At 38.2% G+C, this 72,089-nt stretch overlaps 2 protein-coding genes across 2 annotated transcripts; both read right to left on the bottom strand.

Annotated features, from left to right (window-relative positions):
• Positions 1–24,106: 24,106 nt before the first annotated feature.
• On the bottom strand, positions 24,107–25,938 carry LOC141386675 (uncharacterized). The gene is made up of 2 exons (XM_073955593.1): positions 24,338–25,938; positions 24,107–24,287 (listed from the first exon to the last, which is right to left on the bottom strand). The coding sequence occupies exons 1-2, from the start codon at positions 25,936–25,938 to the stop codon at positions 24,107–24,109; spliced, it is 1,782 nt and encodes a 593-aa protein (XP_073811694.1).
• Positions 25,939–31,794: 5,856 nt separating this feature from the next.
• On the bottom strand, positions 31,795–35,438 carry LOC141386674 (uncharacterized). Its single transcript, XM_073955592.1, has 2 exons — positions 32,026–35,438; positions 31,795–31,975 (listed from the first exon to the last, which is right to left on the bottom strand). Exons 1-2 carry the CDS (start codon positions 35,436–35,438, stop codon positions 31,795–31,797), a joined length of 3,594 nt encoding a protein of 1,197 aa, XP_073811693.1.
• Between the last annotated feature and the right edge of the window lie 36,651 nt (positions 35,439–72,089).

Raw genomic sequence — 72,089 nt, 5'->3', positions numbered from 1 at the left:
TCTCACTTTGCAGGCATCTCCTTTATCATATATTCTTACTTTATTCAAAATTTCGCGTTGATCGGACTATTATTGCGACCTACAGAGCCGCTACAAAATTGGATAAAAATTTTGTTTTTGGTCAATTTCACCCGCTAAATATTTCACGATCATCACCAATTAAAATAGCGATCTATTCTGATGTGAAACCGACCTCCATACCAAATTTCGCGACGATCGGTCCATAATTGATTACAATTTATAATGGACAGACGGACACACGGACGGACGGACGGACGGACACACATCTCAAAATCGTTTTATCTCGTCGAGATATGAAGATTGGTATACCACATTGGGGGTCTCCGACGAATATTTCGCGGTGTTACATGAACTTTTCCCAAAACAAACTTATAATACCCTTTCCACATAGTGGTGTAGGGTATAAAAATTAAAGTAGTAAAACAATTTTCTAATTAGTTTTAGAGATATACTCCACGGAAAACACTTGATATATCGTACATTTTGTCCAGCAAACATGTCTTTTTATGCACTTCCAATCCGCACAATACTAAACTCGTCATTTTTTGAATACAGAATGAGTTTAAAGCCTCAAGACCTTTATATTCATTACAGAATTCCTCGAGCCTTTATTATTTGATTATGAAATTACATGAGATATAGAAGTAATTCAGATTTTACTGGAAGTTTTTCTCAAAAAGAGTATTCAGCAAAAAAATTGAAATATTTCTTAGACAACTTGTTCATAGAGTACATTTTTAGTAAATAACCTTCAGAACAATCTAAGTTTTCTTTTCAAAATTCCAAAAATAAAAAATATTTTAGAGAAAAAACGTAATAATTTGTAAAAGTAGCCCAAAAATTGTAGTCGACCAAACCAATTCAGGGGGGCCCGGGTCCCCAGGCCCCCTCCTGCGTACGTCCCTGTATTGTAGTACTGTGAGTCAACAATCGTTTTTGTTAATTACAACAATTGTTTTTGTCATATCCAACAATAGCTGTTGTCATATCCAACAATTGTTTTTGTCTGTTGGACAAAATTATTCTCTTTCTTGATGCCGTAGTGGAAAAAACAATTTTGGTGAGTTCTGTTTGTATGAGTTCCCGTTTTGTTTGGTTTTGATTTTATTTTATGTACACCATGAGATTTTTGTTTTTATTTGTTTCTTCTTTCCCATTCTTCTTTGTGATTGATAATTGAGTTACACCACAATCTGAAAAGTGGTTTTGGTTTTTTGTCTTCTGGGAACACAAAATTCCAATTAACAAATGTGACTAAAACCTTAAAAAAAATCTTAAATTGGGTGGTGCCCCTACATGTGGCCTTTGGCAAAACGTAGACGTTTGCTGCTGGTTTTTTGCAAGGAATATTCTGTACCTGTTATCGAAAATCCGTGAGTGCCGTTCTATGGGGGCTATACAAAAGACCTACACCAACAAATTTCTTGTGGAAAGTTTCATACACCTAATGAGACTAAATACCAAATTTCAGCCATTTCGGTGGGATGTGAAGGAAAAACATCCCGAAAATCGGAAGGTACCCTTCTATGTGGACTTTATAAATACGTGGGCCTATACCGACAATTTTCAGAATGAATGTTTTATACACCCAAAAAAGACTTAATACCAAATTTCAGTTATTTCGGGGGAATATTAATGCAACAAGTTTCGAAATACCGTAAATCGGCAGGTACCGTTCTATGGGGACTATATGAAGACGTGGACCCAAAAAATTTCAGATGGAATGTTTTATACCGCCAACGAAGACTAAATACCAAATTTCAGCCATTTCGGTGGGACACTGAGGCCACAGCCTTCAAAATACCGAAAATTGGGAGGTACCGCTCTATGGGATCTACATTAAGACTTTGACCTATACCGACAAAATGCAGGTTTAATGTTTTATACCGCAAACAAAGACTAAATACGAAATTTCAGCCATTTCAGCGCTATACTTACTTAGCTGGCCCAATACAGAACATTTGTTCCATAAGCCGAACAAAGAAAAGATCTCCAACTCCCTCTGTTTAGTGCTTCGCTTTCTGGAATACCACGCCTTGTCACCTCTTCATCCACTGTTTTGCGCCATCTATTCTTTGGCCTGCCAATTCTGCGTGCACCGATATGCGGCCCGAATTTATACGCCTTTTTAGTGGGTTCATCATCGCTCATTCTGATGATATGGCCTAGCCAACGCAATCGCGGCATCTCGATACGTTTATCTATACTGATGTCGTTGTAGAGCAGATACAGCTCGTGGTTCATACGACGTCGATATTCACCGTCAACGCAGATGGTTCCATAGATCTTTCGAAGAATTTTTCTCTCAAACACACCAAGTACTGCCTTGTCTGCTTGCACAAGTACCCATGCTTCTGAACCATACATCAGCACGGGTAGTATCAGTGTTTTGTAAAGCGTTGTTTTTGTTGGACGAGATGTGGCTTTATTCCTAAACTGCTTACCCAGCCCGAAGTAGCACCTGTTGGCCAACACTATTCTTTTTCGTATTTCACAACTTATGTTGTTGGTTGTGTTTATGGCGGTGCCGATGTAGACGAAGTCCCTTACTACCTCATAATTATAGGAACCAACGTCAACAGTTGAACCGATCTCTATGGACGCATTGCGCGACGACATCATTAACTTTGTCTTTTCGCTGTTTACCGCCAGACCCACTTTAGCAGATTCCCTTTCGACTTTTTCAAAGGTATCAGTTACTTCTCTTACCGATCGACCTATGATGTCAATGTCATAGGCATAAACAAGTAACATATGACTGTTTGTATATATTGTGCCACTTCTTTTCACCTTCGCATCTCGTATAACCTTTTCCAACAGAATGTTGAAAAGATCACACGAGAGGCCATCACCTTGTCTGAAACCTCTTTTGGTACCAAACTCTTCGGAGAGGTTCTTTCCTATTTTAAGTGACGATCGAGTATCAGTTAATGCCATTCTACAAAGCCGGATGAGCTTTGCAGGGATACCAATACCTTTGAACGTAGGGGGCTGTCGAAGGCTGCTTTGTAATCAACAAAAAGGTCGTAAGTATCGATCTGCATGTTCTTCTCCATAATTTGCCGCAGGGTAAATATCTGGTCAATGGTGGATTTGCCAGGTCTAAAGCCGCATTGGTATGGTCCAATTATTTCATTGACCATAGGCTTTAGTCGTTAGCACATTATCCCTGACACTATCTTGTAGACAATAGGGAGAAGACTTATGCGCCTATAGTTAGAGCATACAGTCTTATCTCCTTTCTTATGGACACAGGATTCTCAGGTCGTCGGGTACTCGTTCTTCCTGCCAGATGGTGCTAACTGATGAATACAACTGATGAATACACCTTATCAGCGTATCGCTGTCGGTTTTGAACAGCTCGGCTGGTAAGCCATCGGCTCCTGCTGCCTTATTGTTCTTCAGCCGGCTTATTGCTGTCTTTACCTGATCTTGGCTGGGCTGTATACATTCAATACCATCTTCTGGGATTGGATCAGTGGTATCTTCGCCGTCTTTGCTACTATCGGATACCAACAGTTTGGAGAAATGTTATTTCCATATCCTGAGCACACTATCTGTATCAGTTACCAAATTACCTTGCTGGTATCTACAGGAAGATGTGCCTGTACCAAAGCCATCAGTTTGATGTTTCACTCTTTGGTGGAACTTTCGGACTTCATTCTGACTCCTGTACATCTTGATTTTTCCACCCTCGCATCTTTCCGTTTCTCTTTTTTCCTGCGGAAAAGACGTTTCTCCTCTCTCCTTTTCTCCCGATACCTCTCTCGTGCGCTACGCGTTGCTACTGATTGAAAAGTAGCCCTATATGCCGCATTTTTCTCTTCGGTAGCAGCACGACACTCCTGGTCATACCATGGATTCCTTGGTGGAGGTCTCTGCTATCCAAGTATGGATTTTGCGGCTGTTTGCATGGAGTGGACAATATTTTGCAATTGCGCTGATATGTTATCGGGACGAGGAGTGCTTTCATTAAGCAATTTGGCTAATTGAGTGGAATATGCTGTGGCTATCTGTTGTGTTTGCAGCTTACCGATGTCGAACTTCCGCGTTGTATCTGTTCGTGCTTTATTTGCATTGTTTTGAGGGGTACGTACCTTTGCTGCAACACGCTCGATGTATGGCTTCCATCTATCATAATGTGATCCATTTGGTAACTTGTTCTTTGATCTGGGGACAGCCAGGTGCCCTTATGAATATGGAGATGCTTAAATCTGGTACTGCTAACTACCATGTTTTTTGCAGCTACAAAGTCTATCAGCCTCATACCATTGTCAGATGTTTCACTGTGGAGACTGAATTTCCCGACTGTTGGGCCAAAGATATTCTCCTTTGCAATTTTGGCATTAAAATCGCCTAGAATAATTTTAATGTCATGGGCAGGGCAACGGTCATAAGTTTCTTTTAAGCGCTCGTAAAATATATCTTTGGTCTGTTCGTCCTTGTCTTCAGTGCGAGCATGAGCGCAAATAAAGCTAATGTTGAAGAATTTTGCTTCTTTCATTCATTGGGGTGAAGCTGGAGACCAGGTGTTTTAACCTCCCACCAACCACTAGAATGTGATGCCAATGCTCACCACTTCCACTAGTCTCCGAGTGGTGTGGCTGTCTGTATGACAGGTGCGCGTCCCTAAATCTAACCTAACCCAAATGGCATAAGAGAAACTACGGGACGAAAAGATCGTAAATTCATCCTCATATGTGAGGATCTCCATGTTATCTAGAGGTGGTGGAATACAGGAAAGGTAAAGGGTAAACAGATCCGGAGTATCACCCCACCTTGGGAACTCCCTGATTCACTCTACGGTAGTTTGGCTTATTGTTCCGGAGTTCCACTTACGACTGTGGTCTAAATATATACTTGATTATCCAACGTTTCAAACACAGCCGGAGAGTATTCTGCTCCATAGCACGGAGTGCTTGACTGGGTTCTGATATATCGAGTGCCACAAACACTGTCCTATATTACGGTTTTTTCTCTGGTTGAGTCCTCCACCAATATGTGTAGAGATACTGTGCTGCTCACGGAACCCATGCTGATGATCGGCAACTGGATAGATATTTCTGGTGCTGAGGAAGAGTAAAGACCCAATAGTCTTTGCTACGGGCACCAAAATGGCCCCGTCCGACTATAGCCCTCTTTTATTTGTTTAGGAATTAGAAATAACAGGAAAATGTTGCATCTCTGTCTGTAAATGTAAATAATAAATGTTATCAGTTTTGCCCTCGATTTCCATTCCCACAACTCTTCACTTAATTGATCGATTTTGTTGGAATATTGAATATTAATTGCAAAACGTCTTGACCACAATTTTCTTGTACCTCAGAACCTAAGTTTCATGGTTTTGGGCTATGCTATTCCTGCAATTAAAACATTTGAGAAATTTCAATTTTGTGAAGAATTGCTTCTAAAGAATTACCGTAACAAGAAGTTATGCATTTATGCATCCTGTGGCAATCCTTTCTTCGGCTTTCTTCTTTGTAAATTATACTCATAAAAGCAAAGAACACACACACACACGAGCATACTTACATACTTGGGGAGTCATCAGTTCTAGGAGCATACCAGCATATTCATCATTCCTCTGGAGTATTTGTTTAGATATACTTTCCTTATGTTCTAATACCATGTTCTACTAGTTGTGTGTGTGTTTGTAATTTTGTGTGCTTGTGTAGGTTTGCTAGAGTGCCACCATAGGGAAGCCAACCATAACGTTGATGAGGAAAATGGCTTACAAATTAAAGAAATGATAGCGGCATCTCACAGTGCATAGTATCACCAGCAGCAACAACAGCATCACTAGCCGCAGCTGATGCATTCAAACAAAACATGAATGAAAAGAATTTTTATTCATAACTTGCTAGGAACTCGTCGAAACGTTTTACTCGCTCACAATTCAACCACAAATGCAAAATAACAAGAAGAACGACAACACAAACCACATTTACAAGAAACACACAACGATGACAACAACAACATGCCAGAAGAATCATTTCAACTTGCAGCATATGGGACACATACATACAAATATATATACATACTCTATATGTTATGTTTCATATGTTGTATTCACTGGAAACTTTCTCCACTCCACAGTTCAGTGACTATCATTGACTTTTACATGATTTATTACACCGAGTGTGTGACATCAACTTGTTCACGGCAACAACAGCGACACAGGCAACTACAACATACATATATGTACATTTGTCTGCTATGCAACAAACAAAGCATTGACACAGTCTCAGGAGGACACAGCGTTGACGCGGGTTGGTATCATTCAAACAAAAAAGAACTCAAAGAAATAAACAAAACTGTTCTGCTGCGACTACTGCTCTTTGCATTCATCATCAGCAACATCCAGCTAAAGGATGTAAGTGCCATGATCTTCTGTTCTGCTGATATGTGATGTCTGCCTCCAGTTGGCAAAATCATGTAAGAGGTTTGTTTCTTTTTTCGCGGTTCTTTCTTTTCACTTGAAGTACCCCAAGTGTCCTTATCTACACTTGTCTCTCTGACTCAATCATTAACTAAAGAGTACTTTCTATGTTTCTTTATTCGCTTGTTGGTTACAACATGTTAATGCACTGCTCTTGTAGCTGCTGCTGCTCCTATACATGTGCTTTTTTCGGTGCAGCCTAAAATAGTCTTCTTTTAATGCTGGAATAATACTCTTGTGATGTTTCTTTTTTTCAATTTTGTGTTATAAAGTGAAAAAAAGGAACATGACAATACCAAAATTTCATATTGCATTGAACAGTAGACATAAAATCGGGATTATCCATTTGTGGAGAATATTTTTGGAAATTCTGAAGCTTTTGAAGTGACTTACATTTTTCTTTTTATACCATCCGCCCTAATATTAAATTTGTCATTTCGTTTGTAACACATCGAAATATTCGTTGGACATTCAAATTCTAAGATGATAACAACATGTCCGTTCGTTGGTTCGTCTCTCTGTTGAAATTAAGATACAGTTCGCAATATTTAAGGTAGAGCTTTATAATTTGGTAAAACATTGTCTATTACCCCTAGAATGTCTTGATATAGCCCCCTTTTACTTTTACAACAAAATGGCTGGTATTCTGTTGTTGTAAAAGTGTTTATTATTATGTTTGTATGTTCGTTCTTCTGTTCAATCTGGCTCTGGGTCTATCTCCAGCTCAAGGAAAGAGGCTGCTTCGATGGGATGTAACCACAGATCCATTGGAGTTGGATGAGCTGGTTTGGAGGGGCAGTGCACGGCGCTGTCGATTTCCGCCCAATAAGAATTCAGGCGACTGAAATATCCCGAGCGTAGTTGAGACAAAACTACTTTGGTTTGTCGTTACAGTTGACGCACCTCAGCTACGAGAGATGGGGATGTATTCCGAGGACTTTATTCACACTATATTTTCTTTTGGCCTTAGCCACTGCATCCGTGTGAATACTATTTAAACCTGCTTGATATACCTGTTGATCTAGGGGTTCTCTCCTATATTGCTGGACCTCCCTCTCAAGAGCATGAATATCCTTTCTTATATGCCTGAATGTGTCGGGCCTAGACAGCAGATGATGATTTGGGATGGCTCTCACGGTAACACCAAGCAAGTACTGCAACAAAAGCATCTCATTGTGTTGCTTTAGAATCTTTAGGAAGAATCTTTGCCTCCTCATGTAGATGGTCCACTGAAGACTTGAGGAGGCACCATGTTGCTGTTCTCAGGGCGACATTCTGACAAGTTTGAATCTTTTTCCAATTCATATAACATAATTCCAAGGAACAAACTGGGGCGCATAGCTTTCCACACCGACCTATCGCTTTATATGTGATCAGCAAGGTTTCTTTATCTGCACCCCAAGTGCTGCCGGCTAGGGACTTGAGGACCTGATCCTGCTTCTCAGTTTGTTGCAGATATCCGTGGCGTGTGACGACTTGAAAGTAGTGTCTAATGTGACCCCTACAATTTTGGGGTAGTTTGTGGTCGGAATTTTGCTACCGTCGACCACGATATTCAATTCTCTTCCAAACTGCGCCGGCCATGTGGTGAACAGAGGTCCACAGAATTAGTGGCAAAAATCTGCATATTCCAGTCTTTCACAGGAAGGTACCTGACGCCAGCATCTTGCAATCATCCGCATACGTTACGATCTCGATGCCGCCTGGAAGATGCGGTATACAGGAGAGGTTGTGGTTAAACAGTTCCTGAGATATCACCCCACCTTGGGGAAATCCCTGTTTCACTCTACGGGGTTTGGACTTCTTGTTTCTGAATTCCACGTACGACTTTCGTCCACACATCTAGTTTACTATCTAACGTTTCAAGCTTGGCCGGAAGGTTGTCTGCTCAATGTCCTCAAACAGCGTGGTGTGCCTGACCGTAGTAAAGGCCTTTGAAAAGTCAAGCGCCACCATCACTGTTCTATCACTCGGCTGTCTCTGGTTGAGTCCTTGGCAAATATATGTGGAGTTGGCGTGCAGAGCTATTTTCTTGCTGTGCTACTTACGGAATCCATGCTGATGATCGGCAACTTGATGGCTATTCCTGATACTGGGGAGGACTAAGGCCTCAAGGGTATTTGCTACGGGCTTCCGTAGCGGGACCACCCAGCTCATTTTCCAGAGTTCAGTAACAATGAGGGTGGCAGGCGACATGTTGAGAACTTTAGTGAGATACTCCACCCCCGGTTCATCCAGCTGCTTTAGCATTACCATGGAGATTCCTTCATGGCCCAACGGTTTGGATGATTTAGCGTTGTCGGTGGTATTCGCAACATCATCCATTGTAAACTGTGGTGGTTTATCCTCGGCAGGAAGAGATCTGATGCGACGCAATACTCTCCTCTTCGCCCTGAAGATAATCACGCTAAATTGCTTCGGGTATTCGACCAGCAGGGATATATCGAGCGGCGGCAGCAGTGATGATGTCTCGGAACGCCTTTACGCTACCCGAACATCAGAAGGATTGGGCAGTTCTCTGAAGCGGTGATTGGTGAACTCTCTGAAACTCGGCCAATCAGCTTTCGTGTGATTGACGAACGTGCGGCGCTCAGAGGTGATGAAATCAGGTGGTCTGCAAATGGAGACATTTATGGGGAGATGGTCCGATTCAAGGGAAATGACGGGTTGCCAAGTAACGTCATTTGTCAGACCAGGTGACACGATGGTTATGTCTGGCAAACTATGTCACCCTCCTCTAATTCTGGTGGGGGAGTCCTCATTGACCGTGTAAAACGTAGAGCTATCAATCTGCTCAGCCAGCGCTGTACCCCTCTGGTCGTTTCCGAGGGTCGAATGCCACATCTCATGATGCGCATTAAAGTCCCGCAGGACCAGACGATTATGACCTTCCAAAAGCGGGCTAATGTCAGGCTCGTAATCTGAGATACAAGTATTTCTCGGCGGGATGTATACGTTCAGCAACGCTATCTCGGCAGTTCCATACCTGACTGCTACCCCATACAGTCCATGTACGGGTCATTAGAGACAGACTCAAGCGAGATAGGTCTGTAATGGACAGACTGGTGCAATAGGAAAGCAAATCCCCCACCTCCACTTCTGGTGCGATCCTTCCTTAACACGTTGTAATGAGGTGGCAGCCGCTGGCCGGAACCCTGATGTTGTGTGGTTCTGAGTCAATCGGTACGAAAGGACCCGCTGCCGCTGGTCTTCTTAAGGTCCGAAATTTGGTGTTTAGCATTCTTTGGGGATGCAAAACTTTTATCCAGAAATTTGTCAGTCTATGTCCACCTGTTAATATAGACCTCACAGATCGGTACCTCCCGGTTTTCGGCATTTTGAATGTTTTAGCTACATATCTTACCAACATAGGTTAAATTTGATATGTAGTCTCCTTTGGGGCTACAAAACATTCCCCTAAAAATTTGTAAGTCTAGGTCAGCATCTTAAAATAGCGCCCATACATCGACGCCTCCCGATTTTTGGTATTAGGACGCCTTTAGCTACATTATCCTACCGAAATGGCTGAATTTTTCTATTTGGCCTTCTATGAAGCTTCTAACTAGAAACTTTAGCAGTATAGGATCACGGCTTCATATAGCCCCCATTGAAGGATACCTCCAGACTTTCGGTATTTTGAAGGTTTTAGGCACTTTATCTTACCGAAATTGCTGAAATTTGGCATTTGGTCTTCTTCCGTTCAAACATTGGTCGTGTTGGTATAGCTCCCATTATATTGTATTTTATGATTTTTGGTATTTTGAAGGTTTTAGCAGCATTATCTTACAGGAATGGGTAAAATGTGGATATAGCCTTTTTGGGGGATTAAAGCACTCCTGAAAAGAATTATAGGTATAGGTCCAACTTTTAATATAGCTCCTATATAAAGGTATACAGTCTTCGTTGGGAATTTACAACATTCCTGCAGAGAATTTTCTGTATAGATCCACCCGATTATCGGTGTTTTGAAGTTTTTTGCCACATTATCCAAACAAAATGACTGAAATTTAGTATTTAGTAATAGATATGGGTATAAAATATGCCTACAGCAAATTGTGTATATGGATTGATGCACGTTTAAATATAGCCCCTTTAAAAGGGCTATTGCGGGTTTTCAGATTGGAAAGGACTACAATACAACTTGATATGAAGACTTTTAAAGGATAAGAATACTGTAGTGACTGTAACATGATATTTCGGATTCTCAACGAAGAAAATGATCAATATAAGGTTATATATTGGTATATTCCCAACATAAAGGTACCTCCAGATTTTATATATTTGGAAGATTGTACACGCATCGTCCAAATGAATTGACTGTAACATGTTATTTCGGATTCTTAAAGGTTAGGAAGCATCAATGTCCCATTGGTATTAAACGTTGTTAAAAAGAAATCTATATTCTTCAGTTAGCGTGGCGGAAGAGCTTAGTACTTTCATAAATGAAAGGAATCTAAGTATTCCATATTACTTCAAAACTCGTGGTAGAGGGTATAAAAGGAGCTATTTGTGGTAAATATTTCAGAAGCACCCCATATGTCTACATAGGCAATAAAAAATTTTTAAGTAAGCAATAACGAATAAACTGAATACAAAACATAGTTTTTTTCTGAACCAAGACCGAGTAAATGTCAAAAAGTACAATGAAAACGGAAAAATAATGATTATATGCCAATTAGAACCGTACCTAAAGTCTTCTAAGCAACATTTTTGCTGAAAAATCTCATCTTGTGGTACTTTGACTACGGTTAATGAAATAAAAGGGACAAAGGGACATGAAAAGAATTGAGGATGAAATATTCTACAAAAAGATTCGTTATTTAATTTGACTGATCTCAAAACAACGCTACAATAACGCCAAACAGAGATATAAAGCTATTTTCTCAGGCATTATAGGGGGAAAATCAAAAAGTTCACCACGCGATATCTAAGAAACTTGACCTATGGCGAAAGTTTCCTTTTGTTTTCTTAATATACTCACCAAGGGCTTTCATCTCAAAAAGGAATTTTGCACCCCCAGACTTTGAATTCCATTTTGTGTCACAGCGATATTTATGTTTGATTGAAATCAATTAAAAAATTGAATTAATTACTTTATTTTGCTTTATATCTGTCTCTCTCAAATTGTCCACAAAACTACAACCAATTTAAAATAAGGTTTTGATTTTAAATTATTCTTTCCTTATTTGTTTGTAATGCATGATTGTAATTCCCTTACAGCTGCCGCAAATGTAGTCAGTCGACCGCTCATTACGTATGTATTCAAAAGTCATTTCGTAAATTCACTGCACTAAAATCGATTTCAGGCAATTAAATTCTTGTGGATGTTGGCTCGTCACTCGCCTTTATTTATTCTATCCGATTTTTCAAATAAATTTCACTTAACAAGAAAGAAATATTTCATATGCAGGAAATAATGTGTATGTATGTCGAATTTCCATTGCATTGCATGTGTGGGAGGTACCTGAAGGAGTGGACAAATATAGTCCATTTTCAAACCTGATCTATATCTGGTAGATATACTAGGATGTGCGCTCCAGCCAGCCAGAGAGACAGACGGACGGACGGACATGGTTAAATCAACTTCAAATTTTCTGAAACAGATTTCGTCCAAACATACTTGGGGTCTAAAACCATTATTTCGATGAGGCACATTTTGCCCGTATGAAAGTGTATATACCCTCGTTAGCATAAATGCTGAGGGTATAAAAAGACGAAAGTAGTTGTTGTTGTTTTCCATTTACCTGTTTGGGCCCTATTTTCATTTTCAATTTGGGGTGTTATTTCATGGGGCCTTATTTCTGTACGCCACAGTTATAGTCAAAATATCTAAAAAGAAAAACATTTAATTATATATAGTTATTATCTACCATTACTGATGTCTAGACAGTAGACATTCGTTTCCTTTACATGTTCACACATATGTACATAGAACTCAACCCAACTAACTAAAGGAGTGCCGTTAATTTTTATTGTCCGAAAGAAGGAAGCAAACCAAAATGTAAAGAACGAATAAAAACTTTTACCCCAAAAAGTCTGCAAAACTTATAGCCTGAAATCACGCAATAAGAGCAGTGCAAAAAAAAAAGAAATTTATTTGTCTAAAATTGTTAATAAATTAAATGCCAATTTCCATTTCATTTGGCCTTTTACAATGTACACACGAGAGTGTGCGAGTATGTGGATGAAAATTGCCAAGAATACAAACGCTACTTCCTTTCAATGTCGTTTTCTTCCTTGGCCTCTTTAAACGAGCTGTCACTTACACTTGTGTGTTGCTTTAATATTTAATGGCCTAAACAGGCAGGTGTGTGTATTTGTGTAAGTGTATTTCCATTAAAAAGGGTTTATGTAGTTTTAATAATTTATAAGTTTTGGCAATCACTTTTTATATGACTGTAACTGGCAGCAGAACGAAACATTGGCGTACATTGTTGTTGATCCTAAGATCAGGCAAATGGCACTGTTAGTTCTTCTGTTGACTACATGTGGCTAAAATTGAAATTTCAATGTGGAAACATAGCTCCAACGCCGTCTATCTACGTCAATGCCTTCAAGTTCTTGTAATATGACTGTTAGTGTCACTCCTTTTGACAGTGAAAACTAAATAATTGTTATTTTTGTATGTATATGAAGGTACGAAGAGTGTTTTTACAGCCCTTTTTTCTTTTGTTACATGTGGTTATGACGGTTTTATTAAAATATATTGTACGTTTTGTTACATTCTATCCAGATCTCAAAAATATGATTTTCTTGGTGTACTTTAGGAAGAATACAGTTAAACAACTAAATAATTGCAAAACCCGAAATTGTAAAAATTTGAATATTAATTGTTTATTAAGGGCAACAATTATGGAACAATTTACAAGTAAGAACGGCGTTAAGTTCGGCCCGGCCGAACTTGTTATACCTGCCACCAAGAGTTTTATTGAAGTGAAACTGAAATATTAGTTTCCTTTCGATTATGAAGAAGACTAAATACCAAATTTCAGAAATTTCGGTAAAACAATGTGGCTAACTTTTAACACACCGAAAACTGGGAGGTACCGTTACATGGGGGCTATATGAAGAAGTGGACCTGTACGGACAAATTTTTGAGGTGAAAGTTGAATACTTCCCAATGAAGTATAAATAACAATTTTCAGCCATATCGGTGGAATATGAAGCCACCACCTTCAAAATGCCGAAAATCGGGAGGTACACTTCTATGGGACCAATATAAAGGCGTGGACCTATACCTACAAACTTCATGTGTAAAGTTTTGCACCCCAACGAAGATTAAATACAAAATTTCAGCCATTTCGGTGAAGCCACAACCTTCAATATAACGAAAACTGAGATTTACCTTCTATGGGGGCTATATTAAGGCGTGCACCTGTACCGACACATTTCGGGGGAGAAGTTTAATGCCACTAACGAAAACTAAATGCCACATTTCAGCCATTTCAAAGGCATAATGAGGCCACAACATTCAAAATACCGAAAATCGGGAGGTACCGTTCTATGGGGGATATATGAAGGAGTGGACCTGTACGGATAAATTTTTTGGTGAATGTTGAATACCTCCCAGTGAAGTATAAATACCAAATTTCAGCCATTTCGGAGGAATATTGAAGCCACAACCTTCAAAATACCGAAAATCTGGAGGTACCGTTCTATGGGGGCTATATGAAGGAGTGGACCTGTACGGATACATTTTTGGGTGAAAGTCACCTACCGTCTATCATCATCACAACCTATCATCATCACAACCTGAACAACAATACATAAACATCTCTATAATAGACCAACCACCGCACATCACTGCAGACCAGTCACCACACACAACAACTTGATTATAAACTTACAACCATCATCACAACCTCAGCAAAAACATATAAACTTATATCCATCATCATAGCATCACCTACACACTCAACTTCACAAACAAATCCGCAATAGGCCAGCATCTATCATCATCACATATAGTCCAACCACAACACCCAGTTTCTGTAAGGATGATCACAATGGACCTCAAGGTCTCCGAGTGAGGTAGCTGCCAACAACGGTAGCTGCGCGTCCTAAAACCAAATATAAATAACAAATTTCAGCCATTTCGGAGGAATATTGAGGCCTCCATATGAAGGAGTGGACCTGTACGGATAAAGTTTTGGGGTGAAAGTTGAATACCAAATTTCAGCCTTTTCGGAGGAAAATTGAGGTCACAACCTTCAAAATACCGGAAATCGGGAGGTATCGTTCTATGGGGGCTATCTATATGAAGCAGTGAATCTAAGCCGACAAATTGCATATGAAAAGTTTTATACCCCAAATGAAGATTAAATACCAAATGTCAGCCATTTCGGTGGAATATTAATGCCACCACCCTCAAAATGCCGCAAATCGGGAGGTAGCGTTCTATGGGGGCTATATGAAGACGTGGCCTATAACGACAAAATTCTGAGGAAAAGTTGTATACCAAATTTTAGCCATTTATAATAATGAAGCTAAAACCTTCAAAATACCGAAAATAGGGTGTTGACGTTCTATGGGGGCCATATCAAAACGTGGACCGATGTAGCCCATTTGCAATACCAAACATCCTAGGAGTAATAAAAACTTCTGTACCAAATTACAAACCTCTATCTTAAAAAATGCTAGCTGCATCTTGATTTCAACAGAGGGACGGGCGGACGGACAGACGGACATGGTTATATCGACTTAGAATTTTACCCTGATTAAGATTATACATATTTTATAGGGTGTCCTATGAATATTTCGATGTGTTACAAACGGAATGACAAATGTAATTATACCTTCCATATTATGGTGGTGGGTATAAAAAGTGTCAGTCGGCTTTGCCGACAGAGATAACCATACCAGCCTGTGTTTTGGGACATATCGAGAGATCGAATCCCGGTTATTATCGGTTAAAAACATACTTGTTTTCCCCGAGAATTATGTTTAAAGGGGTTCTCAGAATTGTGTGTCCTTGTTTGGAAGAATAAACTTGCCGATTAAAATACCGAGACTAAGTTATATATCCTAACGTTGGTGGACAGTCCGAATATATAACCCTTTGCTATTAAAATTGATTTGGATTAAACTGCAGAAGTGTTGAGCTTTGGCATAGTAGATACCTGAAAGAAAGGACCAATATAGACAATTCCCTTCTTATTTCTAACAGCTCTTGGTCCAATATCTGAAAAATAATAGACCGTTCTAATAGGAAAATTTGTGTGTGAGGCATCAGATGTAGTGTACCGATATAGGCTATGTTCCATCCTGATATATGTTCTAAAAAATATAGAGATGTGCAACGTTTGCACAAAATCGGTTACACCCATTTTAGCGAATATTTTGTAACTTTTATGGGGAGGTACCAGAAGGAGTGAGCCGATATGACCCACATTCGAACATAAATTATGTTTGGCCAAAATGTTAACCAAATCAATTAAAGCGTTCGAGAGTTATTGTGCACATAAATAGCTAACAGGATTCCATATCTATTCGTAGATGTTTACACATTTACTAAATTTATTTTAAATTTTTGGGAAAAATCAACAAATAATAAAAAAATCTTGAAGTAAATCCAAATTATCCTGCCTCATCCCAAAAAAAGGTTGGAACACTCCTCTAAGCAGTTTTGGTCTTGAGACAGTGCAAATTTTGCGGAAAATCTCAGTATCAGTATCGGATCATTTACCGACATTTTCCGAAAAATTTGCACTGTTCCAAAGCCAAAACTGTCTGAAGAAGTGTTCCAATAATTTTGCAATGTAGCAGAGAGTTCTTAACTATTGTTTTGGCTACAATTTTTGTCCTGGTGTTGGATCAAAAATCTCAATGGTTTGGCTGGTGGATAAAACGTCGATAAAAAGTCAAAATCCGGGGGCTCGACAATAAGAATGTACCTTCCGATTTTCAGTGTTTTTGGAATATTACCTACATTTTTGACGGAACCACATGTAATTTGACCTTTGAGGAGGTATTGGTCACAAAACTTCTTCACTAAAAATTGTGAACACAGGTTCATATTTTGGTATAGTTACTGTATAATGGTATCTCCCGATTTTCGCTATTTTGAGGGTGATAACTACATTGTTTGACCGAACTACCCGTAACTTTTCCACCAAAAATTTTCAACATAGGTCCATGTTTTGGTATAGCCACCATATAACGTATACAGTACATGTTTTCACCGAACTGTCTGTAATTTGGCATTTGAGGTTCCCAGTGGTGACAAAACTTATTCGCCAAAAATTGTAATATGTAAATAGGTCCATGTTTTAGTAAAGCCTCATATAACGGTACCTTCCTATTTTACGTATATTGAGGTTCCCAGTTGTTAAAAAACGTCTACAGTAAAAATTGTGGACACTGGCTCACGTTGTGGTAAAGTCCCCATATAACGGTACCGCCCGATGTCAGGATTTTTGAGGAAGTAAGCTTAATTTTTGATCGAATTAATTGTAGTGTGAAAATAGAGGTTCCCAGCGATCTCAAAGCTTCTACACTAAAAATTATCAACATATGTCCATGCTTTGATCGATCAAAGTTGGTAACAACTGGAGATGGATACAATTGGTATACATATATGTGGTTATAAGCACAAATTAAAAATGAGTAATGAAAGGATCAAAGTCGGGCGAAGCCCACTATATGATATCCTACTACTAGCTACTTCCAAATCTCGACCGATTTCAATATAGTTTGGTAAACATATTTCTAGACCTAATTCTGTTACACATTCCAAATTTCATCAAAACGGACAGATATATCGTGTTTGGTGCATCTAATACCCCAAGTTGGCCGAAAATATATCACCAATATTTTTGAAAATTTAACATAGCTGAAGCCAAGGTTTACCCTTTTAGAACACGCGACTTGTGATTGTATATTATACAAATTAAATGTTTATGGATAAAATGAAATGTTTTTGGACTTGGCAAAAAATATTGGCCTCAAAAGTTAATTAGCTTGGAAGCTGTGGCTATATTTATGTTAGAAAATGGGTAAAAATGGGTTGAAGCCAACGTGTCTTTTTTTGTTTTCTCTCGATTTGTGTGTAAACCACACTTCTCACGATTTTCCTGTCAAAGTAAAAGTAGAAGCCAACTAAATAAGGATAATCTCACTAATGTATAACTTTTCAAAATTTCATCAGCGTCTACCAATAAATGACGCTGACATTTTGAAGCCAAATTTACAGTGTTTTTTGACATTTTCTTCTAGTCGCGTTCCGCAAACAGATTTTTCAAAAAGGCTTTAATAGGATTATAGTACTTGCGATTCTGAGCTTTTTGATACGTATATCGTGAATGTAGCCTCCACAGCTTCACAGAAATATGTATCGAAATGACGAAATTTTGTGTGAATATTTTTCTAAAAATCATATTATTCGGGCCTAATTTTTACAATTGTCATTCGATTTCCTCGTACTTGATTGCACATTTTAGTTTTTTACGTTCCGGATCTAATAAATCATTCTCCGTGAAAATCCATCCACTGAAACGCGAGTTACAAGAAAATCCAAAGTAGAAAAAATCACCTAAAATTGTTTTTGGAAATATCGCGTATTTTATCGCGTTTTCTGCGGTTCGTTTCCACTGCAATGAAACAACTAATACAGCATCTTTGTTTTAGCGGAAACAGAGATTTGAAAACTTCACTGATAAGGGAGCTACATTCATTTTATCCCAAAAAATAGTGTGTGATGCTACATCCACGGTTCTTCGTTGACCGCCTTGAAATAGATATATATCGATGTAGATTTTTATGGTGGACACTGAAATCGGATGCGGACAAAAAGCATACGCACTCCGCGCAAGTTAGCGACGTTATATAGGTTTTTAGGCACTAAGATGCAGCCGATGCTACATCTTAGCCACCAAATTAAATTTCGAAAACTATATTCAAATTAAAAGATACGGTATTACTGTACATGAAAATCACATGCGGACAAACTGATTTTGATAATTACGCGATTTACACGTATTTAAAAATGCATATAAATAAAAATGGGTTATTTGACCTCTATTTCCATTTCAGAAGCTTTGACATATATCCCCATCAACCCAATTAGCTTCCCTAATGGGAAAGCTTTAATATGAATGTCAATAAAGCAAAATCCGTCTATTTTGTTGGGAGATTTAAGCAAAATGAAGGAAGTATTCCTATAAATTTTTACAATATTTTCTACTACATAATGCATGTGAAAAATATTTTTTTAAACAAAAAATTATTTTTTTTTTGACCGAAATATGTGCTTATTTTGGCTGTAACATCCAAACTATAACACCAATCTGTATGATTGTAGTCTCATTTGATTTGCCGTGAAGTTTGGATCCACAACAATTTTTTTTGTAATTTTATGACCACTAAATGGGCCTTAATTTTGAAAAAAGTAGACTTATATTCAATAATTTATCAATTTTTTGTACATTCCGCGAATTCTGTGTAACATTTTGCAGGTATTATGCAATCTACTCGCTGAAGTAACTTCGAGAGAACTTTTTTGTAACAATTGTGCTCATTAAAATAATTAGCGTTTTTATAATATTTTCTTTCTTAAAAAGCGAAATAAAAGCGCCATAACTTTTGTCCGCAACAACCAAAAATTGGCTCGCGACCAGATTCGTACTCGGAATTTTTTTCTTAACCTACATATCAAAAATAGTTGATGTAGCGCGAAAAAAATTTATCCTTTTTTCTGAAATGGAATATGAAATAATTGACAATATTCCTGATATACATATGTGAGCTATATCCAAATCGTAACTGATTTCAATATAATTTGTCACATTTATTTCTAGACAAATTCCGATACAAGTTCCAAATTTTATCAAAATTGGACAGATATAGCGTGATTGTTGCGCTATATACTTAAAATCGGACGAAAAGATATATAGGAGCTGTATACAAATCTAAAAATATTTTTTGCCAAAGGACGAACGTCATTTATTTTGGTAAAACCGCCAAATAAACAGAGTTCGTCTTTTGAAACAAAAATGATTTTCTCAAATTTTCAGTTGAGTCGGACAATAAATGCGACTTGTACTTTGATTACAAAAAGACATGGACAGACGGACGGTCACGCATTAATCGACTCAGAAAGTGATTTTATGTATATCACTAACCGGAACTGTGGGTCTATCTCGCTTCCTTTTTTGTTACAAACAAATGCAGGGTATAAAAAAACACACACAGTCTAATTCATTTCGAAATCGATGTACAAAACTGAGATTTAAAAGTGAATAAATTTACATACACATATACATATTTACGAAAGATAAATAAATTTTATTGCCGGAAATGCGCTATGTTTTCCTGTTATCACGTGTATAGCTAATTTTCATAATTTTCCATATCACGTACAGCTGCTTGAATTTTTGATTTACATTTTTAACCTGAATAAAGTTTATTATGTCTCTCTAAACCTGTTATAATTGCCACTTTCACAAAGTTTTGCATTTCCGCATAAGAAACTATGCATTGCCTACCAACTTCCTGTGTGACAAAATAAAAATGCCTACTTAAGCATGTTTTGCAAGAAACGGACTGCGAAATTCTGGGTGATATTTATAGCGGGTTGCTTAGTGAGTCGCATAGGTTAAACGAAATTGTCTAGCAAAAGTGTTTAATATTTTTATAACATGATGCGAGGGGAGCTAAAAATCTGGCCTAGGCAGCACACAGTATTGCCAGGCGTCATTCGACTTTTTTTTGAAAGTTTGACAGTTTTTAGGCTAAACGTATTCAGGACAGTTTGACATACGATCAATTGTTGTGTTGTTTATAGTGGCTTGATTGAGACTAATGTAAAACATGGTTTTTGAACGCTTTTACTGCATCATCTGGCGATTGCTGCGATCTTGGATTATCCGTTCAGGCACGGCTTAATTTTTTTCTGGCACAACCGCCGTTTTGACTTTTGATTTTTAGCGAGTGCGTCTAGATTGATTTCATTAATTAGTTTTTCATAGTGCTATAGAATGATTCTTTTCGACATTGTGAAAAACGATCGAAAATGATGAAAAATGATCGGAAGAAAATGTTCACAAGTAAATTCCATTTTTTTTTTGTAAAGTGATTTTTTTCGAATTACTTTAACCAACCCAACACATGGTGCTATGTCCAACTGTCCTGACAACGGTTTTGCTAAATGATGCTTGGCAAACTCTGTGGATTGCCTAGGCCAGAAACTTTTTTAGTTTCCCTCGTATATTATTCACATGTTTTTTATACCCTCCACTATAATATGTAGGAGAGTATACTTAAATTTGTCATTCCGTTTGTAACACATCAAAATATTCCTTGGAGACTGAAAATGCCAGTAATGGGAATTTCTGTGGAGGAAGAATTGCTGGATTTACTGCTGTTTCGGATAGCAAAATATTTCATGGATATCGAAATATTTTCCTCTCGATTGCAGTTTTGGAAGGATGGGAAGAAAAGGAAATAAAACAAGCGTATAAGTCGTTTTGAAAGAACAGTATTGGTTCTTTATTTATTCAAATTTTGGGAATTTGAACAGCGCTTACCGAAGTAACAACAATATTGGTTGATGGTTTGGTAACAAGTGAATTGCATTTATTTAAAGGAAAAAAGCAAAGCCACGGAGAGGACACAAACGGACATGTTGAGTGAAAGAGTAACACCCACACAAACAAAGCTTGTGGGTGTATTCGAAACTTAGGGTATGCAATTAGGGTGACCAGATCAGGAAAATTTCACATTAACATCACCGGGCCCCTTGCAGTACCACTGCAATGGAAAGAAAGGAGAATTCCGTGTGTGTCCCGTCTGTTTACAAACAGGCATGAACGTTACTGAATGAAGGAATATGAATTAGATCAAGATGTTAAATCTAAGCATGGATGTGATGAATAGGAGGATGACATCAGCTCTGCCAGGAATCCGTATTAGCATCTTGGACTTCATGAGGTAGATCTGAAAAGGTAAAGTTTGTGCTTTGGAGGGAAAGAAAAACAATAGTGCATTCAGACTAATTCAGGTTTATTCAGAATTCATGGTAACGTAGAATAGTAAAAGAAAAATGGAAATTTTGGGGAACGGACCCATCAGGAACATACGCCATAAACGACCCAGCCAAACAAGGTGCTCTGAGCCGTTGGTAAGCCACTTCTCGAGTATACCCCCTCCGTGACGACCTTCGGGTACATATCCACTCCAATCACAATGTCGACACCCGAAGACTGGTAAAATTTGGGGTCGGCAAAGATGAGGTGGGGGAAATTACTTTTGAATTCCTCTGGCAAGGACTCCGCAGGGGTCTTCGTCGTAATCCGGTTGTCGACTCGAAATGTGCCCTCTATGTTCACATTCGAGTCATGCCGAGAGAATAACGTCAGCTGGCATACCGTCTCCTCTCTTAAGGTCAGCGTACTCAACTGGCTCTTCTCCACAAACGCTCTTGAGACCCGACTGACCGGCGATGCTGAGTCCAAAAGACAACGAGCCACAGTCTTCGCATCAATCCTTACGAGGACCGTAGGCAGCAGAATGGTTCGGTTTTGCCGTATCAGGGAAGTGAGAGACCCTTTCGTGCTGCGCGATACTGGCGCGGATGCCTGCGGTCTCGGTTGGGGTCGCGCTGCCTTGGAGGTGGATGGCCGTGGTGAGTTGGATGGAGACTTCGAGCGCGATTTCGGAGAGGGCGGAAGGATTTGGTCCCGCAACTTGGGATCCACGTGAAGGAGAGTGTGGTGAAACTTGTTGCAGTGACGACAGCCGGTTTCACTCAAACACGAACCTTCAGAATGGTCCAGGGCTAAACAATTTACACAGTATTTGTGTTCCCGGACCACCTTCATTCTCTTTGCCATGTCCATTTGAAGGAACTTGTAGCATCGACGCAGTGCATGAGGACGCTGGCAGAGGCGGCATAAGAACTGTCCCCTTTTGTACGACGCTGCTTTGGAACGATTGGCTTTGTTGTTGTTGGATGAGTGTTTGGGCATGACGGTACTAGGGAGGGTATGGACGAAACACCACAGGACAGAAAGGAAGAAGAAGAAATGATGAACTTAATTAGCTGATAGGACAACTAACTTTGTGATCGGACGCGTAACAACGCCCTTCTGCGTCACAATATCAGCGACTCGAACATGCCGATCTGAACCAAGGTAAGTTTTGGAGACTCTACCAAGGCGCCAGGAATTCGGCGGAAGATTTTCATCATAAATGGCGACTAGTGCGTTCTCTTCAATATCTCTCTCTGGAGTCTGCCACTTATAACGCTTTTGAAGCTCCAGGAGGTATTCGGTTTTCCAACGAGCACAGAAACTCTGATGGATAGCCTTCAAACGCTGCCACCGATTGAGCATGGAGACTGAACTCTCATCAACGTTGGGATCGATAGGAGCTAAGATGGGAGTCCCGATCAAGAAATGACCTGGCGTCAAAGCGGCGAAATCAGTTGGCTCGCTGGAAATAGGAGACAAAGGACGAGAGTTCAGACAGGCTTCAATCCTGGACAGAAGTGTCGAGAACTCTTCGAACGTAAATTTGCGGGAGCCGGCGAACTTTCGGAAATGGGTTTTGAAACTCTTAACCCCGGCTTCCCAGAGGCCACCCATATGAGGCGCCCCAGGTGGAATAAAGTGCCAACTGAGATTTTGGAAGGAAAAACATTCGACCACTGCAGCACGAGATGCCTGGAGAAACTCTCTCGCGAGAACTTTGGAAGCACCCACAAATGTCGTACCATTGTCAGAGTACAAATGTGCGGGGCATCCTCGCCGAGAGACGAATCTGTGGAAGGCTGCTAAGAACGAGGATGTGGAAAGATCGGGAGTGGCCTCGAGATGAATTGCCTTGGTCGAAAAACAAATGAAAACGCACACATATCCTTTTGTGATACGACATGTGCGACCGGAGTAAGCTTTGATGTCAAAGGGACCTGCGAAGTCGAGGCCCGTGCGGAAGAAAGGACGAGAGATTTCGGTACGCTCAGGAGGGAGCGCAGCCATTATTTGTTTTTGACATCGCTTTTTGTACAGAATACAAGGCCGACATTTATTGATTGTGGTCTTAATCAGGTTCTTGACTTTAGGAATCCAGTATTGGGATCTTATTACTCGAAGAACCAGTTGATTGCCGCCATGGATAGTAATTTTGTGGACAAAATCAACATATAGCCGGGAAAATTGGCAGTTGTACGGAAGGATAATAGGACGCTTCTCATCATAGGAAATGCATGGGGCGGAATCTAAACGACCACAGGACCGGATTAAGCCATCGGAATCTAAGAATGGATTTAGACTTAGAATCGAACTGGATGAGGAAATCGGCTGATTGCAGGATAAAGCCTTGTATTCATTTGGAAAATGGAACTTCTGGTACCATTTTACCAGCAGACTTCGCGCAACAAGGATTTCAGAATTGGAAACCAAGTGCGACTCATGAAGGAAATCGGAACGGAATCGTGGATGTGTCCGCCTGAAAAACCGATGGACGTAAGCAAACACCCTGAGGGCCCGAGGATACGACGAAATATTTTCAAGAATATCAACGGAATCCTCGAAATAGGAAAAGTGGACCTTAAGGGGCTTGCGTTCCGCGCTTGTGTCTTGGATAGGAACATTGTCCGGCCATCGATCGACGGAATCACGAAGCCAGGTCGGCCCAAACCACCAGAGATCATTATCGACGATATCTGATGGTAGGAGACCACGACTCGCTAAGTCTGCCGGGTTGGATTCGGAAGGAACATGGTGGAATTTGGAAGGATGAACCACCTGAATTATATTGGAAACCCGATTGGCAACGAATGTTAGCCAATGGCATGGCGGTTTGGAAAGCCAGGAGAGAACTATCGTAGAGTCTGTCCAGCAGAACAAGGAATAATTGGATATGTCAAGTGTCGGAAGCAACGTATCGATCATTTCTGCTAATAGGACAGCCCCACATAGTTCTAGACGTGGAATGGACAATGTCTTAACTGGAGCAACTCTTGTTTTGGAATACACCAGGTGAGTGGATATGGAGGAACCTCGAGCTATTCGCACATATAAAGCGGCTGCGTATGCCTTTTCAGAGGCATCGCAGAAACCATGAAATTGAATTTCAGCGGAAGGAATGTAATGGAGCCATCTTGGAATACTGACTCGATCAAGACTAGAATAGTCGGATTGGAAAATCTTCCACTGAGACAGTGTGATTGGACTTATAACTTCGTCCCAACCTGTTCCATCGGACCATATTTTCTGCATTATAATTTTTGCCACAACGATGCATGGCGAAAGCCAGCCTGCAGGATCAAAAAGTTTGGAGATCTGGGAAAGAATTTCCCTCTTTGTGTAGGAACAAGAATTTGGAAAAGGCGTTGTGACGAAGAAAAATGAATCTGAACGAGCGTTCCAACGAATTCCTAGCGTTTTTGCTGTGCTACTATCGTCGAAGTTCAGGAAATCTTCACACAACAAATGATCATTAGGAAGATCCGCTAGAATATCCATTGAGTTCGCTGTCCATTTTCGAAGGGAGAAACCAGCTGATGATAGAGCGGATTTAAGCTCATTTTTGGAATTGATAGCTTCGGAAAGTGAATGTGCACCGGAGAGTACATCATCCACGTACATATCATTGCGGATAATGGAACTTGCCTTTGGATGGCTACTTTGGACATCATCAGCTAGTTGCAAAAGGGTGCGAATAGCTAAGTAGGGAGCACAATTGACACCGAAAGTGACAGTTTGTAGCTCGAAATCTTGGATGATTTCACCTGGGTGGTTGCGGAAGACAATTCTTTGGAACGGAGTATGATCAGAATGGACAAGAATCTGGCGGTACATTTTTTGGATGGCAGCATTGAACACGAAACGGAATAATCGCCATTTGAGAATGAGTGTGGTCAAGTCATTCTGCAACACTGGACCTGTATGCAAAATATCATTGAGACTTTGACCATTGGATGAAGCAGCCGATGCGTTGAAAACCACACGAACTTTTGTGGTGGTTCTATCCGGCTTTACAACGGAATGATGCGGCATATAGTAGTGGCCTGGATTAGAATTGGAACTCGGAGTTTGAATTGGAACCATATGCTTCAGCTGAATGTACTCATCCAGAACCTGATCATACTCTAATTTAAAATTCGGATTTCGGAGAAGACGGCTCTCATTGCGGAGGAATTGAGAGACCGCACTTGGACGGGATTGTCCTAGGAAAATTTTATCTGGAAAACCTTCCTTGAAGGGAAGGCGAACGACATACCTGCCGTCTTCGTTTCTCGTGGTAGTCGAAACAAACAGTTCTTCGCAAGATTTATCGGAATTGGAAGTGAACTTCTTTCTTGTACCATTCTCCACCTCCCAGAAACGGCGTATTTCCTTGTCAAGGGAAATTTCGCAGAAGTTGGAGACTACGGTGGACGATGGAGAAGAGAGGGGAATGGGACCGGTAAGAACCCATCCGAAGATGGTCTCTTGTCCCATTAGGGATTCACACAAATTATGCATTACCCCGGATCGCATGATTTCAGGAATAAAATCACCTCCAACTAGCAGATCAATAGCGGAACTCTTGTGGAAATGAGGATCTGCTAGCTTGATGTTAGGAAGGCGAGAGAACAAGGACGTGGGCAGAGTCTGCGAAGGGAGATTTCCAGATAACTTCGGAACGACAAATGCCTGGACTTCAACTTGGACGAACTTCTCAAGTCTGGAACATAATAATATGGAACATGGTTATTTGACCTCTATTTCCATTTCAGAAGCTTTGACATATATCCCCATCAACCCAATTAGCTTCCCTAATGGGAAAGCTTTAATATGAATGTCAATAAAGCAAAATCCGTCTATTTTGTTGGGAGATTTAAGCAAAATGAAGGAAGTATTCCTATAAATTTTTACAATATTTTCTACTACATAATGCATGTGAAAAATATTTTTTTAAACAAAAAATTATTTTTTTTTTTGACCGAAATATGTGCTTATTTTGGCTGTAACATCCAAACTATAACACCAATCTGTATGATTGTAGTCTCATTTGATTTGCCGTGAAGTTTGGATCCACAACAATTTTTTTTGTAATTTTATGACCACTAAATGGGCCTTAATTTTGAAAAAAGTAGACTTATATTCAATAATTTATCAATTTTTTGTACATTCCGCGAATTCTGTGTAACATTTTGCAGGTATTATGCAATCTACTCGCTGAAGTAACTTCGAGAGAACTTTTTTGTAACAATTGTGCTCATTAAAATAATTAGCGTTTTTATAATATTTTCTTTCTTAAAAAGCGAAATAAAAGCGCCATAACTTTTGTCCGCAACAACCAAAAATTGGCTCGCGACCAGATTCGTACTCGGAATTTTTTTCTTAACCTACATATCAAAAATAGTTGATGTAGCGCGAAAAAAATTTATCCTTTTTTCTGAAATGGAATATGAAATAATTGACAATATTCCTGATATACATATGTGAGCTATATCCAAATCGTAACTGATTTCAATATAATTTGTCACATTTATTTCTAGACAAATTCCGATACAAGTTCCAAATTTTATCAAAATTGGACAGATATAGCGTGATTGTTGCGCTATATACTTAAAATCGGACGAAAAGATATATAGGAGCTGTATACAAATCTAAAAATATTTTTTGCCAAAGGACGAACGTCATTTATTTTGGTAAAACCGCCAAATAAACAGAGTTCGTCTTTTGAAACAAAAATGATTTTCTCAAATTTTCAGTTGAGTCGGACAATAAATGCGACTTGTACTTTGATTACAAAAAGACATGGACAGACGGACGGTCACGCATTAATCGACTCAGAAAGTGATTTTATGTATATCACTAACCGGAACTGTGGGTCTATCTCGCTTCCTTTTTTGTTACAAACAAATGCAGGGTATAAAAAAACACACACAGTCTAATTCATTTCGAAATCGATGTACAAAACTGAGATTTAAAAGTGAATAAATTTACATACACATATACATATTTACGAAAGATAAATAAATTTTATTGCCGGAAATGCGCTATGTTTTCCTGTTATCACGTGTATAGCTAATTTTCATAATTTTCCATATCACGTACAGCTGCTTGAATTTTTGATTTACATTTTTAACCTGAATAAAGTTTATTATGTCTCTCTAAACCTGTTATAATTGCCACTTTCACAAAGTTTTGCATTTCCGCATAAGAAACTATGCATTGCCTACCAACTTCCTGTGTGACAAAATAAAAATGCCTACTTAAGCATGTTTTGCAAGAAACGGACTGCGAAATTCTGGGTGATATTTATAGCGGGTTGCTTAGTGAGTCGCATAGGTTAAACGAAATTGTCTAGCAAAAGTGTTTAATATTTTTATAACATGATGCGAGGGGAGCTAAAAATCTGGCCTAGGCAGCACACAGTATTGCCAGGCGTCATTCGACTTTTTTTTGAAAGTTTGACAGTTTTTAGGCTAAACGTATTCAGGACAGTTTGACATACGATCAATTGTTGTGTTGTTTATAGTGGCTTGATTGAGACTAATGTAAAACATGGTTTTTGAACGCTTTTACTGCATCATCTGGCGATTGCTGCGATCTTGGATTATCCGTTCAGGCACGGCTTAATTTTTTTCTGGCACAACCGCCGTTTTGACTTTTGATTTTTAGCGAGTGCGTCTAGATTGATTTCATTAATTAGTTTTTCATAGTGCTATAGAATGATTCTTTTCGACATTGTGAAAAACGATCGAAAATGATGAAAAATGATCGGAAGAAAATGTTCACAAGTAAATTCCATTTTTTTTTTGTAAAGTGATTTTTTTCGAATTACTTTAACCAACCCAACACATGGTGCTATGTCCAACTGTCCTGACAACGGTTTTGCTAAATGATGCTTGGCAAACTCTGTGGATTGCCTAGGCCAGAAACTTTTTTAGTTTCCCTCGTATATTATTCACATGTTTTTTATACCCTCCACTATAATATGTAGGAGAGTATACTTAAATTTGTCATTCCGTTTGTAACACATCAAAATATTCCTTGGAGACTGAAAATGCCAGTAATGGGAATTTCTGTGGAGGAAGAATTGCTGGATTTACTGCTGTTTCGGATAGCAAAATATTTCATGGATATCGAAATATTTTCCTCTCGATTGCAGTTTTGGAAGGATGGGAAGAAAAGGAAATAAAACAAGCGTATAAGTCGTTTTGAAAGAACAGTATTGGTTCTTTATTTATTCAAATTTTGGGAATTTGAACAGCGCTTACCGAAGTAACAACAATATTGGTTGATGGTTTGGTAACAAGTGAATTGCATTTATTTAAAGGAAAAAAGCAAAGCCACGGAGAGGACACAAACGGACATGTTGAGTGAAAGAGTAACACCCACACAAACAAAGCTTGTGGGTGTATTCGAAACTTAGGGTATGCAATTAGGGTGACCAGATCAGGAAAATTTCACATTAACATCACCGGGCCCCTTGCAGTACCACTGCAATGGAAAGAAAGGAGAATTCCGTGTGTGTCCCGTCTGTTTACAAACAGGCATGAACGTTACTGAATGAAGGAATATGAATTAGATCAAGATGTTAAATCTAAGCATGGATGTGATGAATAGGAGGATGACATCAGCTCTGCCAGGAATCCGTATTAGCATCTTGGACTTCATGAGGTAGATCTGAAAAGGTAAAGTTTGTGCTTTGGAGGGAAAGAAAAACAATAGTGCATTCAGACTAATTCAGGTTTATTCAGAATTCATGGTAACGTAGAATAGTAAAAGAAAAATGGAAATTTTGGGGAACGGACCCATCAGGAACATACGCCATAAACGACCCAGCCAAACAAGGTGCTCTGAGCCGTTGGTAAGCCACTTCTCGAGTATACCCCCTCCGTGACGACCTTCGGGTACATATCCACTCCAATCACAATGTCGACACCCGAAGACTGGTAAAATTTGGGGTCGGCAAAGATGAGGTGGGGGAAATTACTTTTGAATTCCTCTGGCAAGGACTCCGCAGGGGTCTTCGTCGTAATCCGGTTGTCGACTCGAAATGTGCCCTCTATGTTCACATTCGAGTCATGCCGAGAGAATAACGTCAGCTGGCATACCGTCTCCTCTCTTAAGGTCAGCGTACTCAACTGGCTCTTCTCCACAAACGCTCTTGAGACCCGACTGACCGGCGATGCTGAGTCCAAAAGACAACGAGCCACAGTCTTCGCATCAATCCTTACGAGGACCGTAGGCAGCAGAATGGTTCGGTTTTGCCGTATCAGGGAAGTGAGAGACCCTTTCGTGCTGCGCGATACTGGCGCGGATGCCTGCGGTCTCGGTTGGGGTCGCGCTGCCTTGGAGGTGGATGGCCGTGGTGAGTTGGATGGAGACTTCGAGCGCGATTTCGGAGAGGGCGGAAGGATTTGGTCCCGCAACTTGGGATCCACGTGAAGGAGAGTGTGGTGAAACTTGTTGCAGTGACGACAGCCGGTTTCACTCAAACACGAACCTTCAGAATGGTCCAGGGCTAAACAATTTACACAGTATTTGTGTTCCCGGACCACCTTCATTCTCTTTGCCATGTCCATTTGAAGGAACTTGTAGCATCGACGCAGTGCATGAGGACGCTGGCAGAGGCGGCATAAGAACTGTCCCCTTTTGTACGACGCTGCTTTGGAACGATTGGCTTTGTTGTTGTTGGATGAGTGTTTGGGCATGACGGTACTAGGGAGGGTATGGACGAAACACCACAGGACAGAAAGGAAGAAGAAGAAATGATGAACTTAATTAGCTGATAGGACAACTAACTTTGTGATCGGACGCGTAACAACGCCCTTCTGCGTCACAATATCAGCGACTCGAACATGCCGATCTGAACCAAGGTAAGTTTTGGAGACTCTACCAAGGCGCCAGGAATTCGGCGGAAGATTTTCATCATAAATGGCGACTAGTGCGTTCTCTTCAATATCTCTCTCTGGAGTCTGCCACTTATAACGCTTTTGAAGCTCCAGGAGGTATTCGGTTTTCCAACGAGCACAGAAACTCTGATGGATAGCCTTCAAACGCTGCCACCGATTGAGCATGGAGACTGAACTCTCATCAACGTTGGGATCGATAGGAGCTAAGATGGGAGTCCCGATCAAGAAATGACCTGGCGTCAAAGCGGCGAAATCAGTTGGCTCGCTGGAAATAGGAGACAAAGGACGAGAGTTCAGACAGGCTTCAATCCTGGACAGAAGTGTCGAGAACTCTTCGAACGTAAATTTGCGGGAGCCGGCGAACTTTCGGAAATGGGTTTTGAAACTCTTAACCCCGGCTTCCCAGAGGCCACCCATATGAGGCGCCCCAGGTGGAATAAAGTGCCAACTGAGATTTTGGAAGGAAAAACATTCGACCACTGCAGCACGAGATGCCTGGAGAAACTCTCTCGCGAGAACTTTGGAAGCACCCACAAATGTCGTACCATTGTCAGAGTACAAATGTGCGGGGCATCCTCGCCGAGAGACGAATCTGTGGAAGGCTGCTAAGAACGAGGATGTGGAAAGATCGGGAGTGGCCTCGAGATGAATTGCCTTGGTCGAAAAACAAATGAAAACGCACACATATCCTTTTGTGATACGACATGTGCGACCGGAGTAAGCTTTGATGTCAAAGGGACCTGCGAAGTCGAGGCCCGTGCGGAAGAAAGGACGAGAGATTTCGGTACGCTCAGGAGGGAGCGCAGCCATTATTTGTTTTTGACATCGCTTTTTGTACAGAATACAAGGCCGACATTTATTGATTGTGGTCTTAATCAGGTTCTTGACTTTAGGAATCCAGTATTGGGATCTTATTACTCGAAGAACCAGTTGATTGCCGCCATGGATAGTAATTTTGTGGACAAAATCAACATATAGCCGGGAAAATTGGCAGTTGTACGGAAGGATAATAGGACGCTTCTCATCATAGGAAATGCATGGGGCGGAATCTAAACGACCACAGGACCGGATTAAGCCATCGGAATCTAAGAATGGATTTAGACTTAGAATCGAACTGGATGAGGAAATCGGCTGATTGCAGGATAAAGCCTTGTATTCATTTGGAAAATGGAACTTCTGGTACCATTTTACCAGCAGACTTCGCGCAACAAGGATTTCAGAATTGGAAACCAAGTGCGACTCATGAAGGAAATCGGAACGGAATCGTGGATGTGTCCGCCTGAAAAACCGATGGACGTAAGCAAACACCCTGAGGGCCCGAGGATACGACGAAATATTTTCAAGAATATCAACGGAATCCTCGAAATAGGAAAAGTGGACCTTAAGGGGCTTGCGTTCCGCGCTTGTGTCTTGGATAGGAACATTGTCCGGCCATCGATCGACGGAATCACGAAGCCAGGTCGGCCCAAACCACCAGAGATCATTATCGACGATATCTGATGGTAGGAGACCACGACTCGCTAAGTCTGCCGGGTTGGATTCGGAAGGAACATGGTGGAATTTGGAAGGATGAACCACCTGAATTATATTGGAAACCCGATTGGCAACGAATGTTAGCCAATGGCATGGCGGTTTGGAAAGCCAGGAGAGAACTATCGTAGAGTCTGTCCAGCAGAACAAGGAATAATTGGATATGTCAAGTGTCGGAAGCAACGTATCGATCATTTCTGCTAATAGGACAGCCCCACATAGTTCTAGACGTGGAATGGACAATGTCTTAACTGGAGCAACTCTTGTTTTGGAATACACCAGGTGAGTGGATATGGAGGAACCTCGAGCTATTCGCACATATAAAGCGGCTGCGTATGCCTTTTCAGAGGCATCGCAGAAACCATGAAATTGAATTTCAGCGGAAGGAATGTAATGGAGCCATCTTGGAATACTGACTCGATCAAGACTAGAATAGTCGGATTGGAAAATCTTCCACTGAGACAGTGTGATTGGACTTATAACTTCGTCCCAACCTGTTCCATCGGACCATATTTTCTGCATTATAATTTTTGCCACAACGATGCATGGCGAAAGCCAGCCTGCAGGATCAAAAAGTTTGGAGATCTGGGAAAGAATTTCCCTCTTTGTGTAGGAACAAGAATTTGGAAAAGGCGTTGTGACGAAGAAAAATGAATCTGAACGAGCGTTCCAACGAATTCCTAGCGTTTTTGCTGTGCTACTATCGTCGAAGTTCAGGAAATCTTCACACAACAAATGATCATTAGGAAGATCCGCTAGAATATCCATTGAGTTCGCTGTCCATTTTCGAAGGGAGAAACCAGCTGATGATAGAGCGGATTTAAGCTCATTTTTGGAATTGATAGCTTCGGAAAGTGAATGTGCACCGGAGAGTACATCATCCACGTACATATCATTGCGGATAATGGAACTTGCCTTTGGATGGCTACTTTGGACATCATCAGCTAGTTGCAAAAGGGTGCGAATAGCTAAGTAGGGAGCACAATTGACACCGAAAGTGACAGTTTGTAGCTCGAAATCTTGGATGATTTCACCTGGGTGGTTGCGGAAGACAATTCTTTGGAACGGAGTATGATCAGAATGGACAAGAATCTGGCGGTACATTTTTTGGATGGCAGCATTGAACACGAAACGGAATAATCGCCATTTGAGAATGAGTGTGGTCAAGTCATTCTGCAACACTGGACCTGTATGCAAAATATCATTGAGACTTTGACCATTGGATGAAGCAGCCGATGCGTTGAAAACCACACGAACTTTTGTGGTGGTTCTATCCGGCTTTACAACGGAATGATGCGGCATATAGTAGTGGCCTGGATTAGAATTGGAACTCGGAGTTTGAATTGGAACCATATGCTTCAGCTGAATGTACTCATCCAGAACCTGATCATACTCTAATTTAAAATTCGGATTTCGGAGAAGACGGCTCTCATTGCGGAGGAATTGAGAGACCGCACTTGGACGGGATTGTCCTAGGAAAATTTTATCTGGAAAACCTTCCTTGAAGGGAAGGCGAACGACATACCTGCCGTCTTTGTTTCTCGTGGTAGTCGAAACAAACAGTTCTTCGCAAGATTTATCGGAATTGGAAGTGAACTTCTTTCTTGTACCATTCTCCACCTCCCAGAAACGGCGTATTTCCTTGTCAAGGGAAATTTCGCAGAAGTTGGAGACTACGGTGGACGATGGAGAAGAGAGGGGAATGGGACCGGTAAGAACCCATCCGAAGATGGTCTCTTGTCCCATTAGGGATTCACACAAATTATGCATTACCCCGGATCGCATGATTTCAGGAATAAAATCACCTCCAACTAGCAGATCAATAGCGGAACTCTTGTGGAAATGAGGATCTGCTAGCTTGATGTTAGGAAGGCGAGAGAACAAGGACGTGGGCAGAGTCTGCGAAGGGAGATTTCCAGATAACTTCGGAACGACAAATGCCTGGACTTCAACTTGGACGAACTTCTCAAGTCTGGAACATAATAATATGGAACAAAGTTTACGAACGGAAGCTGCAGTGGTATTGTTGAGACCGGAAATATGCACGTTCGTACGTTGGAAAGGAAGCTTCAATTTGTTGAAGAACTTCTCGGAAACGAAGGTTCCCTGTGAACCGGAATCGAGAAGCACTCGGGCTTGATATGAAACACCTAAGTGAATCACATCCACCAGAGCAGTCCCCAACAAAACTCCCCTTGAGCTCGTTGTGAAACACGATTGGATCACTCCGTTCCCAGAACTAGTGGACTGTACGGAATTTGGAGTAAAGGGAACAGAGCTAGCACTCAAGGCTGAGTTACTATTGGGGTTAGAAGGAAGATTGGAGGGACGACTATGTACAGAGCTGTCATGTAGCATAGTGTTGTGTCTTCGTTGGCACTCAAAACAGTTGTTTTTACTGGAACAATTACGGACATGATGTGTCTTAGAGAAACAATTTAGGCATAGCCCTTGTTTCTTCACCTCGGATGAGCGTTGTTTAATGTCCATTGCGACAAACTTTGGACATTTTCGAAGGATGTGCTCGGAATTGGTGCACAATGGACATTTTGGAGCAGAAACTTTAGTCTGGAATGAACTAAATTTTGAAGTTTTGGGATTGGAATGGGATTTCCCTTTATTGTCCTCCGACTTTGAATTGCTTCGCATCTCGGAAACGGACTCAAGAGTACGATACCGATTTGTGAGAAAGGAATCAAGGTCTTCCCACTTTGGAAGGGCTGTTTTGTCAGTGAGACCTTGTTCCCACAAAGTTAGAGTTGAGTCTGGAAGACGATTGGAGCAAAGGAATACGAATATCGGATCCCAACTCTTGATATCGATATCGTACAAGGAAAGCGCAGATATACAGGAATTGATATCTCGCTGCATTGACTTTAAGGCAGAAGCTGATTCGACTTTAATAAAAGGAATACTGAAAAGAACCTTGAGTTGACCATTCACAAGAATTCTTTTGTTCTCGAATCTAGCGCACAAGTTCTTCCAGGCTAATTGGAAACCTTGGTTAGTCAATGGGGATCTTTGGACTATATCTCGAGCTTCTCCTCTAGTCTTCTGGGTCAAATGGAATAAACGCTCGACTGGACTGAGCCCGGAGTTCTTAATGTACACAGCCGTGAACATGTCTCGGAATGTAGGCCATGACATATAATTGCCGTCGAAGACTTCAGTGTCGCATGGAGGAAGGCGGAAGGAATGACCGCAACTGTGACGATCTTCTGCAACGGGACTATTGGAGGGCAAAGATGGAGAAACGGAAGATTCTTTTGGATTATGATGTGCTTGGAAGTCTTCCAAAAGCTCGGACAATTTAGCTAGGCAAGTACAATACGTCACGTAAGTGCTCTTGTACTTAGCCTGGAAGGTGTCCATTTCGGACGCTACCTCTTCGTCGTCATTTTCTTCTTCACCCTCTTCATTAGCCCTTTCGGCCATAAATTGTTCGAATGAGGACTTTGCACGTTCCCACAAGGCCTTAAATTCGGAAATATGAATTTTAAGCAACTGGGCGGAGGTTAATGGAATAGTGCCATCAGCGACTCCAGCATTGAATGAGACCAGCTGGTCAGCATTGCGGATGAATGAGTCCAACGACATTCTGGATTGGAAATAATGGAAAAATCGGAAGGAAATTTAACTCTTACTTGAGAAAGCGTCGATTTAATTAGGAAAATCGCTTTACTTTTATCTGTCTACAGTGAAATTTCCTCGTTGGAATAGGAAAATTCTCCAAAAGAGGCAGATAAAATTCCCCAAAAGTTGGAAAAAATTAAGGAAAATATGGAAAAATCGTAATTTTTTAAATATTTCTCTGCAGGAACGGCGACCCCTAGCGGCGATATACAATACTACACTTCGGAACAGTACCACAATTTGATTACTTTGGAAGAGTACTCCGAAAATTATGGTAAAACTTCAAAAAAATCGGGAAAATAGGTAAAAATTCGCAATTTTCCAAGTAATTTCTTCAATGGAGAGCGACCTCTAGTGGTGGTGTGCAGCACTACGTACTCGAGACAATAACTGGGTTGGCGATAAGGACGGACTGCTCCAAGAATTAGAAAAAATCCCGAAAAAGTTGGAGAAAACTTGAAAAAATATGGTTTTTGATGTAATTTATTCCTTGTAGGGCGACACCTAGTGGCTGAAAATGACACTACTGGTGACGGCGGTTGATGGAATTGGCCAACAGCTCCAACGGATGGAAGATAATGGCCAAAATCGGGAAAAAATTTGAGAAAATCGGAGAAAAAGTAGAATATCTCTGCTCTTTTCGTATATCTACAGCGCCCTCTAGCGGCAAAATGGAGAACTATTTGTCGGCAGGAATGAAGTAGTTGGATACCTCACCTCTATATATGCAATAAATATAAAAATATTTATATGTCACATACACGTTGTAAACCGACCTTATAAACGGGCTTGCTGTAGGGTACACTTTGAGTAAAGAGCACAACGAAGAGAACAACAATGGATAAATCGGATAAATCAGTCACTGTTGAGTGGAAACCACCAACAGACACTATGTTGGCTGAGCGGACAAATAACTCGACAGCGACCAACGAGAAATAAATGTATGTGTGTTTATATGTAGATCAGCAGTTATGTTGTGGAAGAGATTTTTCAGCAGTGGAGATTTCTGCAACAACAACAATAACTGGGGAATAAAGCGGTGGGGAATAATAATAAACACACAAACCAATGGGAATAAATGGGAATAATTTCTCGGCAAGAAAATAATAGAGATATGAAGAGAATCACACTGTCGCGAATGGGAAAATAAAAATAATTTTGTAATTTCAAACAAATTAATGAAATTGGAAAATAAATTGCAAATATTTGGAATAATGGATCAAAGGAAAAATATCAATTAAATTATTTTAATTAACTTATTCACTTTAGAGTATGGAAATATCGGAAAATAAATTTACTTTTATTAGCACAAAGAGCAAGTGAAACTAATTAAGCAAATGTAGAACACTGTGCGTTATAGGAACGAAAAAAGGAAAAAATCACTTTGCCGACGGCAAAACGCACTTTGAATTTAGCACTTTGGAATTGGAATGCACTATTGTATGGATGATAAAAGCACAAACTTACCTTGTTTTTGATGAAAAATGGATGAAATGAGATGAGGATGGAAGGAAAAAACTCGCACAGCAATAAAATCCGGCTCGATTAGGACCAACGAAAATGCAAGTAATGGGAATTTCTGTGGAGGAAGAATTGCTGGATTTACTGCAGTTTCGGATAGCAAAATATTTCATGGATATCGAAATATTTTCCTCTCGATTGCAGTTTTGGAAGGATGGGAAGAAAAGGAAATAAAACAAGCGTATAAGTCGTTTTGAAAGAACAGTATTGGTTCTTTATTTATTCAAATTTTGGGAATTTGAACAGCGCTTACCGAAGTAACAACAATATTGGTTGATGGTTTGGTAACAAGTGAATTGCATTTATTTAAAGGAAAAAAGCAAAGCCACGGAGAGGACACAAACGGACATGTTGAGTGAAAGAGTAACACCCACACAAACAAAGCTTGTGGGTGTATTCGAAACTTAGGGTATGCAATTAGGGTGACCAGATCAGGAAAATTTCACATTAACAGAGACCCTATAAAGTATATATATTCTTGATCAAAATAGCCATGTCCATCTGTCCGTCCGTCTGTTGAAAGACGGTACAGAAGTTTCTATTGCTCTTAGGATATTTGGTATTGGTCCACGTTTGGATATAACACCCATAGAACAGTACCTCCTGATTTTCGGTATTTTCAAGGTTTTGGCCTCAATATACCACTGAAATGGCTGAAATTTGGAATTCAGTTTTCGTTTGGGTCATAAAACTTTCCACCTGAAATTTGTCGTCTTCATATAGCCCCCATAGAACGATACCTCCCGATTTTTGGTAATTTGAAGGATGTGGGCACTGAAATGGCTGAAATTTGGGATTTTTCAGTTTTCGTTTGGGGCATAAAACTTTCAACCTGAAATTTGTCTTTATATAGCCCCCATAGAACGGTACCTTCCGATTTTCGGTATTTAGAATGTTGTGGCCTCAACAACCCACCGAATTGGCTGAAATTTGGCAGTTAGTCTTTCCACCTGAAATTTGTCGGTATAGCTCCACGTCTTCATATAGCCCCCATAGAACGGTGCCTCCCGCTATTCGGTATTTTGAAGGTTGTGGCCTTAATATGTAATACGAAATGACTAAAGTTAGGTATTTAGTTTTCTTTGGGGATATACAACTTTCCACGGTATATGTCTTCATATAGCTCCCATAGGACGGCACACACGGATTTTCGATATTTTTAAAGTTTTAGCCAGGGGTACAAAACATTTTTGTCAAAAGCCCCATGTAAGGTTACCACCCAATTTAAGATTTTTTGAAGATTTTCGTCAAATTTTCCTACAGAATTGGTTGTTACTCGTAATTGTTATTTGGTGTTTCATTCATTCATTCAAAAAGTGGAATAACTCAAGAATGCGTTATCTGAGTTACAAATTTCTATTTATACCCTATACCACAATGTGGAAAAGGGTATTATAAGTTTGTTTTGGTAAAAATTCATGTACCACCGCGAAATATTCGTCGGAGACCCCCAATGTGGTATACCAATTTTCATATCTCGACGAGATAAAGCGATTTTGAGATGTGTGTCCGTCCGTCCGTCCGTCCGTCCGTCTGTCCATTATAAATTGTAAACACGCTCCAGGCCGCAATTATGGACCGATCATCACGAAATTTTGTATGTAGGTCGGGTTCAGATCAGAATATATCCCTATTCTTATTGGTGATGATCGTGAAATATTTAGCGGGTGAAATGAACCAAAAACATAATATTTATCCAATTTTCTAGCGGCTCTGTAGGTCTCAATAATAGTCCGATCAACGCGTAATTTTAAATAAGGTAAGAGTATATCACAAAGGAGAAGCTTTCAATTTGAGATGGCGATAGGATAATATTTAGAGGGTTAAATGGACCAAAACTTTTGTGTGAAAATTGTGAAAATTTTAAATATACAGCTTATATCTTAATTCCTGGAAGTGCCATTCCGGACAAGTGAGATATATTTGAAAGTGGAACGCTTGACCTTTCAATTGATGCCAATTATGTTGGTGTGCATGATCAGATAACAGAGTTACAGCCTAATATATTCCGTTATTTGTTTGTAGTGTAATAATAAAGTCGCTAGAAGTCGCAATTATACATCAATAGTCACGAAATTTTGCACCGGGTAAGAGTATAGGTCGAAAAAGATGCCTACAATTTTGAAAAATGATCTGATATTCTTTAGCGGGTGAAATGGACCATTACTTTTGTAAGAAATATAAAAATTTTATTTTTGGTCGATATTTTAATTCCTTGAGGACATATATATTTCGCAAAGTAGCCTACATATGGGAAAAAACTACTGACCTATCCTCTGATGTAAATTGCAATAAAGTGTTTGCTAGATAACGGGCCTACTGCCTAATATATAATTTTTATCCCATGCTACATATTGTCTCTCAAAAAGTTTATGTAACAAGACGAAATATTAGTCCTAGACCCCATATTTGGTATGCCAAAATTCATATCTCGACGAGATAAAGCGATTTAGCTATGTGTGTCCGTCCATTAAAAATTGTAAACAAACTTAAGGCCGCAATTATGGACCGATTGTAACGAATTTTTTAAGGAGGTTGGGTTCGGGCCAGAATAGATATAATTAGTTTTTGGTGATGATCGTGAAATGGGATGAAATGGACCAAAAACAAAATTTTAACCAATTTTGTAGCGGCTCTGTAGGTCAAAATAATAAACCGCAAAATTTTGAACAAAGTTTGTGTTTATGATGAAGAAGAAGCGTACAAACCAACCTGAAGATCAGAGAATACGTAGCGGGTTAAATGGACTGAACCTTTTGTGTGAAATTGGTAAAAATTTCAATAACGTAGCGGTTAAACAACGGAGGTAGTAGTACTACATAAGTGGGTTTCATTACATTTTAGTTTGTGTGAACTAAATTTTCCTTTCCTGCTACAAAAATGTCTTTGTCATGCTAGATAACTTTTTGGTTTTGGTCATAAGTATTATACATTACATCTGTGATATTTGATAATTAAATTTTCACAATCATTGAAAAAAAGTTCCGTGGAGAGCGATTCTCCAGGGATAGTGGTATAGGGTATCCCATGGTCGGCTCCGTCCGACTATAGACTTTTCTTACTTGTTATACCCTCCACCATAGTATGGAGGGTATATTAAGTTTGTTTTTCCGTTTGTAACGCATTGAAATACTCATTTGCGACCCTATAAAGTATATATATTCTTGATCAGGATAAAATTCTGAGTCGATCTGAGCACGTCCGTCCGTCCGTCCGTCCGTCCGTCCGTCTGTGGTAATCACTCTAGCATCCACAAAAATGGAGATAGGACGCTGAAATTTTGGGAAAATGCGTCTTTTGTTTGCAGGCAGGTCAAGTTCGATGATGGGCTATATCGATCCACGTTTTGGTATAGCCCCCATATAACGGTACCCCCCGATTTACGGTATTTTGACGTTTTTAGCTACATTTTCAGACCGATATGGCTGTAATTTGACATTTAGGGTTCTTAAGTGTCAACAAACGTATATAACAAAACTTGTGGACATAGGTCCACGTTTTGGTATAGCCCCCATATAACGGTACCCCCCGATTTGCGGTATTTTGACGCTTTTAGCTACATTTTTAGACCGATTTAGCTATAATTTGAAATTTAGGGTTCTTAAGTATCAATAAATTTATATAACAAAAGTTGTGGACATAGGTCCACGTTTTGGTATAGCCCCCATATAACGGTACCCCCCGATATACGGTATTTTGACGTTTTTAGCTACATTATCAGACCGATGTAGCTATAATTTGACATTTAGGGTTCTTAAGTGTTAATAAACTTATAAATTAGAAGTTGTGGACATAGGTCCACGTTTTGGTATAGCCCCCATATAACGGTACCCCCCGATTTGCGGTATTTTGACGTTTTTAGCTACATTTTCAGACCGATGTAGCTATAATTTGACATTTGGGGTTCTTAAAAGTCAATAAACTTATATAACAAAAGTTGTGGACATAGGTCCACGTATTGGTATAGCCCCCATATAACGGTACCTCCCGATTTACGGTATTTTGACGGGTTTAGCTACATTTTCAGACCGATTTAGCTATAATTTGACATTTGAAGTTCTTAAAAGTCAATAAACTTATATAACAAAAGTTGTGGACATAGGTCCACGTATTGGTATAGCCCCCATATAACGGTACCCCCCGATTTACGGTATTTTGACGTTTTTAGCTACATTTTCAGACCGATTTAGCTATAATTTGACATTTAGGGTTCTTAAGTGTAACTAAACTTATATAACAAAAGTTGTGGACCTAGGTCCAAGTTTTGGTATAGCCCCCATATAACGGTACCCCCGATTTACGGCATTTTGACGTTTTTATCTACATTTTCAGACCGATTTAGCTATCAATTGACATTTAGGGTTCTTAAATATCAATAAACTTATATAACTAGTGGACATAGGTCCATGTTTTGGAATAGCCCCCATATAACGTTACCGCCCGATTTCAGGTATTTTGAGAATTTTACCAAAAAGTTTTAACCGAATTATCTGTAATTTGAACATTTGAAATTCTTAGTGGTCACACCTCTCCACCAAAAATTGTCAAGAAAGCCCCCATATAACGGTACCTCCCGATTTTCAGTAATTTGATGATTTTAGCTACAATATTAAACCGAACAAGCAGTAATTTGACATTTGAAGTTCTTAGTGGTCACAACACCTCTCCATCAAAAATTGTCAACATAGGTCCATGTTCGGATATAGCTCCCATGTAACGGTACCTCCCAATTTTCAGTAATTTGGCAATTTTAGCTAAAATTTTTAACAGAACTAACTGTAATTTGAAGGTTGTAGTGGTCACCACACATCTACATCAACAATTTTCAACATAGCCCCAATATAACGATACTTCCCTATTTTCGGTATTTTGAGGATTTTACTTAAAATGTTTAACCGAACGTAGGTCCATGTTTTTGTATAGCCCCAAAACAAACCTCCCGATTTTCCGTACCTTAGCTTTATTTTTTGGACGAACTTTCTGTAATTTGAAATTTAAAAGTCAACAAAAATTCTGCAACAAAAATTGTTCATTTAAGTTCATATTTTCGTATAGCCCAGATACCTCCGAACTAGCTGTTAATGACATTTGAAGTTCCCACGTTATGTACCGATTTTCGATATTTTGAGGATTCTAGCTAAATTTTTTAACCGAATTAGGAGTTATTTTGACATTAAAGGCTCCCATCAAAAACTGTCAACATAGGCCCATGTTTTATTAAAACCCCTATATAACAGTACCTCCCAATTTCTAGCCCACCAAAAATTGTCAACAGTTAGATATAGGCACCATAAAAAAGGGCCTCCCGAATGAAGCATTTTATGTACATTATCTGACATTTTAACGTACTCACTTAAAGTTGGGGACAGGAATGAATATTTTATGGTGGAGGGTATGAAAAGTTCGGCCCGGCCGAACTTAATGCTTTTTTACTTGTTTTTCTATAACTTCTACACAAGATAAAGTGTCAAATTTTGCTGATATCTCTAAAACTCAACGAGCTACAGTTTAGTTGCTAGGAATTTGGCATAAATCATCAAAAACATTTTTTGAGGTTATTAAGCACTGAAGCTTCTGAAGTTGAACTTGCAGAGAAATTTAGCACTGATATCTGGCTAGCTCTTTACAAAAGATGGTCCAAGTAGTTTTTTATTTGAGTTTTTGTGTAATAATCTTTTCAAGTTGGGAAGTTAAATTTCAGTCGGCAACTTAAAACGCGTATTTTTTTGTTGTCACCGATTGTTAATTTCTACTTGGGATTCGACAGCAAACAAACAGCAAACAATTAGATCATGCGAAAAATGTATCCCAATTTTGGTAAATACGTAATTTTTGTAAATTTCTGGAGAAAGGAACAGCTATTTCTCAGAAACTACAACAAGTATTGCGTCCGTTGTTTTGTTTTTTTTTTTGTTTATTTTTTTTTTTTTTAAAGTTAGGTAAGATTGTTGCCTTTAAGAGTAATTTAAATAAATTACCGTAACATTTACACTAAGTGAGCTATTTTATTATTTCTCAGGTACTAAATTTTAGTGAAATCCCAAGTTTAGTGGACTAGAACTTTTAGGGAACATCTTCTTCCGTTTTTTTTAGAATGATGCCCGATAGTGTCCTCTTTCAGGTTATATGCACTTTTGTACACCTACCGTTCCGTCCGTTGAACACTTTTTTAAATTTATTGAATTACATGGGTAAAAATGTGTGTTTTTATACCCTCCACCATATGGAGGGTATAATTAAATTTGTCATTCCGTTTGTAACACATCGAAATATTCGTCGGAGACCCTATAAAGTATATATATTATTGATCAGCATAAAATTCTATGTCGATTTGACCCTGTCCGTCTGTCCGTCCGTCCGTCCGTCTGTCTGTCTGTTGAAATCAAGATACAGCTCGCATTTTTAAAGATAGAAAGTCCAAATTTGGTACAGAAGTTTTTATTACTTGCAGGATGGTTGGTATTGAAAATGGGATATATCGGTCCACGTTTTGATATAGCCCCCATAGAACGGTACCTCCCGATTTTCGGTATTTTTAAGGTTTTAGCTTCATTATCCCACCAAAATGGCTGAAATTTGGTACGTAGTCTTCTTTAGGGGTATAAAACTTTCCCCCAGAATTTGTCGGTATCGGTCCACACCTTCATATAGCCCCCATAGAACGGTTTAAGGTTAAGGTTTTAGCTTCATTATCCTACCAAAATAGCTGCAATTCGGTACGTAGTCTTCTTTAGGGGTATAAAACTTTTCCCTCGAATTTCGTCGTTATCGGTCTACACCTTTATATAGCCCCCATAGAACGGTACCTCCCGATTTTTGGTATTTTGAAGGTTTTAGCTTCATTATCCTACCAAAATGGCTGAAATTTGGTACGTAGTCTTCTTTGGGGGTATAAAACTTTCCCCCAGAATTTTGTCGGTATCGGTCCACACCTTCATATAGCCCCCATAGAACGGTACCTCCCGATTTTCGGTATTTTGAAGGTTTTAGCTTCATTATCACACCGAAATGGCTGAAATTTGGTACTTGGTCAACGTTGGTGGTATAAAACTTTCTCCCAGAACTTTGTCGGTATCGGTCCATGCCTTCATATAGCCCCCATAGAACGGTACCTCCCGATTTTCGGTATTTTGAACGTTGTGGCCTCAATATTCCACCGAAATGGCTGAAATTTGGTATTTAGACTTCGTTGGGGGTACTCAAGCTTCCCCTTTAAATTTGTCGGTATAGGTCCACGCCTTCATATAGCCCCCATGGAAAGGTACCTCCCAATTTTTCGTATTTTGAAGGTTGTGTCTTCAATATTCCACCAAAATGGCTGAAATTTGGTATTTAGTCTTCAATGTGATATAAAACTGTTCGCCAGAAATATGTCTGTACAGGTCCACGCTTTCATATTGCCCCATTTCTGACTAAAATTCGTCGGTATAGGTCCACGTTTCGATATAGCCCCCATAGAACGGTACCTCCCGATTTTCGTAATACTGAAGATTGTGACGTCAATATCCAACCGAAATGGCTGAAATTCGTTATTTCGTCTTCCAAGAGTTATAAAATATTCCAGAAGAGTATTATCAGTATAGGTCCACGTCTTCCTATATCCGCATAGAAGCTAACTTCTTGATTTTCGGTATTTTTTAAGTTTTAGCCACATTCTCTTACCGTAATATAGGAAATTTGGTACTTAGTCTTCTTTGAGCCTAAAAACTTTCCGTCAGAAATTTGTCGGTATTGATCGACGTTTTGAAATAGCCCCCATAGAATGGTGCCTCACATTGTTTTACCGAAATTGCTGAAATTTAGTATTAAGTCTTCTTCATACACGAAAGAAAACTAATTATTCCATTTTATTTCAATACAACTTGTGGTGGAGGGTATAACAAGTTCGGCCCCGCCGAACTTAACGCCGTTCTTACTTGTTTTCCATACCGTTTCCCTAAAAATTTTAGGATTTTTTAATATATCGTCTGCTCCGTCGGAAAAGGTCGTAAGTCCACTTTTTTTGGAAATCGTGTATTTGTTACAGGATGACAGTACAAGTCAAAACACGTCGTATGATACAAAGAAAATGGTAGTATGTCGCGTTTTTCTATATGTTTTGCCCTTGTTGAAAAATGTCGTAAGTCCACAAAACGTACAAATTTGAGTACGAAAAGGTCGTAAGTCCACAGGAAAATGTATACTTTAAAAGAATACTACAGTTAATGTAGTTCAGATATAATGTTTAACGTCATCCATGGTTGGGGTACAATGTAAAGAACTAGCCTACACCTTTGGATGATAATCGGATGATATTTGGCGGACCCTGTGGACCAAACTTTTGAACAAAAATGTGATAATTTCTATATTGCAACGAAAATTTACATTTGAAATCTATTTTCCCCTATAAGCGAACTAATTATGAAAGATGGACTTCTGGCCTTTTCATTGATTCAAATTGGGATGCTGTATGTGTTCAAATACCTCATATATTGAAAAATTTGTAAAAAAATCAAAATTTTACAGTTTTTTACTGTCGTATATCTTATTTAACTTTATCAACTGGTAATTTGTGGTTTCTCTAGGGACATTACGAGATTAGATAGTATTCTGAATTCAATAAAGTAATACCTTCTAACGGACGGGTAAGTGCAGTGTTTATATTATTAAATGATTCTAAAATAATAATTGATTGAAATGTTATTAAAATAAGAAGACATCATGGTTTTTACTAACAAAGAGCGGTATGAATTTGGAATGGAATTAGACGATGGTGTTATGGGTCTAGTTCCCTATGGTTTTCACGGTGATTCTGAAAGCTCTGATGATAAACTTCCTAAACGCAGGAAAACATTACATGCTGAAGATTCTACATGATTTGCAGACAAAAGCAAAAGATGCAGGGAGTTGGGGCAGAAATACTTGGGAAAACAAAAAAGGGAACTATTTGGGATTACAATGTAGCTAAGAAACCACGTACATTAACGGAAATAATCATGAAATTTAATTGAATTTCAGCAATTTCGTTAAAACAATGTGGCTAACCTTCAAAATACCGAAATTCGGGAGGCACCGTTGCATTGGGACTATATCAAACGTCGATCTATACCTACAAATTTCTTGCGGAAAGTTTTAAGACTCAAAGAAGACTAAATACCAAATTTCCGATATTTCCGTAAAACCTTCAAAATACCGAAATTCAAGAGGTAAGCTTCTATGGGGATATAGGAACCCGCGGACCTATACTGACATTTCTCTTCTGGAATATTTTATAACCCCATGGAAGACTAAATAATAAATTACAGTCTTTCGGTGGGATATTGACGTCAGAACTTTCAGAATTACGAAAATTGGGAGATACCGTTCTATGGGGGCTATATCGAAAGGTGGACCTATACCGACGAATTTCAGTCAGAAAGGCTTTTACCTCCAACAAAGACTAAATACCAAATATCAGCCAATTTGGTGGGTTGCTGTGGGCACAACCTTCAAACTACCGAAAATTGGGAGGTACCGTTCTATGGGGGCTATATGAAGACGTGGACCTATACCGACAAATTTCTTGGAGAAAGTTTTATACTCCCAACGAAGACCAAGTACCAAATTTCAGCCATTTCGGTGTGACAATGAGGCTACAACCTTAAAAATACCGAAAATCGGGTGGTACCGTTCTATGAGAGCTATATTGTAGCATGGACCTGTAACACAAGTTTCTGGGCGAAATTTTTTAACCCCAACGAAGACTAAATACCAAATTTCAGCCATTTCTGAGGAATACTGAAGCCACAACCTGTAATGGACTTTTTTTTCTATACCCGTATTTAAATTTTAACGTCTTGGGACCCAAAAATAACGTTTATCAAACTATTTTGTCGCATGCGATTTTGCTTTGTTTAAGCATGAAAATCGATAAACATTATAGGCAACAGATGGTTGTAAGCACCACATGATTTTGTTTGGGTTATTAATTTTGACAAGTTGTGTCGTCGAAACATTAGCCACTCACACTGAAATTGTCAGAGGAACTTCCTTTTTCGTTTTAATCAGCTAACCAGAAAAGACGTGCCCCAAAATAGTCATCTGATTTAATCAACGAAATCTCTAAAGTTTTTCCATTTTTAAGTGTATAATAACACTTCGGTTTTACTTAAGTCAAAATATGTGAATTTTGGTTTTCTACGAGAAAAATTATAAATCCCAACTTCTCAAATATATTTTGGCAAATCCAGGTAAATATACCCACTAAGGCTTGCGATGGTTGTACCTGTACCCATGAGTTTGTCTTCTACAGGATTGATTACCACCTCCCTACTAGCCTACAACTAATCCCAGCGTTCCCCACTACGTGTTAAGAATATATCCAAATATGGTTAATTGAGGAATTTGGGCATACACTCCCACATAAAGTGTTCTACAGTGGCAAAAAATCCCAAAATTTTAATGAATTGTGGTTCGGCATACAGATATCCGTAAAACTACAGACAATACCATCGAAACCAGTACCCATATCCAGGTTTCACATTGTAGAGACTGGGAGGTGGCGTATGTGATTGTCCCCAAGGGACCCGGAATTCCTTAACTTGTATACCGACAACATCCCTCGGAAACTGTACCCATCGAAAATATTGCTTTATAGGCACTGGGAAGTAGAGCACCTCGTTTTGATTGTTCCCCAAGAGAACCAGAAACACAAATAGTTACATCAAACACAAATAGTTGATCTTCTAGTAGATTTCGCGTTTGTTCAATCTGCATTCCGCCAAGGATCATAGGGACCACCCTAAGTTTGCCTTTAAAATGCCGATCATAGAGAACAGAAATGTAGAAGACTGCAACTAAAATCGACAATTACCCATTGGGAAGCAACAATCAATAAAAAACAGCAAAACGGAACAGAATCCGCAAACGGCTTCAAAACTACATCCACTCAACATTTACATTGGCAGAATTGACAAACACAAAACACATGATTAAAACATCCCTGCCCACCTTCCGCAGACCGGCATCTACTTTTAATACGCATCACCACTTAATTTAGATCTTCTTCAGTTGAAGACTGTACATTAAGTACAAAGTGCGAACATTTAAGTATATTTAATATCAATTGCCCATTAAAAAGTGTAAATATGATTCCAAATTGGGGGAAAAAAAGGCACCTAAAATCCTAAAGTTCACAAGCCGAATTCAAAGAATCTTAAAATTGTTGCAATGTTAAATATAAAAAGTGATATTAATATATTGCCCTGTGCACAAAGTGAGTTTACAATATTAAAGTCAATCTCATCCATTCTAACTCTAAATACGGAAAAGTTGTTGAAATTTTTGAATACCAAAGGTATTAAAAACCCATAATATTAAAATTTTCCATATCGGAGAAGCATTAATATGACCCAGTTACGTGCCTTAGAAATATGTTCTTAGCCAATCCCTGAAATACGAAAAAATAATAATATCTGTGAAGAAAAACCGTTTAAAAAACCAAAAAAAAAAAAAAATCATATTTGCAATTTTTAATTTTTATTACTGATAAATTTTCATGAGTGTATCTCTCCATCCACAACCAACCTAAATCTAAGCATTCGTATAGCTCAAAAGGAAGTAGCAAAAACAAGCGAGCGGATTTAATTTCCATTTTGTTCCAGCGGTATCCACGGAAGCTGATATTGGAAAAGGCCTTCTCCATCATCAACATCCAGAGTGGGTAAGTCTCTTCTGAAACCTTTATAATTCTCTTGGTTTAAATATACGAAAGAGTATAGTTTGATACAGGAGCAGTAATTACGCTCTTTCAATTGTAATGATGCCCATCGACATCATATTTGTTATTACATTACATTAATTCTTTGCTTTTGAGCTATATTATTTCATATGAGTGAAATAGAAACGAGGAAGAAAAAACTTGTCCTCTCTCAGTTCTGTTTTGATCGGGAAGCATAGTAAGTTTTAAATGAATTTGCAGACGTAGTTTTTTTCCTTTCGTTTCAATTCATTTGTTCTTAGTTTTGATATTATTACATTCAGGTAACGATCAATATCAGTTTGTTTTGATCTTGATTTTTGGTGACCCAATTTCAATCTTTATTTTGATTATAACTTCCATCATATAAAGTAATGCTCATTAACTTCTCATACTTAATTGGCATTAAGACATCATTATTATAATTGGTAGATTATAGTTTCATATATTTTTTTGCTCCTTGTAAGGGACAGTAAGTTACTTTAGTAGTAATGAAATACCTTGTTAGTTTAAGAAACGTTTATAAGCTTATTATTATCACTATTTTATCCCAAAATTGAGTACAATTAATAAAAAATGAATTTTGAATTGAACATGTTGTGCTAAACAATTTTTTAAAGAGTTCTCGAAATGACGACAGGAGCCGTGGGTTGAGCCAGTAGCTTTTTGTTCTATTATGGGGTCCATTAAAATTATTCGTCCAATGGACAAAGGAATGGGCGGGTATAGAGGCGAGGCACTCTACTACATCTTGGAGTAGCCACAATATTTATTGACGGATAACAACCAATATAATCGTCATTAACATTCGGGTTTGTGTTTCTCTTTATTTCATTTATTTTTTTTCTGTTAATGATGGTAGAGTAGTCTTAATATTCATACATATATAATAATAAGATCGTAATGTAATCTTAAATAAACGGGAGTTAATTTATTATTGTAGTGGTAATCAGGATATAGGAAGGACAGGACCCGAACCCCCCAGCCGACTGCCTTTGCTAGTGTACTAAAAACTCCCACAGTCCTAATCTCTCCTATTGACTTTTGTCTCGATGAGATATAAAAAAATACTTATTTCAATCGAAATAATGCATTCACTTCCCGTGTACATTACAATAATTGGCGCCCAACGTGGGGCCTGGAAGGATAATAACATCCTTGTTTGCTCCAAAAATACAAAAAAATAGTAATTCAAATTTTAAAGCTCATTCACAAAAATATAGGATAGGAATCTTTAATTTGGCGAAGTTGCCAGTGGAATGAATGTTTTCCCTTTTTTCGGAATATTAGCTATTTGAGGTTCACCGTTCGAATAAGCTAACCAATTAGTGGAGGGCATTTGGTTCTACGGTAGTCTAACCCATAGTTTAGACACCTTAACTGTATTATGACTTTTAAAATGAATTGAAATTCATATCATTTGTACTGTGTTATCAGCAACTGTTCAGCTTGTGGAATTACAGAGAGTTTGCTGTCTGCGAATTCATGTCCTTTGCGGAATAGAGAGTCCTGAGGATTATAGGTCTCAGCTGGTTTGTGCTAGGATAGGTCCTCAATAACATTTTTGAAGTTCCATAGACTGGTATTTTATACTTTGTATTGGTTGTAATGGTCATAAATTCTCATCCCATGTACTGTCGTCAGAAGAAGAGAACTCAAAATTTATAAAATTGATATTGAAGTTGGTTTTCCATATAGTGTTGATTTTCCCACTATTCAATTATAATACCCTAAATTTTAATCGAAACCCTTTTTGCTCTTAATTGGTTTAAGCGATATTTTTTTTACTTTAAAAATGTCTCTGGAGAGAACCCCTCCAAAGGGAGCAGTAAGTCTTCCGGTTACAGATCCCGTTAATATCTGCTCAATTTGTAATGAAACCCTCCTTGAAGATCAAAATTGTGTGATTATTCAGGAATGTAATCACATATTTCATAAAGTTTGCATTGAAACTTTCTTGGCTTCTAGTTCACAATGTCCAGTTTGTAAGAGGACCTGTCAACTTTCTGAGTTGCGGGGGTATAATATCAATTCTACCGCTAAATCGGCATCAATCTTTGACTCCCCCCTTACAAATCCCGTTCCACAAATAAAACCGTCTGTCATACCTAGTGGGCGTGGAAAGCCTAGAGGTGCAAAAGCGTATAACACCCGCAGTTATACTCGAAACTTGTTTAACGACAGTCAGCTACCTCTAAATACGACTCAAGAAATAAGTAATACTGATCCTGACTTTGGACCAAGTAATTCTACGAACCAAAATTCTGGTAAAAATACCAGTTCTCAAAACCAAAAGAATCCTAAACCTTTTGTCGATTATAATAGGATTGGCCATATGATAGAGGGGACTATGGCTCGTTTATTAAGCTCTATGAATATGCTCTCTTCTCCGGATATAAATCCAACCACTAATACAGGTTCGCTCCCTTCAAATATGGGGAGAAATACACCTATACGTAACCACAATGTTGGCCAAAATAATAATGGAGGTCATATACCTGTTAATAACCCAACGTCAGCGGAACCTGCTGCAGTAGATGCAAATTTACACAATCAATCCCATACATCTTCTCATTTTCGACTACCATTTACGGTAGACAAAATTTCTTCAATTATACAAGGATGGAATCTTCGTTTTGATGGTTCGGAAAGTGGTTTAAACGTTGAAGAATTTTTGTATAGAGTGCAAGCTCTCACTATTGATTACTTCGAGGGAGATTTCTCGCTCATATGTAAGAACTTGCAAATCTTGCTCTCTGGACGTGCTAGAGACTGGCTTTGGAGATACCGAAAACAAGTTCAAACAATACAATGGAACGAGTTCTGTGCAGCTATACGTTCCCAATATGCTGATTGCAAAACCTCTTCGGATCTGCGAGAAGAGATCCGCAATCGTAAACAAAAGTTGGGAGAAACTTTTGACATATTCTTCGATTCGATTTCAAGTATTATAGATCGGTTAGATACTCCCATGTCCGAGTCTGAAGTCGTAGAAACTTTAACTCGAAATTTGCGCCCAGAAATAAGACAAGAGCTTCTATATATTCATATTAGGTCTGTCTCCCATTTACGACAGTTGGTGCATAAGAGGGAAAATTTCCTCAATGACGAACATGTTCGTAGGAATATGGCAATTCGTCAGAATAATCACGTGGGTAACCGTCGACAAGTCGCTGAGATAGAACAACAAGATTTTGTTGATGATTTTGTAGCCCCATTCGAAAATTCAATCAACGCCTTGCAAAGTTCTTCTTACGTGGCTATCTGTTGGAATTGCGATGGGAAAGGGCACCACTGGCAAGACTGCCTCCAAGACCGTCAAATATTTTGTTACGGCTGTGGTGCCAAGAAAATATATAAGCCCAACTGTCAAAAATGTAAAAATAACTCCTCTAATGTGACAAAAAACCATCGACCCCCTGTTCCACCGAAGGAACAGGTGTAGATTTATATCATGTACCAAACACATCACAGGGTAAAAGGGAAGACGTTGCAAAGGAATGTAGTCCCCCAGATTCGGATAACCGAGTTACTATTTTACAACGACCTTTCCAATTGGAAACAGAAAATTCTAATTCCCAAATGCCAGCCACGATCTATCCTCGATCCCCCTACCACAAAAGATTAGAAAATTACATTCGAAAACGTAATGAAATTTTAAATATTTATGGCGTTGAGTCACCACCGCTCAGTAAAACGAAACGTTCGACATTGCGTCTGCGTAAATATTATAAGCTAAAGAAGCTTTCTAAGAAGTTTTTAATATCGGCAATAATATCAAACCCTAACGACAAGCGTTTTTACGCGAAAATATCATTTCTGGATTTCGTTGAATATGGTCTTATAGACACTGGTGCCAATATCAGCTGTCTTGGATCTGACTTGGCTTTGACAAAATTTCCCAGCTACACCAAGTGCAAGTCCTTTGTTCAAACCGCAGACGGAAATCCACAAATGGTTTTGGGTTGGATTGACGTCCATGTAACCTTCAAAAATCTATCCCATAAAATGAAGCTGTTTTTAATTCCATCAATTTCACAAAGGCTTATATTGGGTGTAGATTTTTGCAAAACATTTAAATTATTTGCAAATATAATAGGGTCTTTAGATGTCGTAAGTGTTGATTCAACCAATACCACGCCAAATGTTACTGATATGTCAGATCATTCTGACATTTCTTCAGATGACATTAAACCTGAAGAAACATTTTATCCTCTAGATGATCAACAAAAAGCTCAGTTAGCTACCGTGGTGGCCATGTTTCCAAGCTTTGAAAAGCAAGGGCTTGGTCGTACCAGCTTAATTGAACACCACATTGATGTGGGAGAAGCTGCTCCTATTAAGCAACGACATTACCCCGTTTCGCCCGCCATTGAGAAGCTGATGTTCAAAGAGGTTGATCGGATGCTCTCTCTTGGTGTCATCGAGCCCTCTTCGTCGCCTTGGAGTTCCCCAATGCGACTCGTGGTTAAACCCAACAAAATAAGGCTATGTCTCGATGCGCGAAAGGTGAACGGGGTAACAAAAAAGGATGCATACCCTCTCCCCTCAATAGAAGGAATATTTGCAAGATTGCCTAAGGCGAATATCATCACTAAATTAGATCTCAAGGATGCATATTGGCAAATTGCCCTTGATGAATCTTCTAAAGCCTTAACTGCGTTTACGGTGCCAGGGAGGCCCCTTTATCAGTTCGTCGTGATGCCCTTCGGATTATGCAACGCGCCTCAGACTATGTGTAGGTTGATGGACCAGATCATACCTGCAGATCTGCGTCATTGCGTGTTTGGGTATCTCGACGACCTGGTAATTGTGACGGCTGACTTCGAAACGCATGTTGAAGTGTTGATACGCATTGCTTCGCAATTCCGCAAAGCTAACTTGACTTTAAACATCAACAAAAGTAAGTTTTGTGTCACTAGAGAGAACTACCTCGGATACGTAATCGGAAATGGTGGAATTCAAACAGATGCAGATAAAGTCAGTGCAATCAATAATTGGCCCGTACCTAAGAACCTTAAGCAGGTTCGAGGTTTCTTAGGCTTAGCGGGTTGGTACCGCCGATTTATTGATGATTTTGCAACTGTTGTTTTCCCCATTACCGAGGTAGTATCCACTAAACGGAAATTTGTTTGGACGGCAGAAGCGCAAGCGGCGTTTGATAAAATCAAACTGCTCCTTACGACTGCCCCCGTCCTCATCAATCCAGACTTCGATAAAAAGTTTTTCCTCCATTGCGATGCCAGCGACTATGGCATAGGCGCAGTCCTGGTGCAGTTGGATGGAGAGAACCTGGAAAGACCTGTCGCATTTATGAGCCGAAAACTAAACTCTGCTCAACGGAATTATTCCGTTACAGAGCGAGAATGCTTAGCAGCACTCGAGGCCATAAAAAGATTTCGGTGCTATTTAGAGATGCAGGAGTTCGAAGTCATAACCGATCACAGCAGCTTGGTATGGCTTATGCGTCAACCTAACCTTACCGGTCGACTTGCCCGATGGGCTTTACAATTACAGGGCTACAAATTCACTGTAAGTCACCGGAAAGGTAGGGATAATGTGGTTCCTGACGCTCTCTCCCGAATTCCGGAAGCGGAAATTGCCTCTCTTGAAACCATAGTACCTGAAATTGACATAAACTCTCCTCATTTCCAAGACCCCGACTACACGGAATTGAAGGAGAAGATTTTGAGCGATGAGAGTAATTTCCAGACATAAAAATAGTCGACGGGTTTGTATATATTCGCACCGATCATTATTCGGGTGAAGAGCTGCAAGAGCAAAATGCTTGGAAGCTTTGGGTACCCAGAAACCTACGAAATCAAGTTATCTTTCGTGCTCATGATAACCCTATTTCTGCACATGGTGGTATGTGCAAGACTTTGGAATTAATAAGGAGAAGCTTTTATTGGCCTGGTTTGGTGCGCGATGTGAGGATGTACATACAAAATTGCGAGGTCTGTAAAATGACCAAGGCCCCAAATTTCGTTATGAAACCTCCAATGGGGAACCAAAACATCTCCATTCGCCCATTCCAGCGCCTATATATTGATCTCCTTGGCCCGTACCCTCGTAGCAAGAACGGTTACACTGGTTTACTCATTGTCCTCGACCACCTAACCAAATTTCATTGGGTTTGCCCACTTAGAAAGTTTGTTGCTAGTTCCATTCAAGCATTCCTGGAAACCCAGATCTTTCATATCTTCGGAGTGCCAGAGGTTGTGGTAAGTGACAATGGCAGTCAATTCAAGGCCAATGAATTCAATGCGTTCTTGACCAAATATGGAATTACTCATACATATACTGCCATCTACTCACCACAAGCCAATGCCTCTGAAAGAGTGAATAGATCACTAATTGCTGGAATCAGAGCGTATCTTAAAAAAGATTATAAGATGTGGGACGAAAATCTCAGCAGCATATGCTGTGCTCTGAGAAATTCGTACCATCAGTCGCTAAACGTTTCACCTTATAGATCGGTATTTGGCTTCAATATGATAACACATGGTTCATCATATACCCTTCTGAGAAAATTGCACATGTTAGACGAGCCCATTGCTACGGTTTCCCGAGAAGACCAACTCCAAATTTTGCGTCACGACATTCGAAAACAAATTAAAGGTGCTTATGATAAAAATAAACAAACGTATAATTTACGCAGTAGAGTTCCCACGTTTAATGTCGGTGACGAAGTATTTCGGCGAAATTTTGCACAAAGCAGTTTAGAAAAAAACTTCAATGCTAAACTGGCCCCAATATTTCTGAAAGCAAAAATTTCACAAAAACTCGGAAATCACTACTACGTCTTAGTAGATACAGAAGGGAAAAATATTGGAACATACCATGCAAAGGACATCCGCAAATAAGTCCTTTTTCTAACTAATTCTTTTGCTCAAGGAGCAAGAATTATTTAGTTTTGTAATGGACTTTTTTTCTATACCCGTATTTAAATTTTAACGTCTTGGGACCCAAAAATAACGTTTATCAAACTATTTTGTCGCATGCGATTTTGCTTTGTTTATAATATTAAGCATGAAAATCGATAAACATTATAGGCAACAGATGGTTGTAAGCACCACATGATTTTGTTTGGGTTATTAATTTTGACAAGTTGTGTCGTCGAAACATTAGCCACTCACACTGAAATTGTCAGAGGAACTTCCTTTTTCGTTTTAATCAGCTAACCAGAAAAGACGTGCCCCAAAATAGTCATCTGATTTAATCAACGAAATCTCTAAAGTTTTTCCATTTTTAAGTGTATAATAACACTTCGGTTTAACTTAAGTCAAAATATGTGAATTTTGGTTTTCTACGAGAAAAATTATAAATCCCAACTTCTCAAATATATTTTGGCAAATCCAGGTAAATATATCCACTAAGGCTTGCGATGGTTGTACCTGTACCCATGAGTTTGTCTTCTACAGGATTGATTACCACCTCCCTACTAGCCTACAACTAATCCCAGCGTTCCCCACTACGTGTTAAGAATATATCCAAATTTGGTTAATTGAGGAATTTGGGCATACACTCCCACATCAAGTGTTCTACAGTGGCAAAAAATCCCAAAATTTTAATGAATTGTGGTTCGGCATACAGATATCCGTAAAACTACAGACAATACCATCGAAACCAGTACCCATATCCAGGTTTCACATTGTAGAGACTGGGAGGTGGCGTATGTGATTGTCCCCAAGGGACCCGGAATTCCTTAACTTGTATACCGACAACATCCCTCGGAAACTGTACCCATCGAAAATATTGCTTTATAGGCACTGGGAAGTAGAGCACCTCGTTTTGATTGTTCCCCAAGAGAACCAGAAACACAAATAGTTACATCAAACACAAATAGTTGATCTTCTAGTAGATTTCGCGTTTGTTCAATCTGCATTCCGCCAAGGATCATAGGGACCACCCTAAGTTTGCCTTTAAAATGCCGATCATAGAGAACAGAAATGTAGAAGACTGCAACTAAAATCGACAATTACCCATTGGGAAGCAACAATCAATAAAAAACAGCAAAACGGAACAGAATCCGCAAACGGCTTCAAAACTACATCCACTCAACATTTACATTGGCAGAATTGACAAACACAAAACACATGATTAAAACATCCCTGCCCACCTTCCGCAGACCGGCATCTACTTTTAATACGCATCACCACTTAATTTAGATCTTCTTCAGTTGAAGACTGTACATTAAGTACAAAGTGCGAACATTTAAGTATATTTAATATCAATTGCCCATTAAAAAGTGTAAATATGATTCCAAATTGGGGGAAAAAAAAGGCACCTAAAATCCTAAAGTTCACAAGCCGAATTCAAAGAATCTTAAAATTGTTGCAATGTTAAATATAAAAAGTGATATTAATATATTGCCCTGTGCACAAAGTGAGTTTACAATATTAAAGTCAATCTCATCCATTCTAACTCTAAATACAGAAAAGTTGTTGAAATTTTTGAATACCAAAGGTATTAAAAACCCATAATATTAAAATTTTCCATATCGGAGAAGCATTAATATGACCCAGTTACGTGCCTTAGAAATATGTTCTTAGCCAATCCCTGAAATACGAAAAAATAATAATATCTGTGAAGAAAAACCGTTTAAAAAACCAAAAAAAAAAAAAATCATATTTGCAATTTTTAATTTTTATTACTGATAAATTTTCATGAGTGTATCTCTCCATCCACAACCAACCTAAATCTAAGCATTCGTATAGCTCAAAAGGAAGTAGCAAAAACAAGCGAGCGGATTTAATTTCCATTTTGTTCCAGCGGTATCCACGGAAGCTGATATTGGAAAAGGCCTTCTCCATCATCAACATCCAGAGTGGGTAAGTCTCTTCTGAAACCTTTATAATTCTCTTGGTTTAAATATACGAAAGAGTATAGTTTGATACAGGAGCAGTAATTACGCTCTTTCAATTGTAATGATGCCCATCGACATCATATTTGTTATTACATTACATTAATTCTTTGCTTTTGAGCTATATTATTTCATATGAGTGAAATAGAAACGAGGAAGAAAAAACTTGTCCTCTCTCAGTTCTGTTTTGATCGGGAAGCATAGTAAGTTTTAAATGAATTTGCAGACGTAGTTTTTTTCCTTTCGTTTCAATTCATTTGTTCTTAGTTTTGATATTATTACATTCAGGTAACGATCAATATCAGTTTGTTTTGATCTTGATTTTTGGTGACCCAATTTCAATCTTTATTTTGATTATAACTTCCATCATATAAAGTAATGCTCATTAACTTCTCATACTTAATTGGCATTAAGACATCATTATTATAATTGGTAGATTATAGTTTCATATATTTTTTTTGCTCCTTGTAAGGGACAGTAAGTTACTTTAGTAGTAATGAAATACCTTGTTAGTTTAAGAAACGTTTATAAGCTTATTATTATCACTATTTTATCCCAAAATTGAGTACAATTAATAAAAAATGAATTTTGAATTGAACATGTTGTGCTAAACAATTTTTTAAAGAGTTCTCGAAATGACGACAGGAGCCGTGGGTTGAGCCAGTAGCTTTTTGTTCTATTATGGGGTCCATTAAAATTATTCGTCCAATGGACAAAGGAATGGGCGGGTATAGAGGCGAGGCACTCTACTACATCTTGGAGTAGCCACAATATTTATTGACGGATAACAACCAATATAATCGTCATTAACATTCGGGTTTGTGTTTCTCTTTATTTCATTTATTTTTTTTTCTGTTAATGATGGTAGAGTAGTCTTAATATTCATACATATATAATAATAAGATCGTAATGTAATCTTAAATAAACGGGAGTTAATTTATTATTGTAGTGGTAATCAGGATATAGGAAGGACAGGACCCGAACCCCCCAGCCGACTGCCTTTGCTAGTGTACTAAAAACTCCCACAGTCCTAATCTCTCCTATTGACTTTTGTCTCGATGAGATATAAAAAAATACTTATTTCAATCGAAATAATGCATTCACTTCCCGTGTACATTACAAACCTTCAAAACACCAAAAATCGGGAGGTACGTTCTATGGGGGCTATATGAAGTTGTGGACCTATACCGACAAGTTTCATGTGGAACGTTTAATACGACAAGTGAAGACCAAATACCAAATTTCAGCCATTTCGGTGAATTATTGTGGCCACAAACTTCAAGATACCGAAAATCGGTAAGGCGTGGACCTATACCAACAAATTTCATGTGGAACGTTTAATACGCCAAGTGAAGACTAAATAACAAATTACAGCCATTTCAGTGGATTATTGTGGCCACAAACTTCAAAATACCGAAAATTGGGAGGTACCGTTCTAGGGGGGCTATATGAAAACGTGGACCGATATAGCCCATTTGCAATACCAATTATCCTAAGAGTAATAGAAATTTCTATACCAAATAACAAAGCTCTATCTTAAGGATTGCGAGCTGTATCTTGATTTCAACAGACGGACGGACAGGCAGAAATGGTTATATCGACATTGAATTTTACCCTGATAAAGAATATATATACTTTATAGGGATAATATAATTCAAGTAGCATCCGTTAATATGAATATTTGAAACCGCAAAAAATCCAAGAACACTTAAAAAACTCTTCAGACAAACATGTGAAAACATGTGTTTCGAATTGCGTTGTTTCGCATTGCGTTGACGATACGTCCGATATCGGATCCGAAATCGTAACGATAACTTTCATAACTTTTGCAAAAAGGGGTTTTTTAAAAATAGGGCCTGCCCCCGCCTCCTCCGAAATTCAAAAAAAAAATATATAAAGCCTATTTGAACCTCGGTTGTTCCTTGTATATACTCTGAAATGAAATAAGTCCATTAAACCCACTAATAATTATCTCATCACCATGTTAAATTGCAAGCTTATTCTAAGTCTTAAGCTCAAATCATTCTTAAAATTTCGCTCCGATCTGAATATTACTGCGATCTACAGGACAGCTACAAAGTCGGGTAAAAATTGCTGGTTTGGTCCATTTCAACCCGACCTCTCCACAAAATTTCCTGACTATCGGTCCAAAATTGAGGCCTGGAGATTTATTACAATTGTTAATGGATGGACGGACACACATAGGTAGATCGCTTTATCTCGTCAAGATATGAAAAAATGGAAGGGGAGGGGGTCTGCGACGAATACTTCGCGCTGTTACACGAATATCGGACAAAACAAACTTATAATACCCTTTCCACATTGTTTTGTAAAGTACAAATATTTTTTTTTAAAAACGTCCGTAAATTGTAGGAAAAGGTCGTAAGTCCCTAGAAAAATACAAAACTGTACAAGGAAAAGGTCGTAAGTCCAAAGACATCCAATTATCTCCCAAACGCGGCGGAATTTTATCAAACAAAGTACAGGTATTGAAGCGGAATAAATAAACGATGAATACTGCCTTTACCACCATAATAAAATCTTTAATACAGAAAGCGCTGGAATGTTTTTTCTTCCTCCTGAAAAATTTATTGAGAGGGACTTACGACCTTTTCCGACGGAGCAGACGATATGTATTAGTTTTTATAAGAGTTTAATGAAAACCCAAGGAAATTTTTTTCAATTTTGGAAAAAAATTACCTTTTTTGAAAATAAATTTTGAAACAAAATTTTTTAAAAAAAAATTTCCAAGAAAACATTTTAATTTGTTGTATTTTTTGGTTTGTTTATTGGGGTTTGACATTTTTTAAATATGAAAAACTCAAAAATACTCATATGTTGATGCAAAATATGAAAAAACCCATATTTTTAGTTTTAACCACTGTGCGCCGTTCATACTTGTTAATAATAGTTTTATTTTATTACGACCGTTTTCAGTATCTATTCTTTCTCCATTATCCCTTTATATTCTTCTCCTTTTACCATTTAATTACAAAAAATATATGTATACCTAAAAAAAATTATCGTTAATCACCTTATGTCCGCACTTAATTAGTATAATCAGTACTAAGGAACACTCAGCGGTATTTCTCTACTCATTCTTCCTGACACTTCATTTCTGTGAAATCGCCTAATAAGGTAATAGTATTACCTATTTACAGTATCTCTGGTATGATTTGTGTGTGTTTGTGGGAGAATGTTTCTACAATGGCAACAAAAACACATACATTACGACAGCACACCGTGGGCGAAATCCAAATCTAGCAGGAAAAAATTAATAACTTTTAAACTAATTAAAAATTCGATTGAAATTATAAAGATATTTTTCTTATGACTATAGGTCTAATGTTATTGAATATGATCAATATAGGTCAATACATATGTTGGTGTAGATCCCATATAACGATAGCGCCCTACTTTCGGTGTATCGAGTGGTTCAGCTAAATTTTCTGACTGAATTAGCTGTATGTTGACATTTAGGATTTAAACAAAAAACTCAAACAAAAATTGATGGCATAGATCCACGTTTTTTGTAGCCCCATATAATATGTTCTATCCGATTTTAGGTAGTTTAAAATATTTAACTACATTTTCTGACCGACTTAGGTGTATTTTGGCATTTAGGGTTCCCAGCGGTCAATAAACTTCTCCACCAACAATTGTAGCCATAGGTCTACGTTTTGGTACAGTACCGGAATTTATGTCCTTTTTGACTTCAAAATAAAACGGCGATAAAAGGAAGAGCAACAAATAGTAGCATTCGAGGTTTACGGAGTAATTACCCCGGAGTATGTACTTTAGCGGCGTAGGAAGAAAGAAGGCCTTCGGGTCTTCTATCGGAGAAAAGATGACCTTCAGGTTTTCTATAGGAAGAAAGAAGAACTTCATATCTTTTACAGGAAGAAAGAAGACCTTCTAGTTGTCTACAAGAAAACAAGTAAGCAAAGGCTATAGTCGGACGGGGCCGACCATGTGATACCCTACACCACAACCTGTAGGAATTAGCTATGTGCAACCGCCTTGCACGCTGAATGTCCGGGTTCGATTCCCATCAAATTGTCTACGGTGGCAAAATATCCCGTAGTAATATTGGTGATATTTCCTGAGTATTTCAGACATGAAAAACGTCTCTACAAGTGGCAACTTAGGACACGCTGTTCGGACTCGGCGATAAAAACTAGGTCACATATATATAAAATTATATGAATCCATTGATATAAGAGAATCCCCCTTTTCTTTACTGGGATGTTTTTGGAAAAATATATGTATAATTTATCATTTCTAAAAAATGTTCGAAAATTGGAAAATTCACATTGATTGGCCCACCTGCTACACCTTCAAATTATCTTTGAATATCAGGTAACTTTTTGGAATACACCTAAAATAAATACATATATATACCACGCAATTTGGTATATTTGTTAATTGGGAAAATTGCGAGTTTATTGAAGATCTATCGTCCAAAATTGTGCACTTGTACCTCACATATGCCTAGAAAATAGTTCATTGGGGGCATATATTGTGATATCTGAAATATATTTTATACCGGTAGAAATAACTAACAATGAATAGGAATTCAAAAATTTTGCATGCAAACAAATTTATAAATCCCAAAAGTATTCATATTCAATTACACAGCAAAGAAGATAGTATAAGTCAGTTGCGCTAACGGTGATATACCCTCAGCCGTAAAAAAATATATTTATTTTGTAACACGAATTTGCTTCAAAATACGTGGAATCTGTAGGTATCGTAATATTGGGCTATACCAAATCAATTTTAGTAAGATAAATTCTGAGTTTTGGAAATATGTATTTGAGAATTATTTTTTCCGATTTGTAATTTTAGTTAGAGCTGGCAGGGGTTTTTGGAACTTCTGGACTATTGTCTCAGGAGGTATGACTTACCCAGGGAAAGGGACCATAATAGGGACCGTAAAAAGAACCTTCTCCAAAAAAATAATAATATTCAAATAGATCCGATACGGGTCCTCCAACTACACTTTTCCCAAATTTTGTGTGGGAGGTACTCGAAGGACGGACCGATATAGTCCATATTCCTACCGGACACATGACTGGATGAAATAATACGATGTGTAAAGTTTCGACCAATCAGAAAATCCCCTTGAGAGTTAACTTGCGGATTTGCGGAGCAAGTACAATCTGCTGAAAAAAATTCAAAACGATTCGAGAGGACTCTTAAATTTCCCGTTTCCGAATTTTGTGTGGGAGGCACCCTAAGGACCGATATAGTCTTATCCGATCTATATCTGGAAGGAATAATAATATATGGAAAGTTTGTAGCAAATCGATTGCTCACTCCGCCAGTTATCGTTCACACAATTTATTGAAAACATTTTTGAAATTTTTTGGGGGAGGTGTGGACCGACATAGCCTACATTCGAACTTAAACAAAGTTTGGGCAAAATATTACGAAGTATAAAATTTGGTTCTAATCGGTAGATCCGTACGAGAGTTATCGTGAGCACCAGCCAGCTAGACATTAAAAGAGACAGATGAACGGACAGCGCTAAATAGACTCCAAATTGTCTGAAACGAATTTCTTCCAAATATACTTGGGGTCTAAAACCAATATTTCGATGAGACACATCTTTGGTCGTATTTTGTTTGTATCCCCTTTAACCTAAATCCTGAGGTATAAAATAGGTGGCGAGGCGACCCCATGCTGCAATATTTGCATTAAAATCCAATTTGACAACTGAACTGAAAATTTCTCTGTCATGATAGAGACAATTTGTAGCATGGGAGGAAATTGTGGTTCTCTACACAAAACACATTATATAACAGGCAGTAGGTGCGTTATCTAGCAGACAAATTATTGCAGTTTGCATCAAGGGAAAGATCAGCAGTTATTTTTCCATATGTAGGCTACTTTGCCAGTATATGCCCTCCAGAAATGAAAATATGGACCAACAAAAAAATTTGTATATTTTTCATCCAAAGGTAATGGTCTATGTCAACCGCCAAATAATATCAGATCATCATGCAAAATTGTAGGCATTTTCTTCAAACTAAACTCTTACCTCGTGCAAAGTTTCGTGACTATTGAGCTATAATTGCGAACTCTAGCGGGTTTATGATTACACTACAAACAAAAAACTGGACATATTAGGCTGTAACTCTGCTATCTGATCATTTACATCAACATAATTGACATCAATTGAAAGACCAAGAGATCGTCTTCCAAATATAACTCACGAGTGTGGAATGTGTCTTTCAGGAACAAAGATATAAGCTGTATATTAAAATTTTTTACAATTTTCACACAAAATTTTTGGTCCATTTAACCCTCTAAATATTATCTGATCTCCATCTCAAATTGCAAGTTTCTTCTTTGTCATATACTCTTACCTTATTTAAAATTTCGAGGCGATCGGACTATTATTGCGACCAACAGAGCATCTACAAAATCGGATAAAAATTATGTTTTTGGTCCATTTCACCCGCTAAATATTTCACGATCATCACCAATTAAAATAGCGATCTATTCTGATGAGAAACCGACCTCCATACCAAATTTCGAGACGATCGGTCCATAATTGCGGCCTGGAGTTTGATTACAATTTATAATGGACAGACGGACACACGGACGGACGGACGGACACACATCTCAAAATCGCTTTATCTCGCCGAGATACGAAGATTGGTATACCACATTGGGGGTCTCCGACGAATATTTCGCGGTGTTACATGAATTTTTACCAAAACAAACTTATAATACCCTTTCCACATAGTGGTGTAGGGTATAAATAGAGGACCTTCAGGGTTTCTCAAAAAGAAAAAAGATATTCAGGTCTTCTATAGGAAGAAAAAAGACCTTCAGGTATTTTATAGGAAGAAAGAGGTCATTTTGGCTTTCTTTACAAAGACCTTTTGGTTTCTTCGCTCCTATAGCAAGTCCTTCTATTCTTATATAACAATGTCTACTAATATTCCATAATACTTCCAATTATTCTACAAGAAAACGTTCTAGTCTTATATGAGAAAACCTTCTCGTCTTTCATAAGAAAAAATTCAGATCCTCATAAGAAAGAAGACCTTGAGGTCTATAGAAGAAAAAGACATTCAGGTCTTACATAGGAAGAAAGAAGACATTCGGGTCTTCTACAGAAAGAAAGGTCTGCTATAGAAAGAAGACCCTCAGGTCTTTTACAGGAAGAAAGAAGGCCTTCAAGTCTTCTATAGGAGGAAAGAGGACCTTCAGGTCTTCTATGGGAAGAAATAAAACTTTCTGGCCTTCTCTATCTATATCTTGTGTTTCTTTCTCGTCTAGATTATATTCTTATTCTATTACTTTTCGTCTACAACAGATATTTCTATATCTATAGTAGTATATCAGGACTTCTATAAGATGGCCTTTTGCTCTTCTATAGGAAGACCTTCTGGGCTTCTATAGGAAGACTTTCAGGTTTTCTATAGAAAGACCTATAGAATATCTCTCATGTCTTCTTTTTTGTCTTTTTTGCCATTTATCCTTTATAGAACCACCTTTGGTCTTCTACAGGAAGATCTTCCATGCTAATATAGGTCAAGTATTCTATAAGAAGAATATTTCGATGTGTTACAAACGGAATGACAAATTTATGTATACACTCCATAATATAATGGAGGGTATACAAATCGAATTAACAGTCACGAAAAAAATCCAAATGTAAGTTCCGCTATAACGGCCAACAACAATAAAAAAACTAAATTGTTTATTGGCCCAGCTAAATAATTTTCATATAACATAAAGTTAGTTTTCCTACTTTTTCGCCGCTAGATTTGAATTTCGCCCACAGTGCAACATAACAGCCGGACAGTTGTTGAATGATGGTAATATAGCCACACTACGGCTATTATGCGCTTCCTAATGTAAATTGGTTCCTATGGTTTGCTTAGAAAAAATTACTCTATATGACTTGTCGCTGGTATTCTTGAATATCAGTAACAATGTCGTGTGATTCCATTTCATTTGTCATGTGTCGAGAATAATAAAACATTGCCATGAATGTTGGCACGCAAAGACCCTATGAAATTTAGCCCAACTCAGACATATTTCTTTGTTCGACTTGCCATTAGATAACGACCAGATTTTCTGTTTTCCATAATTCCTTTGCCATCACTTGGTGTTTGGGTTTTATTTCTTTCATTGCATTACGAATTATCATCAATTGTCACGACAATCCTTTGAGTGCAAAGAAAATTGTAAGTCACGTAAAATGTTTTATTGAATTGATTGAAGGGTATCATATAATAGTTATGTCGTTTGAGGAAAAATAAGTGTAAAATATGTTTTTATATAAAGAAGTAGCAAGTAAAAAAGTATCAGTCAGCTTTATTTGAATTGAAACTTTCGTCTACGGTCAGATCGAATGTATTTAGGGTATTTTCAGTATTTTGTGGCCTTTTTGGACATTTGAACTTGCGACGAAAATGTGGATTATGATTAAAGTTCAAAAGTGTTGCACAACTTATCGCTTTTCACTTTGCATTTATCAAAAAATAGTTATTTTGAAAAGTGATAATTTTTTTTTTGTTCCACGAAATAACTTTTCAATTTCCCTTTACACTTAGCAAATTTTCTTAAACCGTTCTCTTTAGCAAGGTTGTAGCGCTCTCCTGTTTAATTTTTCCGCCATCTTGCTAAGTCTCTCAGTTCTCTTGCAAAGTGTGGTTGCTATTTGTTCCACAGAACATTTTATCATCTTTACATTATTTTCTACATAGCAATGATAAATTATAAATAAAAAAATTTAATGAAATAAAATAAAATGAAGTGAAATAAAGCAAATAAGCAAAGGCTATAGTAGGACGGAGCCGACCATGTGATACCCTACACCACAACCTGTAGGAATTAGCTATGTGCAACCGCCTTGTACGCTGAATGTCCGGTGACAAAATACCCCTTAGTAATGTTTGCGATATTTCCTGAGTATTTCAGCCATGAAAAACGTCTCTGCAAGTGACAACTTAGGACACGCCGTTCGGACTCGGCGATAAAAACTAGGTCACATATCAATAACTTAATATGAATCCATTGATATAAGAGAAGCCTCATTTGTCTTTACTGGGATGTTTGTGGAAAAATATATAAATTATACATTTCTAAAAAATATTCGAATATTGGAAAATTCACGTTGATTAGCCCCTTCTGCTACATCTTCAAATTGTCTTTGAATATGAGGTTCCCTTTTGGAATACACCTAAAATAAATAAATATATATATACCATGATAATTGGGAAAATTGCTACTTTATTGAAGATCTATCGTCCACAATTGTGCACTTGTACCTCACATATACTTCGAATATTGTGATATCTAAAATATATTTTATACCGGTAGAAATAACTAACAATGAATAGAAATCCAAAAATTTTGCATGCAAACAAATTTATAAATCCCAAAATTATTCATATTCAATTACACAGCAAAGAAGATAGTATAAGTCAGCTGCGCTAACGATGATATAACGTCAGCCTCTGCCGTATAAAAATATATTTATTTTGTAACACGAGTTTGCTTTAAAATACGTGGAATCTGTAGGTATCGTAATATGGGGCTATACCAAATCAATTTTAGTAAGCTAACTTCTGACTTTTGGAAAAGTTTGAGAATTACTTTTTTCAGATTTGATTTGATTTTAGTTGGAGCCGTCAGGGGTTTTGGAACTTATGGACTATTATCTCAGGAAGTATGGACTTAACATTGTACCGTTGCAATAGGCACCGTAAAAGTACCCTTCTTAAAAAAATCAAATAGATCGAAGGACGGACCGATATAGTCCATATTCCAACCTGACATGTGGCTGTATGAAATAATACGATGCATTTTTTGAAAGTACATATTTAGACTACAAAAACCCTAGTGGGGTTTTGTCCTGTCAGATCCAGTTCAGATTTTATGGCCTCATCTAAACCGGGCCAAATCTACACTTTTTTGCATTTATCAGGCCTTTATCTCAGAAACGAATAGGAATTTGGCCTTGCTGTCATTAACAATATTTTAGCCCTAAACTAGTAGAAACTATCTTTTGAAAAAACCACATAAGAAAAACTCCATCTAGGGCATCAAAATCTATAAAATATTGAAAATTTTACATAATTGCTGAAATTCTGGTCAGTATCGGCTAAACTATTGGGAGTTGAACCAAGTAACCTTTTGCAAAAATCTTCTAAATAAAGTTCTCAACAATTCTTTAGAACATTCTGAAATTCTAAATGCTTACTTCATGTTGTTTCAGCGGTATTTTGCATCATATATTTTACAACACGTATTTCAATCACAGTTCACACCAACAGTTTATTCTGGCATTTCGGATTTCACTACAATGTTGCCATTTTTATTAAATCGTCGTTGAAAAATTTGCCGAAAACAACGGCACAGAGGCAGTTTACAACAATCACATGTTCTGAAGAGTTTTGTATTACATTCCAGGGAATATTTTTCCAAACGAAAATATTCAAAATATTAACGGTTTTGGAGATACGGTGCGAAATGTATAAAAATTGTGGAATTTTTGCATATATTTTGAAATTTGAGGCAATAAATGTAGTTTTTCGAGTTCATTATTTCTCCAAATATTTTATTTTTGTCCTTATCTTCAAATTTACTTCAGATGTCAGAAGAAGATTCGCATTGGTTTAAGAGAGAGCCCCGAATTTCTTTGAAAAGTCAATATTTAACCATGTTTAGATGGGGCCATAAAATCCGAGCTGGATCTGACACAACAAAACCCAACTAGGGTTTCTTGTCGTTTGGGTCTGTACTTTAAAAAAATCCTCAGTTCGAATTGTTTGCACAAGATCGCCTTAAAAATTTTGCACAGTGATACCCTAACGTGTGGACGGATATAGTCTTATCCGATCTATATCTGGAAGGAATAATATTATATGGCTACTTTGATGGTATATGCCCTCCAGGATTTAAAATATGGACCAAAAATTAAAAATTGTATATTTTTCATACAAAAGTAATGGTCATGTCACCCGCTAAATAATATCAGATCATCATGCAAAATTATAGACATTTTCTTCTACCTGAACTCTTACCTCGAGCAAAATTTCGTGACTATTAAGCTATAATTGCGATCTCTAGAGTGCTAATTACTACACTACAAACAAAAAACTGGATATATTAGGCTGTTGCTCTGTTATCTGATCACGTACATCAACGTAATCGACATCAGTGCAAAGGTCAAGAGATCATTATTCAAATATAACTCACGAGGGAAGAATGTGCCTTTCAGGAACAAAGATATAAGCAGTATTTTAAAAATTTTCACAATTTTCACACAAAAGTTTTGGTCCATTTAACCCTCTTGGTATTATCTGATCGGCATCTCAAATTGCAAGCTACTTCTTTGTCATATACTCTTACCATATTGATCGGACTATTATTGCGACCTACAGAGCCGCTACAAAATTGGATAAAAATTATGGTTTTGCCATGTCATATTTCACGATCATCTCCACCAAAAATAGGGATCTATTCTGGTCTGAACCCGACCTCCATGCAAAATTTCGTGACGATCGGTCCATAATTGCGGTCTGGAGTTTGATTACAATTTATAATGGACAGACGGACGGACAGACACACATCTTAAAATCGCTTTATCTCGTCGAGATATGAAGATTGGTATACCACATTGGGGGTCTCCGACGAATATTTCGCGGTGTTACATTAATTTTTACCAAAACAAACCTATAATACCCTTTCCACATAGTGGTGTAGGGTATAATAAAGTAAAACTAAATAAAATAAAGTAAACAGATAAAATAAAATGAAATAAAATAAAGTGAAAACATAAAATAAAATGAAGTGAAGTAAAGTAAAATAAAATAAAATAAAATAAAATAATGTGAAAAAATAAAATAAAATGAAGTGAAATAAAAGAAAAATTAAATAAAATAAGATAAAATAAAATTAAATGAAATAAAACAAACTAAAATTAAATTGAACAAACTAAAACAAAATAAAGTAAAATGAAATGTAATAAAATAATATAAAGTGAAATAAAAGAAAATTAAATAAAGTAAAAACATCGATTTGTATGATGGTTCGGAGTTTGGAACTTCGGAATGGGGTGCTTTGCAGAGTGGAGGGAGTGGTTCGGAGGGTGAATGTTCGGAATGGGGGAGGTACCTGAAGGAGTGGACCTATATGGCATATCTTCGAACATAAACCATGTTTGGACAAAATATTACGAAGGCGAAATTTTGGACCAAATCGGTAGTTCAGTTCGAAAGTTATCTTGCACTCCAACCACAACACACTGTGTCATATGGACTTTTTTTTTTTGCAATTTTCAGCCTATTTCCTGAGAGAGTATGGGCTTGCGCCTGATTAAACTCGTGCCATCGTTTACAAGTTGTTACAACAATAATCAAAGCGATCCGAGAGCAGCTCCTATACTGAACTTTTCCGAAATTTTGTGTGGGAGGTACACGAAAGAGTGGACTGAGAGAGTTTATATTGAAACCTACGTTTGGCAGAAACTTCACGATGTGCAAAGTTTGGTCTATACTTTGTATCGGTTTCTCCCTTCAAGAGTTATCGTGCGCACAAATTTTCCGAACATTTTCGAAGTTTTGTGGGGGAAGTACCGGAAGGAGTGGACCAATATAACCCATCATCGAACATAAGCTAAGTTTGGACCAAATATAACGAAAGACAAATTTTTGGACCAAATCGGTTCGTCCGTTCGAGAGTTATCGTGCGCACCACCCAGCAAGACAGACGGACATTGCTAAATCAACTCCAAACTGTCTGAAACGGATTTCGTCAAAACATACTTGGCGTCTTAAACCATTATTTCGAAGAGGCACATTTTGCCCGTATGAAAGTGTATATACCCTCGTTAGCATAAATGCTGAGGGTATCAAAAACTCCGTTAATATTATGTAGAGAATACATTTTTAACCATGGCTGAAATACTCGGGAAATGAGGAAATTTAAGGTAAATATAGTCTTATACTTGCTTTACCCCCTTTTAACACAGTACAATATTGGCATGATAAAAGAATAAAATACGCAAATCAAATCTAAACCAGTCCCCTAGCAAACTTGTTACTTTCTATTCCACAATGCGATATTAAATTGCAGTAAGACCTACAAATTGCTGTATATTCAGGCACCCTTTAGCAAACTTAAATCCATATTAGTTTCAACATGGTTTGAGAAAACATTTGAAAATGCCACATGAGGACATACCGTGAATAAATAATAGAGTTTTTTGTTGTTGATGCGTTTGGTACTTTTCCAACGGATACACCACTTCAACACCTTGTCGGTGGCACACCTCTTATGCAATGAATGTTTTTTTGTTGTTGCTGTTTTCACAAAAACCAAAGCGCTTTATAATTCTCACTTGCACTCCCTAACTGGCTTAAGGATGCGGAACTAAAAAAACGAAACACTCACCAAACATATGGAGGAAATGCACGCTGCAACTTCGACAATTAGTTTTATGAGAACTCTATGTAAAGCCGTTTAACAAAGCGTGGTGAGTTTTTTAGTTGTTGCAATTTAGTAGCACCTCACATTTTGTTATTGTTGTTGTCATTGTATTGTTGCAACTTTTACTGTGTCAGTTTTATTTTAATTGTACAGCGGATAATTCTAAGGTTTGTTTGCTTTGGATTCATGGCATAAAGCTGGAGGGACAAAAAAGCAAAATAAATTGGTGGGGCATATTAGACTTTTTTTGAGTGCTACACAAAATTAAATCACAAAATCGTTGTATTGTTAATAACAAGGCTTATCCTTCTTTTCAAGCTAATCCAGATCAACAAATCCTTTATCAACAAATCCAAAATTCTGGCTAATCCTACCTTTGACAAAGTAAGAAATTTTAGATGTTACACAGCTTTGGAAATATTGGATCAGATGCTATTGATCAAAGTGTATACTTATACTTACCTTTTAAGGGTAAAGGTAACGTTGCCAAAATTGTTCCTGTCTCGAAATCACCTACGGAAGATCTGTTTATAGCAATTTTACTTTATATAGTGTTACGAATTAGGGTTTCGCTTGATCCCGTGTAGACGTTGCTTTATTCCCCGATATGATTTGTACCAAATAAATAAAACGGTTCCGCCCGCAGACAAAAATCGAAACATTTGTGGCTACAAGTTTGATTGTGAATGAAATGAAAATTCTCTAAACACATCAGATTTTCAATATCCTGTATTATTTTTGTCAATTTATAGCCGTAATATGCTAAGTTAAGTCGTAAAAGTTGTGATTTGTATGTGGTGCCTTAAAAACGAAAAATACCTCGGCAAAGCATTCGTAATTAATTAGCGAAATTTTAAAAAAAAATTAAGAGGTAAATGTACAATTTCCAAAAGGAAAATGATAGAACATATTTTTATGAAAACAAGTACAACAAGTAAGAACGGCTTTAAGTTCGGTCTGGCTGAACTTGTTATACCCTCCACCAGGAGTGGTATATATATCGTTTATGAAAAAGTCTTAATACCAAATTTCAGCAATTTCGGTAAAACAATAT

Source organism: Musca autumnalis, unplaced genomic scaffold (genome assembly GCF_047663935.1).
Source record: "Musca autumnalis isolate F117 unplaced genomic scaffold, ASM4766393v1 scaffold_5, whole genome shotgun sequence".
Classification (NCBI taxonomy): Eukaryota; Metazoa; Arthropoda; class Insecta; order Diptera; family Muscidae; genus Musca; species Musca autumnalis.
Note: the sequence above shows the minus strand (reverse complement) of the source record. Positions and strands in the feature narration are given on the sequence as shown.

Bases quoted from the DNA above. Each gene is read 5' to 3' on its own strand.
- LOC141386675 (XM_073955593.1), bottom strand. From the start codon at position 25,938: ATGCGATCCGGGGTAATGCATAATTTGTGTGAATCCCTAATGGGACAA. The intron at 24,288-24,337 runs GTTGCTTCCGAC...TCTGCTGGACAG, and splicing joins TTAGCAGAAATGATCGATAC to ACTCTACGATAGTTCTCTCC.
- LOC141386674 (XM_073955592.1), bottom strand. From the start codon at position 35,438: ATGTCGTTGGACTCATTCATCCGCAATGCTGACCAGCTGGTCTCATTC. The intron at 31,976-32,025 runs GTTGCTTCCGAC...TCTGCTGGACAG, and splicing joins TTAGCAGAAATGATCGATAC to ACTCTACGATAGTTCTCTCC.